Here is a 72,089-nt window from a genome sequence, read left to right as displayed (position 1 = left end):
AAACAAAGGCACTTTTCAATAATAGCTGAGCATAATCCTTATAATCAACCTCTATTGTCTCATTACTATAATAGTTGGTGTGCATACCTCTTGTCTGATTCTGAACTTTGCAATCACACACTACTTCAACACAAGTGAAAACATGAGACAATTCACCATAGAGGCCTTCCCACAAGGTACCATACATTTCACTATCCCAATCAATTCTACCATTTGCAAAGGCATCATCATGTTGAATCTCAAAAATAAAACATTCATTCTCAACATTATAATTCCCATCAGCACATACCTTATTATCATTTAAATCAATAGAATGAGGGACACTACTAACCAACTGATGCAAATAAGGAGCATAAATGTTTTGGTTCATATGTGATACTTCCCTATGCTGATCACACTCTATACTCTCCTTTTTTATCAAACCCAAAACTTCCACATTCTCAAGATCCCATTCATGGAAAAGAATGCATACCTCTGGCTGAAGCAAATCCTCAGCTAAGTCTTTCTCTTTCAGGCTTACATCCACCTGAAACACTTCCATTTGTGGTCTGAAAAAGTCATCACATAACCCATGCCTCTTGTCTTCATCATGAAGTAAATTTTTACAACCCATGCTATTATTGTTCAGAACTTCATCAACATTACAAACTTTTTCAACATAAGGGAAAACTTCAACATTTTCATCAATAAAATCGACACCATGAACATTAGTATCAAAAGCAAAGAACTCCATATCTGGTTCAAGCATACTATCATCATTCACATCCTCATCATGGTACTTGAAATTCTGAAAGCATTCAAATATGGGTTCATTTAAATCTGAAAATAAAACATTATCAACACTTTCACACATGTTTTTATCTTCACAAATGCCTTCATTTTCAGATTCATAGCTGAGGTACATAACTTGGTTTCCTCTCATATCATCTTCACAAGATGAATAATAAGAATTCTCATAACCATCATTAGCTGCATGGCTAGCATTCATTTGTTGATCAAAAGAAAGTGAAACACTTGATCGTTCTCACTCTAAAATTGATCTTCATTGTTCATTTGCATAACTTCAAGGTGCTGGGAATAGAACTCATTATCCTCATAATCATCAACACCACTCCATTCTGAAACACATTCATCACTGGGTACACTTGCATTTAACACATCATCAACATCATTCATAATTTCATTTTCAGATTTATCAGACTTAAACAAAATCTGATTTATATTGTATTGCACATTTTCACTTGCATAATTAGCCACATTTGGTGATCCTTCAGTACTTGGCATTGCAACATCAAATACATCAGCAGTATGTAAAGATTGATGGTCATCATTACCATAATTTTCATTATTATTAACCTTAGGAGATGCATGATTAACTTGATAATTTGCAGTCACATAGTCAGCATAACCAGCATACAAATCAAATGGTACATATCCCTTATATATATCAATCTCCGTATCAACATTATCACAACATTGCACACTAATCATTCCATCATTACTGTGAGAGGCAACTGGCATTAAAAGTAGAGGATCTTGACTCTCATTCAAATTTGAAGCACATGTATCAACAAAACCATTCGGAACTACAGAGCTTGATGCACCTAGACATGGAATGATTTGTTCAACTTCACATGGTATTTCACCATTGAAGGTGCTTTGACAAGAAACTACAGCAGACACAAATTTCTTGGCTATCCCGAATCTCAAATTATTTTCAATGTCTCTAGCTGTGTTAAAAGCTTCATACAAAGTCTTAGGTTCTTTGTTTCTCAATAGGAAACCCATCTTCTTACCAAAAGCACTCATATAAATATCTAGACATACCGTATTATCAAACTTATACTTTCTGGAAATTTTAGACAAAGCTTGTGAAAATCTAATATTAAATGTTGGTACCAATTCATCTTCCCTGATTTGTATAAAAGTGAACTCTTTCATCATATCATAATCACTCATTTTTTCATCAAATTGATCCATGAAATCTGAATCAATTCTTCCCATGAGGAAATACAATCTTCCGGCAAAAAAGAGAACCAATCCCTTGCATCCTCTTTCAATGACCGAACAAACAATTTCATGCATACATCTTCTTGGCAAATTTCAAACTCTCCTATCAAATTCTAAAACTCTTTTCACGTGTTGACATGCTAATTTTGATTTCTTCCCACTGAATATGGGCAAATACTTTATGATTTCTATGGGTATGGGATTTGGGTAACCCATAATACCTTCAAAGTTTAGAGTAGCATAATACTTCATACTGAAACTCTTCCTATTACATGGTTGTTCTAGTTTACTAGGCATGGCCATATGTGGAAATACACAAGGCTAAAAAACTTCACTGCTCATTTTTTCCTACTCCCACAAATGATTATATAACTTTGCATAAAAACTTCAAGCAAGTATCCTTATACTGAAACTATTTCACAACATTGCTTGACACAAAGCTCCTCCTAAATTTGCATACTACAGAAGATCATAAACACTAGATATTTCAGTAGCATAGATATGCAAATAATTTTTTTTTGTGATTCTTCTTTCCCTCTAGACTAGTGTTGTTCACTAAATGGGAAAACAACATTACACATTCAAATTTTTAGACACATATCTTTGCATTTCAAACCTCTGAAAAATACTTGGAGATTTGTAGCTATAAAACTTGCAGATCTGAAGATTTACTTCACTTTCAACACAATCTTTTATCACAGAGTCGCCACCTCTTGCACAGAGGACATTTTGAACAGCAGGATACCATTCAACACTTAATTAATTCTCTGTTTACTTCTTCAATCTTGCTGCAACCAATTTACTCCAGGCTATTTAACACAAATCTAGAAAATACACCAAACTTATGTGTGACTGAAATCTTTTACTGCACCTTTTATAAAACTTTTATGATGAAGAACTTATCTAAGCATACAACTAATTTAATCATCTACATCTCAATGGGACTTATCAAATCATCTACTAATCCCTCAACCATATAAGATATCTTCAGCTTTGTGTGATCTCAATGGGCAAACTCAAATACATTTGAAACAAAATTTTCAACCAGAGACTCTTTAAATTTCATATTCCCCAGTAGAGTCGCCATTTTTGTTGTTCACCAAAAGTGATAACCCAAGAACACCTGCAATCATTCTATGAAATGGCCAATTTTAGTCTACAAAACACATCAAAGCTTGGACAACATAACATAGGACCCTAATTGATCCTCCTACACTTCAGGTTCTGCTAGACCTAGGTGGGGATACCCTTTGATGCTTTGAATACAACAATTACAAACACATAACTGCATCAACACTAAGCAGATAGATCATTTCACAAGCTCACCAAATCTAGAAACACACTAAAGATTGGCTAGATTTGTATAAATCATAAATAAAAACAGAGCTTGGAATGAGAAGAACACACCCCTAAACATAAAGGGAAATAGATTTATCTTTTAATTTGTATTGCTCTGAGAACATCCCCAAAACTTGTGAGACTAGTGCCTTATCTAAGGGCAACAGAGTCATATATCAAACTGTAAATGATAGCATATACTGCAAACCTATCTTCATTATTAATATCCCTGCATTAATGCTTTACAAAAATGCATTACCCAACTCATTCATAAAACCATCAGATCTGCAAAAGCGTATATCCCATTATCTATGATGTATTACAAAATTTAAATTCCTCCTTGAAGAATACCTGCAACAATCACTACAACCTCCTTGAAACTGGAAAACTTTAAACCTCTTTAAGGCCTTCAATTTGTAACAACAAGAAATACATCCAAAGACAAATTCTGTGTGAAGTTGTGCATGCCTTACACACACAAGAACCTGCAGTGAAACATCTACAGCAAGAAAGAACTCAATTACTCAAAAGAAAAACCTTGCCCTATACAATATTGAAGAGAACTTAAAATTGGAAACCAACAAATCTGGAGCATTTTTCCAAGTTTCTAGAACCATTACCATTGAGAAGAATTGGGAATAAGAAGGGGAGGGAAGAAAATCAAATCTGCAACTGAAATTGCCGAGTGTCTCCTCTCTAACTAAATTTCACTTCCATGGAAACTGCTCTCAAAAAATTTAATCTTTCTTGAAACAAACTCCATAATTGGATTCCTCATTACGAGCGCTTTCCAGAAACATATAATACTTCATATTTTGGCCAAAAATACAGCCCTGGGCGAATTAATCATTTATGTGTGCACATCATTTAAATTTTTTATTTTCTTTATATAGTCTCAACTATATAATAAACCTCATTTAACTTTGATTTTTTGGCTCTTGTTGTGCTCTAATGCTTTGCCACATGGTGGCCTCTGATTGGTCGATGGGGTCCACTAGGCGCCACCTGGGATGACATCTCATCACCGCCACTGGTTTGTCCACCTGTCACTAGCTATGCACCACATCATTGCCATTGGGATGGGACCTATCTGCTTGACATCTAACTGTACCTGCCACCTGAGCGCCACCTGGCTTTCGCCATTTTGCATTTCGCCTTTCGCCATTTCGCAGCCTCTAACGTTCGTGCATCTTCGCCTCACAAAACCATGCGGACCGTCGGATCAACCCGGACTTGCTCAATCTTTAGCACTGCTGCATTTTTGCCAACTCACTTTCGCCACTTTGCAGCCTTTAATGGGTGAGCACCTTCGGCCTGCGAATCAACGCGCTTCACTGGATCATCTCAGACTTTCTCACTGATTAAGTCGGCCCTCCTCTGCAAAATTTGCCTATCTGCCTCGGGCAGCATGCTTATGTGGGGTCCACCTATCACCATTTAATTTATCATCCAGTCACCTTGAAATCTATGCCCACGTGTGGGCCCACCTTGGGCAGCCAACATGCACCGTCCGTCAAAAGCCTTGATAGCTTTCACATATTACATTAGTGGAGATTTACATTTAAATATCAAAATACCCCACTTCCTAGTGAATGTGGGATAATTCATTTTGCCTGGGACTGTGCATTTAAAGCTTTCCTAAGAGCTTTAATGGTGATTTTGGACATTTGCATGAAGTTCAATGGCCTTCCTCTCCATTGCACAGGGATGTATGTTTGCCAAATGCTATTTGATGGAGTTTGAAAACCCCCCACGTGACCACAAGGGAGAAGGCACAATTTTGCATTTTCTTGAACAAACCTCATGCTGCTCCCATTCTCCCACTGCTACATTCTACGTGCATTTCTTGAGAGTTGTTTGTTGTTGGAGGGAGAGCACGTGAGAGTGGCAACACTGCATTTTCTAAAAACCACGCTCCATACACCCCTTCCAACCCACACAGAGGGGAGGGTAAACAATGGCAAGGCTTTAAACCACCATTGCAATTTCATTAGTGTTTAACATGGCCTCCAAATAACCACGTAGGGAAAGGCATTACACCTGCCATATTGCATTTGCTTGATGGTTTCTATGCCTCCCTTCTCAAACACCATGCAGGAGGACTTGGTTGCTGCATTTTGTATTTGCTTGAAGGTTTCTATGCTTCCCTTCACAAACACCACATCCAGCTTTGGAAGGATGAGGAAAAAAAAAATGTGAGAGAAAGAGGATGCTTTGGGACACCCATGCCACATTCCAAACTTCATGTGAAAAAAGGAATCAACAAAGCTCATGCTGAACATCACTTTGTATTGGTACACTGGCATATAAATCCTTGTGAAGACCGTCATCTACCTTCTCACTTGTTACCAATGGGTTAATATTAAGACCACTTCGATATACCACTATAATTTTAAAATCAACAACATCTTTAGAGAGGGACTTCAGTGTTGATAGGAAGAGATTAGTAAAGTCCCCTAGCATCCATGTCGTGCCATCAAGAGGATTAGGCACGTATGCCTGCCAGTTTTTTTTTTGGGTAACAACATAATTACATGGCTAGTTACAAGAGGGGCCATGAAAGAAACAAATCTCTAATCAAGATCACTTATTGGACTTTGGCAATAACCATCTTCATTCTGTCCAAGTCTGGCCATGGAAGAAAATCCTATTACAACAAATTCTCCAGTATCCTGCAACAACTTTTTATGGTGTTTCTTTATACTAAGGAACTTGATTGCACCACTCATAAATGAAAATATACACCAATTTTTACGCCTAATGAATGATCATATATTTCCCAAGCACTCATTAACTGTCTTTTCCTGACTTTTGACTTGGTGATTTGCATCATTATTTGAATATTCTGAAATTCCCCCAGTAAACAAAAATTGCCAATAAAAACAATGCACGGGCGTAGGCCAGGTCGGGCCCCAAAGTGGGTCCGACTAAATTTTTTTTTTTTTTCATGCAGTTGACCCCTTAAATGCTTCACGAACCTCACACATACCTCTGGAAATGATCTACATCATTTTTGGATCATTAATCCTCATTCTACAACTTTCAGGCACTTGCGCCACGTTTTCGCATTTAATCGTGAATCTACGTATTTTTCAAACCTGTCAAAACACCTTTCTGGAGCTCACCATCTGACAGTCGTGTACTCTGATATACAAGCATGAACACTGCCAAGCAGTTTCTCAAGATGATTCCCGAGCAAAGAGATATTAATTGGTGAAAATGACCAACTGGCTTTGTCGACACTGCGGACCTAATGAAGTCAATGTTGTGGCAACACATGATGCCTTTCTCAAAAATATCAAACGACCTCCGTAGGCCCTCAAATTTGAAAAATAGGTACCTTGAAGTACATATTAAAACTTAGAATTCTCAGTTCTATCACAAGACTGACAGGATTCAAATGGCGTGCTCATAAAAACAACTACTTTAACTAATATAGCATTGAAAGTACGGATAACTGAAAAGGATGGCTAAATGAACCCTTTTGAAAACAGATCAAACGGATTGACAAAGGCTTGAAATTTGAAACATAGCTTGTCATTTATACCAACAATAGCCCATAATAAACATTCTATCATGACACTTACTAAGGAAAATTTTACACTTGTGCGAAACAAGGCTCCGACTAGTTGTCGAAACAGGGACTAGTCAAACCACACAAACTACAAATGGATTTGGCTATGAAAACTGAGCAAATAGATTCTTTAGGACTTGAAATTTTGTAGGCTGACTCACATTTATGCATATAATTGAATCCATTTTTAAATTCTCCATGAAAATCAATAGGGAAAAATATGTAATCGCTCAAAGTAGGCTACTCAATAAAATCTGCATTTGTGCCTAAAATGCACTTTCAACTCACCCCTCGAAATAGGTACCTCATAAACTTATCCAAACTGAATTCTAAAAGTTGCACATCACTGAATAGGCCAAATGAAAGTTCTAGGACATCAATCCCGTGCCTTACCTTCTGAAAATCAACTGGCTCCATTTTGCCCTCTCGCAAACTAGGCCATTCAAATTGACTCATTTAGGTACTTTTCTGACATGCAGAGCAAAATTTTGAAATGGGCCTCTAAACTTGACTCAATTTTAATGAGTCCCAACAAGGTTGATAAGAAATCCAAGGACAAACAGGAAGCGCCAAAGGAATAGGCCGAGCAAAGGAAAAAGGATGAAGAAGAGAAGAAGAAAAAGGATGAAGAAGAGAAGAAGAAGAAAGATGAAGAGGAGAAGAAGAAGGATGAAGAAGAGAAAAAGAAGCAAGAATATGAAAAGAAAAAGAAGCAAGAATATGAAAAGAAAAAGAAAGAAGAGGAAGACAAGGAAGATGAGAAGAGGAAGGAAGAAGAGAAGAAGAAGAAGGAAGAGGAAGAAAAAGAAGAGGAGAAGAGGAGAGAAGCAGAGAAAAGGAAGAAGGAAGAGGAGGATAAATTAGAGGAGAAAAGGAAAGAAGGAGAGAAGAAAAAAGAAAAGGAGGATAAGGAAGTGGAGAAGAGGATAGAAGTAGAGTAGAAGAAAGTGGAAGAGGACAAGGCAGGAGAGGCGGAGAAGAGCACCTAGATGGAGACTCAGAAGGAAATCGGGAGTCAAGCCAAACCAGCTGATCTCACCAGTCCTATCGATCTCCAGTCTACAAGTGAAATGGAGCTAATGTAGAGCATCAAGGTTTCTCAAGAGTTCCTTGAAATTATTCGAAGGAAGAAGGAGCAGGATGTAATTCAAGCGGCTCTGGACACTCTTACCAGTTTGATACCCAGTACAAATCTTCCCAACACCGATTCATCACTAGCTAAACTTAAGCTCCTATGCATAGTAGTGGATAATCAGGTGTAGAGCCTAGAAGAGGCAACAGAGGCAAATGTCAAGAAGGAGCATCAAAAAGCTCTTAATATAGTTCTGGTGAAGAAGTTGAATGAGCTCTGGTCTAAACTAAAGAAAGAACAAAAGGATATAAGAGACACTCTGGATGAGGGGAATCTGCTACTCGGCAAGATCTGCCAACCCCATCTATTCTATGATGATGTGCTAACTTAGAAGAAAAAGCTTCAAATAGACTTGAAGTCCTACATGAGCACATTCAAGCCACCTTATGATTCCTTTACAACTTATGGGCAAACCTTTCACCGGTTTCATATCCAGTCAACAAAAATGGAGCAAGAGATTAACACTCGGTCTAGAGATTTGTAGGAGCTACAACTGGTTCTACTCCCATGATTACAAATTCTTCAGAAGTGCTATCTAAACCTAGATGCCTTAAGAGTTACATAGGAGATGAGCACAATTGATGCCATGGAAGAACAGTTCTCCCAGATGCAGACAAAGAAAGAAGTAGCCACCTCCCTACTTGAGTCCTGGTCTTTGTCGATGAAATAATTCTTGCAGGACTTTAAATCTATTTTTGACAAGTCTTATTCCTTATTGTCATAAACTTTTATTATTTTAATATCAAATGAAAATAGGGTTGTTCAGCTGTACTTTGTTTTTGTTGGCAAAGGGGGAGAAGAATTCTATTTGGGAGAAGTATCTGGTAATCAAAATTTTGATATATGCTCTGAAGATCTCAATGTTTATGCTCTATATGCAAAAGTGTTATACATTGTATTGTTAAAGGGATAGTGTATATGCTTAGGGGGAGCAATTTTGCTAATGGCATGATTTTGTTGTAAAACACTTAGATGTCAAAATTTTATTTTCCTAAGTGTTGCCATCAATGCCAAAGGGGGAGATTGTTGGCATTTTTTTATGTTTATGTTGTGATTGTCATTGATGGACACACACTTGCATTGAGATCTCCTTTATATGTATGAGTTAGAGCACAACCAATATTTGTTCCAATCGGTATGTTGTATAATAGTCTTTAGACTATTGGTGTTTTGCAGAATGTGTTTCCCTGTCTGAAGCGACATGTTGACCCCAAGCGGTTTGTGGATGCCAAGTAGTACAAGGGACTAAAGCGGCATAACACATTTTTACCAATCTTCATTTTTGTCAAACCGACAACCGACATTTTATATGAATCAGTAATACTCTGTGATGAGTTACCAACTGGCATTTTGTGATGAGTTACCATCCACCAATTGTTTGATGGTGCTGACACCTAAACGGTACTTTTTGTGTCGTGGTACCAAGTATGTCTAGGTTCATTGAACCTAGGAAATTGTTATGTAATCCTATTGGACCGACATGAAATCGGATTCCTTTATAAGGACATCATGTCTAGGGTTTTAGGTTGTTGATGTGGTTGTAGAAAAATTTTATGTTGTTGCTAGGGTTTAAGGTGGTTGAGGAGTTGGAGAGAATATGAATGTGTATAAGACTGAAGTAATGCTGGAGTGCATTAGGAATGAGCTATCAAGGATCTAACCGAGTAGTCTGTGCTACTAGCTAGATCAAACACTTGTTGATTACTCACATCTTTGACAAGTCTGTAGCCCTTAACCGGGTAGGCCCAAAAGCATTTTGTAAATCCTCTAACAAGGTGGTTCACATCTATAGATCTAAAATTCTCTAGCAAGGTAGTCTTTAATCAGACTTATCTCCTAACAGAGATTGAGATTCTTAACAGGATCTGTTTTGGTAAAGAACATTGTAAGACCTTAACCGGTGTGGTTCCTATTCTTCAGATAGTTACTTGTGAGTTCCATCTCACCATGGTTTTTCCCATTTGGGTTTCCACGTCAAAATCTCTTGTGTTATGGTGTTTTTGCTTCTATGGGCGAATGCATTATTAGCTAGTTGGTTTGCATGTGTGTTAACCGGTTTGTCTGCTAAACTATTTTATTGGTTTACTATTAATCTTGCAAAGTGTTTAAGTGCAAAGATTTTTGGCATACTAATTCACCCCCCCCTCTTAGTATTCATCACTTTCAAAACACATACTAGCATAGGATATGGGAAAGCTATTCAGAAAAATAATGTGACTTGTTATGCTTGTAACAAGATTGGACAAATTGCAAAATTTTGTAAAAGAAAGGCATCACCGACAAATAACAAAGGTCCTAGTTTGAAAGGTAAAGAAAAGGTTGAAGAGGTAAAGAAAGAATTCTCAAAACAATGGATCAGAAAGTTAGATCAGAATGTTGATGGGAATACTCCTCCACTGGTAGAACAGAGTAACACTCCACCGGTAGGAGACTCTTCATCTAACTAAAGAAAAATCCTTTGAGGGTTTGGCAACTAATTGAAAAACATGCTATTATACCCTCGGTTGATGGTGAGAAGTCAAATTACTTCTTTACCAGTAGATGAGTGAAGTTGTGACTTAATAGGCAAGCATTAAATGTGGTAGTTGGAGAAAATAACATTATAAAGCAAGTGTTTTGGCTCCATTTTTATTCACCGAGCATTCAAATCTTTGAGAGCGCGAAAATTCCCAAGCGAAGGCATCCTTAGTGAAACAGAGAAGTAGTTCATCCAAGCACTCATCCCTAAGGAAGATTGAGGTATTTATAAACATGGTATCCTCCTCTGTTCCTAAATTTATAGCAAACCCTATTGTAATTGAGGTTATCAAGCGCCCTAGACCTGTATTCAAGCTTGTTCCCGAAATAGCTAAGAAAGATGATAACTTAGGTGCATTCTCTCAAATTCCTAAAGGATTACTATATGCTGAAGATCCTAGAATATACATACACTGTCATACAGAGGAATTAGGAGATGATGAAATCAAGAAAATGTATAGAACTGTGATTTGTGATGAAAATGGCAATATCAAACCGGAACACTAGGTTTTGTGGATATTCTTAGCATTCATAATTTTCCTAAAGATATGATAAGAATAGTCCTAAGCAGAGTCCATGGTGAATTATTTTGGTTGGATTCAATTCATAAGATCACCAAACAAGCCGTTAAAGTAGTAACAAGGTTACCTTCCACTGGTAGCAGACCTGACAGAACTAAAAGGGTCTCAAATGACACAGTGATGGATCTAACCGATGCAACATTTGACAAAAGGTCTCTAAGGGTAAATGATGTGAAGGACATCAATGTCAGATTTATCAGTATGATTTTAGGCTACAAAGCTACACATGCAAATAGGTTAAACTCATTATCTAGCCTATGTATTAAAAGTGCATATGACATGGTTAATGATAATGCTAGAATAGATGTGTGTGAATGGCTCAAAGATGAATTGATAGACAATCTGAGAAAGATCAAAGGAGATAAGAAAGGAACCTTTAGATTTGGAAATTTGCTTGTATGTTTAATGTTGTACATTACTAAGAAAGTACTTGGTATTGGTAGAAAAGATTTTGGCTTTGATATACCGGTAGGAAAGCAACTATTGGATCTATTAAACAACATGGGAGAAAATAGAGAGAAAAATATAAATGAACATTTTCAAGCACTGAAGGCTTGAATGAAGACAAGAATAAGACTATCATAGGCAATTGTAGATAAATATCAGAAGGAAATATGCTTTGTAATTAAAAAGGGTGAAATCTGGATGGAGGCAGTTGTCCCTAGGACTATCTAGGTAACTGAAATGGGATATGAAACAAATGATAACATTATTGAAACTTATGCAAAAGCCCTCCTTGAAGCACCAAAAGAACCCTCTAAGAAAGTATTTTGCAGTGCTAAAATGGTATTTAGTGTAGGAAAAGAGTTAAGAAAGTTGAACAAACAGTAAGGAAAGGCACTAGACAAGCAAAAGCACTTAAGGAAGATGTATTGAAGCAAACTGGTATCAAAGAAAGTGAGTTGGAAGGAATTCAATCGGAAACTCATCTTTCACTGGTTGCAACTTCCTCTGAGAGTGATATGTCAGTGGTATTCAAAAGGGTAGAAAGGAAAAGAAAACCCTCACCAGTACCCTCACCCACTCCTAGAAAAACAAGACAAAAGCAACAGGCAGTGAGGCCTCCAGTTAAGAAGTTAACCCCTAAAAGGAAGAAGAAGGTAAAACAAGATATTGCTCCATTGGATAAAATCCTTAGTGAAATAATAGAAGATGGAAAGTTGAAAAACATAAGCAAACTATACAACACACTTTCCGTTGATGATGAAGAAAGCATAGAAAATAGTGTAATTTTACACTTGGATATATACAAGAAATTTTTGATGGAAATTGTTGATGAAATACCCAATGATTTGTATAGAAGACTAGAAGTTAGAAGGGTAGCCATTGTTGAGCTGAACAAGAAGATAAAAATTGAAAAATTACTTGGAGTGCATCCAGTAAACTCACCTGATGAGATAGACAAATTAATCAGTGAGGCTAACTGGATAGTATTTTCAACTACTCACCGACATGTAGCACTGATGGCAGAAAGAGTGAATGAGATAACAGAAGAAACTGCAGACCAATGGGACATATTCTTTGTTGAAAAAGAGAAACAAGAAGAGCTCCTAAGACTTAAGACCATCAGGGTATACCAAAAGGACAAGGATAAGGAGAAAGGTAAGGTAGGTGGACCTCCAAGCCTAAAGATAACTAATAACTTACCCCCACCTCCTTCGGATACTCCACCGGTAGAAACTATAGACAATCAACTGACTATAGTGAGTATGGAGACTCCTCAAGAGGATACAAATCTAGAGTCCAAAATTTTGTACACTATGAGCATAGACACACAAGAAGTAAATGTTGTGCTTGGTAGAGAAACCACTGAGGATAAAAGGAAAGATGTGGCTCCTGAGCCACCAGCTGTAGATGTTGAGGTTGAGGTCAATGATACTATAAACATAAGCATAGAAAAACCTATGCAAACAGAGCAACCAACAGAAGACACCACTAGTAAAAGATTAGAAGAATCGGTAGATAAAACTGAAAAACAATCAGGAGAACTGGAAATGGATAGTGCAGAGGTACAAAATGAGAAATTAGAAGTGCATACAAAGACTACATCTAAGAAACCGACTATTGAGAGCTCAGAGAAACCTTCTGAGACACAGATGGAGAAACCGGAACAAAAACAAGTTGAGACATAGGTTTAGACTGAGACAGTGCCACTGGCTAAAACTAAAAAGCCTAAACCTTTGCTAATAGAAATGCAAACACAAACTAACCTACCAGAGGTCAAAACAAGCAAGGTTATCACTACAACTGGCAGCATGGATATTGTGAAAATAGTTGGGCAAACATCTGGTACTTCAATAGCAGAATTCCGGCCTACAAATGTGATAGAGCTCTTACTGGACTCAATAAAGAAAATTACAGAGTGTAATGCACAAGCCTATAAGGCTATTGATGACACAATTCCTATTCTCAAATTGGTAGCACCCAAATGCATTGTGGATAATAAAGATTCTTTAGATCAACTAGACACATTGTCTAAATTCATCACCGACAACATTTTGACAGTTGATATAATAAATGAAGACACATTCAAAGAGAGGATGAATAAGGAGAAAGAGAAATTCTTTGAGGAAATAGTGAAGAAGAATAAGGAACAAATAGAAACCTTATTACCGACACCAGGAGAAACAATTTTTGACTTCAAGAAACTGTACAGGGATACTTGCAAAACTGACATCTTGACACAAGAAAAAGATTCAGAGATCAAAAAAACACAAACTGAGATTAACAATATTGCTAACAATCTAATAGGCACATCAGATTCATTTTTGGAAATAGAAAAGAAAATTGTAGATCTTGAAGAGAAAATTGAGAAGTTAGAAAAGAATAAAGAGAGAATAAAGGATAAGGCAAAGAGCTTAACATGTAAACTTCATCCTAAACTATATTACCTCATTTCTTTGAGAAAAGAAATTTTTGAGGCTCTGGTTCTTGAACTTAAGACACCGGAAGAGAAAATGCACACACTCATCGGTATAGTTCAGACAACACAAGAGGCATTACAGGATAGAAAAAGATTCAGCAATAGTTTAAATTTGGTTTTGGCAGAGACTTTCCAGATTGTAACCCACTAGTTACAAAAATCTAAGTAGGAACCACACTCCACTGATAGCGAATGACAACCTTTGTCATTGATGTCAAAGGGGGAGTAGTGTGATCAGAAAAATGATCAGAAGAGGACATCATCAGCTCAGGGGGAGCATACATTTTTGGGCACACAATTTTGGTAAGACAATTTTGGCAGATTCTTTTTGGACATCATTTTGGACACTTTTGATTTTTCTCATGAGTGTTGCCATCAATGCCAAAGGGGGAGATTGTTGGTAAATGCACACTCCAATGATAAATTGTAGGTAATTGAAGGCATTGTCATTGATGGCAACCTTACAATCATGTGATACCAGAAGGCAGAGATAGGCACCGACACCAACAGACTCAACATTGGCATACAGATCACCGACACCAAAAGGAAGATTACCGGCACCATGGCTAACAGGAATTTTGTATAAATGTATTTTGTAGTTAATTGTAAAATCTTTTGTAAGCCGACATGGGGGATTGTAATATGAATCATATATGTATGAGATCATTGTAGATCATTTAGATAAGGGATAATGTGAAGTATGAAAGGAATATAGCAAACCTAATGTGCGAACTATTAGGATAAGGGTTTATGTATATTGCAGAGCTTAAACCGGTACTGAATCTAGCATAGCAGATGTTGATCTGAAGCAGTACAAGACATTGGATTTGTATAATCCAATTTTGTAAGTCAGTGTGACTTCTTTTGTAATTGAGCAGTGAGCTCTATGCACTTGGCCTTCCTGCATGTGTAGGCCCCTATTGTAAATAGTAATATTCCCTTATTGGCTAGTAAGAAAATATTGTGGGTCACAAATCCCACTAAGGTTTTTCCCACATCAGTTTTCCTCATTAAAATATTGTGTTATGGTGTGCTTTTCATGTTGTGGTTGTTGTTCTTATTTGCTGCATTATTTCTGGTTTACCAGTAAATCATTTTAATATGTTTTTCATGTTATAAGTTAAGAAAATTATCCAATCGGTCAAATACTGATTCACCCCCCCCCCCCCCCTCAATATCTTTGGGAATCCTGACACTGACATCATTGTCTCGTAATAGTTATGCAGACTGGGAGACTGAGGAAACCTATCGGAGTTGCTATTGAAGGTGGAAAGGTGAATTTTCCCTATGTCGATAGACTAAGCTATGTCGGTAGAGGAAAAAGAATAGTTGACCTTTTGGTAAGATCATTGGTATAATCTATGTTGATGGGGTTTGTCTTTGTGGAGTTGTGAGTTTGGAATACTTATGTCAATATTGAGATGATAAGAATATGTTTTTGGTATAACTTGTTATGTCGATTTAGCATGTTTCGCCTATGCCGATAGTGATGACTATTTTGATGATGATCATTTTGCATGATGATTTGTGATTGGACTAAATTATGTCAATAAGGTGTGTCAACATGAAGATTGTATTTCTAGATAGCTTATGATGATAACTGAAATCAAAAGCTGAAGGAGTTCATCGGGATAGGTTGTGAACGCAGAGTAAGTGATAGTTGTATGTCTAACAGAGATTGTTATACTGATGAAGGGACAAGGTAAGCGATCGGAATAGTCAACCTAATATTTGGAGCATAACACAAAGGTTAGTGATAGTAAGGAGATCAGCCAATCTAGGCAGCTTGACAGTCCATGTGGATGATTGACCTTGTTTGACCAAGTGACCTGGATATAGATTGAGGAGAATATGAGGACACATAGCATGTTGATAAACACATGGATGATGTGGCACATCAAACCGCCACCATGGTGATTATGATCAAGTCAACCAAGTTGAATATTGTAGATCTATGACTTAGATTCAAATTTTTAATGAACTCAGGTTGGCATGTCTGGAAAATTGTCTGTTTCCAAGAAAGAATGCTCCGTCGATGGTGCTTTTTCTATCATCCACATCTCCTACCCAATTTCCATCTATGTATGCACATAATTAAAAGTTTTTATCTCTAGGATACCATAATCCAAGATTTATAGTGCCTTGTAAGTACCGAAAAATCTTTTTTACTGTTGATTCATGATTTTCTCTAGGATTACTTTGAAATCTTGAAACAATACATACTACATTCATAATATCAGGTTTGGTTTGTGTCAAGTACAACAAACCTCCTATCATAGATTTGTATCTAGTTGGATTAACAGGTGTAGATTCATCCCTTTGAGATAATTTGTCATGTAGTCATAGGTGTGCTTACCGATTTAGAGTTCTCCATCCCAAATTTCTTTAGTAACTCTTTCAAGTATTTGGATTGACTCAAGAATATACCTTTATCAATCTATGAAATTTGCAATCCTAAAAGGAATTTTATTTCTCCAATCATAGACATTTCAAATTCTTGTTGCATTTTAATAGAAAATTCCTTACATAATCCATCTTCTCCTCCAAAGATTATATCATCAACAAATACTTCTATAATCAAGATGACATCATTTGTTATTTTGTAATATAAATTGATGTCTGCATTTCCTTTAGTAAAACCAATCTTTAAAAGATACTTATCCAATCTTGCATACCAAGCTCTTGGAGCTTGTTTTAATCCATACAAAACTTTTCTTAACCTGCAAACCATATCATTGTCATCTGTCAAAGAAAATCCATTAGGTTGTTCAATGTATACTTCCTCTTCAATATCTCCATTCAAAAATGCACATTTAATATCCATTTGATAAACTTTGTAGTTCTTGTGTGCTGCAAAAGCCAAGAATAATCTAAGTGCCTCAATTCTAGCTACCGATGCAAAGGTTTCATTGTAATCAACTCCTTCCTTCTGAGAATATCCCTTACACACTAGTCTTGCTTTATTTCTAACAACCTTACCATCTTCATTAACTTTGTTTCTGAATATCCATTTGGTTCCAATTTCATTTTTATCTTTAGGCCGGGGAACTAATGTCCAAGTGTTATTTTTCTCAATTTGTTCTAACTCTTCTTCCATAGCTTTAATCCAAAATTTATCTTCACATGCCTCATTAATAGATGATGGTTCAATTTGAGAAATAAGACATACCTCTTCATTTGCCAATCTTCCTCGTCATAACTCCTTTAAACTTGTTTCCAATTATCTGATCTTCAGAATGATTTAGTCTTACATACCAGGGTGTCTTTGTTTGCTGTTGTTCTTCAATTATTGTGGAATCCTCAGATGGCATCGGGGTAACTAGATCTTCATTCTGTACCAATGGATTTAGAGTAGGTTCATTTGTCACAATTTCTGTTGCCAGTTCAGAGTCTATATACCTTGAAGTTCCTTTGAATTGTTTATCAATTTTTACATTTGTAGTCTCAAAATTTTTCTGCAATCTCTTGTTAAAACATCTATATGCCTTGCTCTTAGATGAATAACCAAGAAATATTCCTTCATCACTTCTAGGATCAAATTTGCCAATATACTCATCTCTTCTGATATAACATTTACTTCCAAAATTTTTGAAATACTTAAGAGTAGGAGTATTACCAAACCATAGTTCATGAGGGGTCTTACCGGTTTCACCTTTGATGTGAACTTTGTTGAATGTATAGACTATTGTGCTGACTGCTTCTCTCCAATATACATGTGGTAAATTTTCTTTTGATAATATACTTCTTGCTACATCCAAGATAGTTCTATTTTTCCTTTCAACAACTCCATTCTACTATGGTGTTTGAGGTGCTGATAGCTGTCTTTTGATTCCATTCACTTCACAGAATGTATTAAATTCCTTAGATGTGAATTCTCCTCCTTGATCTAATCTTAAGCATTTGATTTTCTTACCGGTTTCATTTTCAACCATTGCTTTGAATAGTTTGAACTTTCCAAGTGCTTCTAATTTTTCTCTGAGAAAAGTAACCCAACACATTCTATAATAGTCATCAATGATTAGCATGAAATATCTATCACCTTGTAAGCTTTTAGTTCTAGTTGGACCACATAAATCAGTGTGAATCAAATCAAGAGCATTATTGGATTTTTCTAGAATACTTTTGAAACTAGCTCTAACTTGTTTTCCAAATTGACATTCCTTACATATTGTATTTTGAGGTTTGACAATTTTAGGTAAATCTCTAACTGCCTTAGTAGTACTGATCTTTACCATGCAATCAAAGTTTACATGATAGAGTCTCTTATGCAATAACCAACTTTCATCTATATGTGCAATCAAGCATGTCTTTTCACTGTTGTTCAAATGAAAGATATTACTTCTAGTTTGATTATCGGGTGCAATTTCCAAACCAGTTCTATTCATGATTTTGCATTTTCCATTTTTAAATTGTAACTGAAATCCTTTCTCAACTAATTGACCAACACTTAAAAGATTATGCTTTAATCCTTCAACATAGTAAACATTGTCATCTCCAAATCTTACTAACCTCCATTGTATTCTTGAAAGTTCAAGAATTTACCTTTGCCTCCTATCATATGATGTGAGCATCTTGAATCAATGATCCATTCATCCTTTACTTCAACTTTAGCTACTAGGGCTTGTTCTTTTTGCTGAGCAGTAGGTGTCGATTGATCTTCTAGTATAGCAAAAAAAACCCATCCATTGTCTGTTGGATCCTCATCAGAATCATCAGTTACACCTTCATCAACAATGTAACAAGATTTGTCCTTATTCTTCTTAAATCTATATCTCTGATATTCAGGATTAGGTTTGTATGTTCTTCTAGGTTCTTCTCTTAGTCTAGCATGTCTATCAGGGCATCTCGAAGCCATATGACCAGTTTTATTACAGTTAAAACATTTAAAGGGTGCTTTACCTTCATACTTACTTCCAATTGGACCTTTAGGCATTTTCCTTGCAAACAGTGCTTCAAGTTCTTCATTTTCCTTCCTACTTTCTTCAAGTTCTCTTGCATAAAAGGCTTTCCAATCAGATTTATCAAATGATGGAGCAGATGATGTTGATGCTTTAAAGGCTAAATCTGTCTTTATAGTAGCAACAAGACCAAATTCTTCAATTTCAAAAGCTGAAAGTTTTCCAATAAATGTATCCCTAGTTACTAATGTATTAGGCATTATTCTCAACTCATTTATAGTAGTAACCTTCATTTTATATGTCGGTGGCAATCCTCTTAAAACTTTTGAAACAATTTCATCCTCACTTAAGGTTCCTTCACAACATTTAATACCCAAAACAATTTCATTTACTCTTTCCATAAAAGCAGAAAGCCTTTCATCTTCTTCCATTTTCAGATGTTCATACCTGACTTGGAAGCTTTCAAGTTTTGCATTTTTGACTGTGGAATCTCCTTCATTTAGTGTTTCCAAATGATCCCAAATAGCTTTAGCAGTAGACCTATCTGATAGTCCCATGATTTGTTGATCTGATAATGCACTCAAAAGTGCTTCTCTTTCTTTGCAATCATTTTCCTCATCTTTTGTCAAGTTAGCTAGACTGGGCTAACTAGGTACAACAACAGTATAACCATTCTTTGTAACTTCCTAGATGTCTTTTCCAATGCAATTCGGATGTGTCTCCATTTTGATCTTCCATATGCCATAGTTGGTTCCATCAAGTTTAGAACTGTCCTTCTTGAAATAATTAGTAGACATTGGATCTCCTCAAGCTGTTAAACTTCTGCAAAACAGGACTAAGCTCTGATACCAATTGTTAGGTCCCAAAGACAACTGAGAGGGGGGGGGGTGAATCAGTTGTCTAATAAATTCAAACCAAAAACAACTTAACCAACTGAATGCTTAATACCACTAAACCAGTTAATTATGCCGGTAGACAATTTTAATAGTTAATTGCTATACAGGTAAAGTTTAATGCATGAAACATAAACACAAAGTCATCCACAACACATAACACCAATATTTGTACGTGGAAACCCTATAAGGGGAAAAACCACGGTGGGAAACCTTACCCACAATCAGATGATACTACTACAGATAGTAAGTGTACATAAATAGGGTTTGCACATGCAGAAAGGCCAACAGCCTAGAGCTCACTACTCAATCACAAAATGGGAGTCACACTGACTACAGTTGGATGGTTAAATCCAATTAGAATGTACTGCACAAAATAACATCTTCATATGCTGGATTCAGTACCGGTGTAATGCTGATATGCTTTCACAAAAACCTAGCTTCACCTTCAAATGATGTCTGCGTATATTTCACTACTTAATCTCGCATATACCTTCACATAATTCTTTTTCGCATTCCACACTTGATCTTACAAATAAGATCTTACATTTATACCATAGCCTAAGACCAATTTTAGTAGGTCAGCTCTACAAGATATTACAATAAAACATTTTACAAACAATATAATATCCGATGCAATAACCAATTGAAAATGTCGGCTTAATGCATTTACAACAATAATTAATCATCTCCATAGCATGCCATGCTAATTTGGAAAAGATAAACCTGCCGGTGTAACCCTAGATAACCCTGGACCTATTTGTCGGTAAAAGCAAATATGCAAATATGAATATACCAATGAACAAAATTCTAGGACAAGATGTCCAAACGATGTCTTTGGCATTACCAAGTGTCCTCCATATCATTCCAAGTGTCAGTAATCATTATATCCTACCGGTGAACCATATACCAGTAACTGTGCAATAGTTACTTGCTTGCCGGTGAGTGTTGTTGGATCTCCAAAGTGCTAGTGTTTTAGTAGGTATTGACATCAATGACAAAACCATACCAAAATACCAACATTTATGTGGTTGGATGATACTTTATGTTGTGATGAATTTTATCATGATGCTACGCTACGATGTTGTGGATTTAATAAATATTGGTTATCCATTATATCCTTAAGGATGTTTAGATGTTAGATTTTATGCTTATGTACTGACCATGGACTGACATAATTATTTTATGTATGAGATATATCATGTGTTCTCTTTTATGTAAGTGTATGAGTTTGTATGGGGTGTGAGGGGATGACCTTTCGTCACTGACTTCGAAGAGACATGGAATGTCACGACTCTCTTCCACCGATGCGCCTGTAAATATTGGTATATGTATGTTTGTTTTCTCAGTGATGTGGGACTGTAGGTACAAGGCATTCACTCCACCTAGCTTAACAAATCTGAGTGTGCCTACATTATCTCAATGGAAGTTGTGGGAGATAGCATAAGGCTCATTTCTCTAACCCTAGCCTTTGCTCGACACTAGAGCAATGTCATATGTCCTGTGTCTACCCGATCGGAAACCCACTTAGGAAAAAGCCGATAAACCTGGGTATGTTGTGTGTGAGTATGTGTTTGCATTTCATTTGGGTTTAATTTTGTGTATGTGTTATGTACGAGTTATTATCTTTTTGTTTTGGTAGTTTTAATTATTAAATTTTCATAAAGAAATATTAAAATTTGATTTAAGTTATTTAAATATAAATATTGGTGTATTAAATAATATATACATATTTGTACAATAGTGCTTTGTTAATTAATTAACAAATAACATGTATATGCTTTTATTAGTTAAATTAAAATAAAGACATAAACAATTAATAAGATTAAGTGATTATTTAAAAGATAAAAGATTAAGTTATTTAATAAATCTAATAATGAAAAGTTGTTAATAAAATATAATAAAAATTAAAAATGAAAATTGAAATTGGGAGTTATTTAAATTGTAGTAATAAATTTCAAATGGGAGTTTTCTTTTCTGCTGAAGGGAAAACTTGCAAGAAACCATTATTATGTTGGATAATTTTCAGACTAGGGGATCTTTCCTTTAGCATGCTTTTTGGAGTTCTGGAAAAAAAAAAGAGGAAATAGGGATTGGATTTGGAGAGGATTTTTGGTTGTGGAGTTATGAATATGGTTTGTGCATACTGAGGTGCTGCTAGATTTTGGGCAAATTTTGTGTGAAGCTCATGCTTTCAATTGGATTTTTGTACTTCATCGATCTGCAATTTGAGGTAGGGTTTTATTTGTCATTGTTTCATTTTTTAAAATGAATTTATCTCTGCATAATCTATAGTATTCATATTATCGAATGAACCCATCTTGCGGAGCCACATGCATGGATTCATTCAATAATCTGAATGAGTTTGTGTGATCTTCAATCAATTTCAGTTGCCATATGTGAAATTTGTTTATGGGTGTTTGAAATATTAATTAATCGGATTATTTTGGATTATTTGGGAATCTTGGGGTTTGGTTGGTTTTCTGCAAGATCTCTGTTTATAAAACCTTTCTTTTTCCTATGCAATTTATTTACATATATTTCTTGATCTAATTTATTTCATATAATTTTCCTATGTATCTGGGGTTTGGTTGATTTAGATCTCTATTTTTTTTTAATGTGTGTGTGTGTGTTCATTTCCACTTTGTTTATTCTTTATGTAATATTTATCAATTCTGGTTATTAAGCTTTCAATTTATAAATTTAGAGTTCCGGCTTTGAAACTTTTTTAATGGATTCTAGATTTGGGTACATAAATTAATTATGGTTTTTGTCTATATTAAATTTTTCTTCCTGGTATATTCTGGTAATTAATTATGGGAGGGGCTCATAATTTTGGTTGATTATTTTGTGTTCGAAATTTGTTTAATTTAAAATAATATATATTAAATATTTTTTTTTCAATTTTTTTTTTGGGCAGTGTAGCGAGTTGAGCCTCTACCCACAGCCCACTGTGGAAGCCCATAGTCATGGGGCTCACAATGGCTGTGGTAGTCGAACTGCCTCATCCTCTGTGTTTTATTTTTAATATTAAACAGTTTTAATATTATTATTTTTAATGTTTTTTTTTTTTTGTTTTTTTTTTGTGTGTGTGTGTTGTTCAATAATTTATATATATATAGTTTATTCTGATGTATAAAGATATATTTTGATTAATATAAAAGTATTCTGGTAAATAAGATTTATTTAGATTAAAATCAATGTATTTAAGTTAATTCATTATTGATAATATAAGTTGTGCGGATAGGTATTTAATTCTTTGAAGTATTGTTTTGGGATATTTTGTAAATAAAGTATGATTAATTAACTAGGTTTATTTTTTATTGGGGAAACTATTAGAATTATGTTGAAAAGGGAAAGTGGGTATTTTATGTTTTAAATATGTTATTGTATGAATTAATGGCATAAGGAAATGAACTTGAATTTTAGGTTATGGATTGACCCTTTTGTTAATACGTATATTTCCCCTTCTAGTGGTCTTTGTTACTACTTATTATAGTTGCCATTAGTTTTATATCCAAAGTCATTCTATATACTCTAGTCGGTTACTACTATCGAAACATTCAGTCAGTATGCACAGAGCAGTCAGTTATAGAAGAAAGTAGTCACAGAGCCTAGTATACACCGAGCTGTCTACCGAGCAGAAATAATGATACACCGAGTGAAACGTTTTACCAGATTCATTGAACCTAGACACGTGTGTGGAAACGTGTTACAAGATTGAGAGATCAATAGAACCGTTATCACATTGGAAATTGCACTTAAGGATTGTGTATGATTTTGAGGTCATCTAACCAATGAAATATTTTGTATGGTTATTCATTTGATAAATCATGTTTGTAAGATCGAAGCAATGAACCAGATCGACGACATAATAGATCTATTTATACAACATGGATTGAGATCAGATAGAGAGATATAGATGTGTATGAAGCAAGACATGTGTGATACATAAGAAAGCACTGAGTGTTATGATTGTTACATAAACACAAAGGTCACCGAGAAGGATTTTGGAGAATAGTCAAAGAATAGAGTAAACAGAAGGGTTTACCGAGTTATTCTATGGGTTACCGAGGTATGCTATAAGAAAGGTAATCTCATTTTGAGCACATACAATCTGCTATAACATTACAGATGTAAAGTTATAGATATTTGTAAAGATTTAATTGTAATATTTTGAAGTTGTAAGAGAAACCTTTAATAGGGTAAAAGACTCTAACAAAGTCTATAAATTGTAAAGCCTTTAACTAGGTGCAACAATTAGAATAAGTGTTGTAAAATCCTTTAGCAAGGTAGATCTAACGATCTTGATACTCCTAATAGGGTAAGCTATCAAAAATAGCTGAACATGTAGCTCTAACCGAGCACTCTCTATTATTGCAGTAGTGAAGTTGTGGGTGCCATCCCCACCACAGTTTTTCTCTCTAACCAAGAGTTTCTGCGTAACCAGAATATATGTGTTATGGAGTGAATCATGTATGATTGTTATCTATTTGTTTTAGCTTTATGTTATGTTACAGCAGTTTGTGCTTTATGCATAATAGTAAAGATATTATTGAAGAAAAGTTTTGAAGTACTGATTCACCCCTCCCCTCTCAGTACATTAGCTTTCCATATTGGGCCTAATAATTGGTATCAGACCTTGAATCTTGGAAAAGTGTTTAACAACGTAAAGAAAAAGATCTTATCAATGGAAGGCTATAAACAACCTCAGAGAATTGTGTATTTGCAAGAAGAGTTGGATCATGCTAATCAAGTGATTGTAGACATGCAAAGACAAATGCAAAAATCATTGAAAGTTAGAAGAAGATTATCTGATGATTTAAAGGACTCTCAAGAACTAGTGGAACAAATTGAAACATCATCTAAGAATAGTATATCTTAAGAGACTGAAGAGATGATTGGAGAACTGAAAGAAAAGAACAAAGCACTGACTGATCAGCTAAAAGAAATGAAAAGAGGACATGAACATTTTAGCACACAGATGACTGAGAATCTTGATGCACTAAGCACAACAGAGGATAAAGTAAGAGATCTAGAAAGAGAAAAACAACAGCTTGAAGCATTAGTATCTGAAAAGAATGATGAAATCACTAGGATGATTAGAATACAAAGTAATCTGTCAGATCAATTGGGTTGTGCACATCATGAAGCAAATCTGAAAGATAACGAGAATCAAGCATTGAAACTTGAAGTATCAAGGTTGACCGATGAACTTGAAACAGAGAAGAAATCCAAAGAAACACTGAAGAAGAGTTATGAAGCATCAAAGATGTTGGACGAGCAACTGAATACAAGAAGACCCAACAAAGAAGCAGGACTTAGTTACAAAGGAAAAGACTCTACCAAGAAGGGAATCCACACTACCAAGAGAGGAGAATCATCAAAGCAAGCTGGAAACAAGAAGAGCATCAAAGGAAAGAAGCCTATTTGCAACTATTATGGAAAACAAGGACATACTCCTAATATGTGCCAAATCAGAAAAGATAAGCAACCAAATGTCACTAAGTCTAATGATTATTGTAACAATTGCATTAAGTATGGTCACACATCTAACCAATGTAGGACAAAGTCTGTTAGCAATTATCAAAAGGAAAAATTCAAAGGGTTTTGTAAAAACTGCAATAGATATGGACATAGTATCAAGAAATGTTGGTTTAAGTAGAAGAACTATATGTGGTTTGCACACTAAGCAAATACTAGAGGCTATTGAACTCACACAGATCCTTATCGACAATATTCTACAGTACCATGGGATTACAATACAAGGATATGGTGTGAATGTTGTGGAAGATATGGACATATAAGTGCCAACTGCTTTATAAGGTTTGGAATGAACAACCGAAGATCATGGAGAAATCATGGTATGGCATGTTTTTATTGTCACAAAGTTGGACACTTGGCTAGAGATTGCAGAGATAAACCTAGAGGATTCACTGAGTAAATAAAAAAAAAATTATAGATGATTTGGAGAAAGAAGGAAATTGTGTCAAATGAAGAAAGCACCTTACCTACCAAATTAGGTTCACCTATTCCATATTAATCAGCAAAGGTATGAAGGGACTGCATTCTTTCAAAGGTTAAATCTTAATAGTTCCTATTCTATCATGTACTTAATTCAAAAATTTGCATAGCTAAAGATTCATTAAGAAATTTGAAATTTTATCAAGTCTTTTTGAGCACTAGTCAAGTCGGTAAATTCAAGAAGCCTGTCTAGTCGGTAAACACAGGAAGTCTGGCCACTTGGTAAAAGCATAAAAAGGAAAGGTAAATTGGTTTAAGGGAATCGAGTGCATTTAATGTCTTTTGACCTAACTGCATGAAGTCCGATAAGGTATATTGTGTACTTAAAAGCTTTTACGCGATCATTTCACACTTACCAAGTTTTCAAGAAAGAAGAGCAAAGTGATTCAAAGGTGATCAAACCACCTCCCGAGTGAATTTCAAGGTATTTACACATTGATCTCAAGCATTTCTTAGAGCTAGCTACTAGGAAATATCAGTTTTGATTATCTACTTTATATTTGTTTGGTGTTTGAAAGACTTCAAACCCTAAAAATCTTTTGTTAGGAGATTATCCGAAATCTGCAATGGCCCCTAAGATCCAAAAGCCCTCACTGAAATACTCTTTAACTCCCAAAGTAGCCTCTGAACCAGATGATATAACTGCATTTTCACTCATTTCGGATAGGGTTTTACTAGTTGAGGATGTTAGATTCTTCACTAAGTGTCATGTTGAGGAACTAGGCCATGTTGAAATCAAGGACACATATGATGAATTGTGTACTGATGGGAAATTGGATAGCAAATATGAACACATCAAAATCAAGGGATTGACCAAAGCCCTAACCAATCCCCATGTATTCAAACCCCAGTGGGCCAAGTTTGTTCTGAGAAGAGTTCATGATGATTTCATGTGGTTAGAAGAGCAACCATTTAAAATTACCAAGGAAATCATTCATTTGATCACCGATTACCCTATCTTTGATCATGCCCGAGCTCAGAAAATGATATCTCAAAAGGAATTGATCACTCTAATAGGAGTTGAATCTGATTGCAGAGGATTGAAATTGAACAATGTAACAGATGAAGAGCTGAAGTTTGCCATTAGAGTAATAGGTTATTGTTTCTTCTAATCAATAAGGGAAAATAGTGTACCCTATCTAGCAGTCAATTTAGCATACAAAATTGTGAAGAAAGGAATGAAAATTGATCTTTGTGAAGTATTGCGGAAAAACATGTTTGAAAATCTAAACAGCATAAGGAAGCCGAAGAAGAACAACTTGGCTAACACTCTAAAATCTGGATCATTTCTAGTATGCATGTTTTTCTATTTTCAGAAATTCTTTCCATTAGTCAGTAATGTAGTTTGGGAACTACACCGACCAATCACCCATCAAATCAATGACTTCATCAAGAAGCTAGGTGATAATTTTAATGATATTATGGATGATTATTTCAGCAAGTTTCAAGAAAAGATGCATAACAGGTACCGGATCCTAGCCCAGTTAGTAGAGAAATACAAGGATGACATATGTTTTGAAGTAGACACTGATTACTGCTATGTTAATGCTGTGGAACCGAGATCTCAATCTTTGCCACCTATGGGTTATGAGATTGATCTTGACATCACACAACAATAGATAGATGCTTTTCTTACATTACCAAGGCATGCTACCGAGCTGAGGTATGGAGCATATGAAGAAGTGAAGGAAAAAGTAAAGATGAGCATTTTAGTACCCAAGGCTACAAGGAAGACAACAAAAATGATCAAGGTATTAACGGAGAAATTTGGAGAAGGTTCTTCCTCCACACCTATCAAGGGCACTATAGTAATCACCAAGGAGGAATCTGAAGCCCAAGAGGCAACTATTACATTCAGCACTGAATTACCTAAAGGGAAAGTTTTGAAAAGAAAGAAACAGGATACATCAAAGGTATCACCAACTCCTTCAGTCAAGCACCCAAACACAAGATCATCTGCAACATCATCGAGTAAGAAACCAAAGAATGTTGTCATATCCAAGGTAACAAAAACTTACAAGAAATCTTCTCAGAGACTCATTTTGACTAAAGAGTCCAGTGACACCGAATTTGAAGATGCAAACAAATTTCAGATTGTCAAGAGTAAAAAGGTAAATGCACATAGTGTTGACAATTTTTGTACTAATCTGAAGCAATATGGTGGATTTGGAGCATTCAGATATGATAAGTATGAATCCAGATCTGATGATGAAATGAGACAAATAGAAGAAGTTGTCATCTGAACACTACTAAAATTTTGATTGGTCCCATTGGAAGTATCTAAATCTCTTCCAAATGAATTATATTTGCATATTGACAACAGGTGGAAGTATGCCATGGACTTAGAGAAAAAGATGAGAGAAAGAAGTCTGGTACATCTTTTTCCAGACATGTCAGTAGATGAGATAACCGAACATCTGAAAAACTACCACACAAAATTCCTAGTCAAGCAAAGAGCCTTGAAATTAATGAATGGCCTTTACTTGGATGTAGAAAATGAGACCAAAGAAAAATGGCAGGAAATATTTCAAATCAAGAATGCTGGTGAGCAAGCTGAAGTTGAAATAGTTGATGACACTGAGCAAGATCCTAATATCACCAAGCAAGACCCTGCTGACACTATACAAGTTGATGAGGATATCATGGACACCGAGGCACCTAAATAGGAAATGATAGAAGGGAATGCATATGCCAAACTGGTATCTAGTGAGTCAGTTTTGGAGCAAGTTCAGCCCTATCCTTTGGTCACTCAACCTACTTCAACTGAGACCCCTCAAGATACTGAACAAGGGACAAAAGGTCACAAGTCTACAGAAGGAGAAACTACTTCTCAGGCCACTGAAGAATAGTCTTCTCAAGCTCCTTCTAGCACTAAAAATGTTACATCTGAGACCCCAAGCACAGAAGCACCAAAGAACACCACAAAGGCTACATCAGAGGTTCAAGAAACTGATAAATGTGTTGCCTCTACTAAGCAACCTACCGAGGGTCACCAAGCCTCACAAGCCATTGTTTTAGTTCAACCAATGAAAGGTAAAGAAAAGAAGATGAAAAAGCATAGTTTCAAATTAGATTTGTAAAAACCAATAGTGTTGCTGAATGTAGACATTTCCAAATTAAAAGGGCAAGCACTCATTGAATTCAGTGAACTATGCAAAGCCAAAGCTGAATAGGAGAAACAAATGGCTATTTAAAAGAAGAACAAAGTACTTCAGAAGGTGAAAGCACTATTATCAGATATGCTACCTAAAGCTACAGTGACAAAAGATGTAGCCATCCACATTCAACTAGATGAACTCCTAACTAAAATAGAGACATCTGGAGTAGATGCATCTGAATATTTGAGCAAGTTAAAGGACAAAGAGCTCACTACTAAAATGATTGAAGAGGTACAGAAAGCTATTGCTATTGGCAAAGTAAAACTTGTCAAATTTAGTGCTGAGTTGTCCCCTCAACTCAAGCACATTCTTTATTTATTTCAGAAACTCTGTACATTTTCTTTATTCATTAAAGATATCAAAAATAAAACCAAAGTGATTGACAAAGAGATCACCGATCTCTTAAATAAGTTGACCACTGAGCCAAACTCTATTCAGAATTTTTATAAAAAGTTACAAAATCTCATGGCTCAACAATTGGAACTACGGAATGAAGAGCACAAGATAAGGATAGACACAAAGACTCTTCAGACATTATTCATTCCTCATCTTTCATCTGTCCAAGAGAAGATCAACAAAGCTACCTCCCTATCCACTCAACAAGAGGGAAGCACCTTAGATGGACCAATTTCACTATAAGCTAACATTACAAATCAGAATTCACTCATGGATAGTGTCAAGGATGCCTTCTCTGCCACCCTTACTGATGCAAAGACAAAGTATAAATCCATTTTTGACCAGTTGCCACCACTGAATGGTAACTAAGTTTTGATGTTTGTCAAAAAGGGGGAGTGAGTATAGTATCAAAGTATACAAGGGAATGTAGTATATAGGGGGAGTATTCTGAGCATAACAAAGTATTCATATGCATAATTAATATAGAACATTGATCACCGAGCATGCAAAATCAGAATTTTGTATAGTATATTGATAAGGGGAGTATATCTAAATATACTATTTCATTGACTAATGTATATACTATCTATTTAGCCAAATTTTGTAAGTATATAGATTTTTTAGTTATGACTTTGAAAGTAGTTTTGTCAAACATCTCAACTAATGTCAAAAGGGGAGATTGTTACTACTTATTATAGTTGCCATTAGTTTTATATCCAAAGTCATTCTATATACTCTAGTCGGTTACTACTACCGAAACATTCAGTCGGTATGCACAGAGGAGTCGGTTATAGAAGAAAGTAGTCACAGAGCCTAGTATACACCAAGCTGTCTATCGAGTAACACTGTATGTCTACCAAGCAGCAATAATGATACACTGAGTGAAACATTTTACCAGATTCATTGAACCTAGACACGTGTGTGGAAATGTGTTACAAGATCGAGAGAGCAATAGAACCATTATCACATTGGAAATTGCACATAAGGATTATGTATGATTTTGAGGTCATCTAACCAATGAAATATTTTGTATGGTTATTCATTCGATAAATCATGTTTTTAAGATTGAAGCAATGAACCAGATCATCGACATAAGAGATCTATTTATGCAGCACGGATTGAGATCAGATAGAGAGATATAGAGGTGTATGAAGCAAGACATGTGTGATACATTAGAAAGCACCAAGTGTTATGACTGTTACATAGACACAGAGGTCACTGAGAAGGATTTCAGAGAACAGTCAAAGAACAGAGTAAACAGAAGGGTTTACCGAGTTATTCTATGGGTTACTGAGGTATGTTATAAGCAAGGTAATCTCATTTTCAGCACATAGAATCTACTATAATATTCCAGATGTAAAGTTGCAGATATTTGTAAAGATTTTATTGTAATATTTTGAAGTTGTAAGAGAAACCTTTAACAGGGTAAAAGACTCTAACAAAGTCTATAAATTGTAAAGCCTTTAACCAGGTGCAACATTTAGAATAAGTGTTGTAAAATCCTTTAGCAAGGTAGATCTAACGATCTTGATACTCCTAACAGGGTAAGCTATCAGAAATAGCTAAACATGTAGCTCTAACCGAGCACTCTTTATTATTGCAATAGTGAAGTTGTGGGAGCAATCCCCACCACAGTTTTTCTCTCTAACCAAGAGTTTCTGTGTAACCAAAATATATGTGTTATAGAGTGAATCATGTATGATTGTTATCTATTTGTTTTAGCTTTATATTATGTTACAATAGTTTGTGGTTTATGCATAATAGTAAAGATATTATTGAAGAAAAGTTTTGAAGTACTGATTCACCCCTCCCCTCTCATTACATTAGCTTTCCATATTGGGCCTAACAATCTTGTGATAATAAGTTGACGTGTATGTGTTACTTGTGATACCCCTTATGATTTTTTCTATATAGGGGGGTTTTTTGGCCTAGTGTAATGGAAGTTTTGGTGTTGAATATCTCTGTGATGAAATTTGACAATGATCACTCTATGCCTTGATGTTGATATTTTTGACTTCGGAATTGTTTTGACGTTTAATTAAACCTAACTCCTAACATTTAATTTTTTTGTAACCTAAACCAATAGGTGTCAGGGTTTTGTGTCCTTGTTGTTGTCTTGGTCTTATGTCTTGGAGGCTCCAGAGGTTGATCTTTGAGGTTTGTCTTTCTTGTCAATGATATTGTGTTCTTATTTATGCATGGGTTTTACTTATAAATGGCTATGGTGGCTTATCAGTCTCTTGGTTTTATAACATTACTCTCCTTTTGGGATTGAGCTATGTTGAGCTTTGTGATGGAAGATTTTGTATTTGATGTTTATGTGGTTGAGAAATGTTGTAACCAGATTTGGTTGGATCTCATTGTTTTGTCTATGGTGCTTCCAATATTTTCATGAGACTCGTAAGATTATTTTATGATGATTTATTTGGTGATGGTTGGTTTTGAGTATGTTTGTGTCATAATCATGAGTAGCTTCCAAGTGGGGGTCAGTGCCCAAAGTGGCTTCCAAGATAACTCAGTGGAAGTTTCCTTAATAAGTGATAACCTAATTAATGAACTGGGGGGGTTGGGTTTTAAACACATTAAACAAGATAAAGGATGACCCGCTCATGGCATGAGTGCTCATTTAGGCTTAGAATGATGTTAGGAAGGCTTGGAATGAAAGATAAACTACCTTATCCTCATGAAAGGTATGTTGGTTCTGCATGAGACTTATTGTTGGCCATTGACACTCATCCGGTAAGGTGAATTGCATTTTGGGTTGTCATTGATGGCAACTCATCTTTAGGTGTTGGTATTTCTCATCTGGTTTCATTGTCTTATCATTTTGCATAGATTGGGCCAACCAGTATACACTATACACAACTGATATACACACACTTTGCATTATTCTTGTTAACTGGATAGTCTTGGTACCAGTAACATGTATATGGGACCTAGTTAAGTATAGGACCTGGTTAAGCTATTTTGGACCCCAGTAAAATAACTTGTAAAATTTATGGTAGCATGTGAAGGCTGAAATTAATTATGATCATCAGGATAATGCATATCATGCTTCGTGATTTGGCAGCCGACGGGTTTATTTTCTTCATTGAGGCTGACATGGTGAAAAGATAAATGGTATTTAAGGCAAAACATTTAGTGATGGATTTGATGTTAATGGTTATGTGATTTTGTATGTGAATCTGTTAGAGATTGATGGTATGTGATTTGGTCAGTAAGTGGAAGATTTTGTACACAATTTCACATGTGCAATCCTAATGGGTAGTACAGAACAGAGCAGAATAGGGTATCAGCAAACTGGCTCAGAGGAGGTTGATAGAGCTTAAACCAGAACTTATCCAGCATGGTCAGATGCACTTTATAAGTTCACTTTTGTATGAAATCATTGTGTAATGTTGTGTAAGTTAGTGAGACTTTTGTTGAGTAGTGAGCTCTAGGTGGTGATCCTGATTGCATGTGCAATCCCCTCTATGTAATATTTATATACCTTGATCAAGTATATAGATATTGTGGGATATCGTCCCCACTATGGTTTTTCCCTTTACAGGGTTTTCCACATATAAATATTGGTGTTATGGTGTTTCTTCTTTATATGTTGTTTGGTTTATGCACTTTAATTTTATTTTTTGTTAACTAGATCATAAGCAATAAGTTCAGAAATTCATTTACCGATAGAACACTAAATCACCCCCCCCCCCCTCAGTGTTCTTGGATTCTAACAATTGGTATCAGAGCTTAGTTCCGTTGAAGAATTCTAACAACTTGAGGAAGATCTGGAACTTGGAATCAATGGAAACCGGTTTGCAGCAACATCTTCAACTTTCTCTTGAGGATCTTGATAATGAACAGGTGGAAAATAGTAAACTGAAGAATGAACTAATGTAGGCCAGAGAACACATCATTTCATTGCAAGGAAAGCTATCAGTTGTTCAAGCCAAGAGGAAGGAACTCTGTGATCAATTGCAAAATCAGAGTAGTGATGAGGAAGATGCTTTGAAAGATCAATGTCAGAAACTTACTCAAGAGAATACTACCTTGAAGAATGAAATGCAAGCCCTGACCATGAGAATGTGCAAGGACTCTGAAGACAGGAAGAAGAATGAATAAAACCTATCTCAAGCATTAAAGGAAAAATTAGAGAAATGCAATAGACTTACACATGAGAATGACATGTTTAAACTTGAGTAGATTTAGTCCCAAAATAATGAATAGGAACTTGAGAGATAGATCATAATCATGAGAGATGACTTAGCCACTACAAATGAGTAAAAAGACAAGTTCAAAGCTAGCTCTACAAGACTTGATGAACTGCTAAAGAGACAAAGTGATGCTCATGACAACAAAGGTCTTGGATATGAAGTAGGAGAAAGCTCTGGTAGTGCACAACAAGATCAATCATCTAGTGAGAAGCATAATCATGCCAACAACTGGAACCAAAAATCACTAGTAAGACAACCTAATGCTCACAAATTCAATGGTACATGCTTTGTTTGCAACAAATATGGTCATATAGAAAGTCAGTGCAAAGATAAGAATTGTATGATAGGAAATCGGAAATCATCAAAGCAAATCAATATTAGTAATCTAGCTCAATCATGAAAGCTCAAATGCAATGATCAATCCTAAACACACTCAATAAAGACATGAAAACAAAACATTCAACATTGAAAAATAAGCAAACCAAATGCAGACTTGAATATCTCCTTCATGTGGCTCCATTGTCCTTCTTTCTCCTTCAAATAGATTTGTTTGTGGATCTCACCTACTATTGCATAAGCATGATATGAAAGCAAGTAGACAAGATTGTAGCGCAAGAATACTCGAAGCATGATTGATTCAACTAGGTAGGGATCTTGATTGAAGAAAATCATCCAATTTATAGACAAATTGGAGAAAAGATCAAATTAGCATGAAGAGATTCGAATGGAAATTGCAAATCAAGAATGTCAATTATGACAAATTATGACAAATTTGCACTTTCTATGCAAGATTAATTGATTGATAATTATGACAAAATTCTGACAAATTTCTATGTCAAAATTGATTGATTGTCAATTATGACAAATTATGACAAATTAAAATGTCATTCCCATGAAATTAGGAGGAAAATAGGAGAGAGTTGAAAAATAGATGAAATAGAAATTAGGAAATTAGTAATTAGAAATTGATGAAAATTAGGAAATTAGGAATTAAGTGAATTAATTAACAATTTTTCATTTATTAATTAATTCACAAAGATGGAAGAATTAGCTAGCCAATTAAATAAACATTTAATTGTGACAAGAAGACCTAGGATAAATAAATAAATTATTTAACCTAGAGGGAGAAATGACAAACAAGGTTAAATGACTAAATCATGAAACCCTAGAAGATGAATTAGAAATACAAGAATGACAATTAGGTCTTGACAAAAGGATAATTGATATCGATTCGATTTGATCATGATTCGGACTGACAAAGGACCAATGCTAACAAATGATTTGATTGATAAATGCGCCAATTGATGAGGAACAATGACTAATTGATCCAAATTGACATGATTGAGAAAGACGACGATCGATGACAAATCGATCGCAAAATGACAAAATTGACAAGAGGACAAGGATCGATGACAAAATAGATTGCAAAATGACAAGATTGGAAATGACCACGATCGATACAAATCGATCGCAAGATGACAAGATTGAAAACAGTAATGATCGATGACAAATTGATCGTATGATGATAAGATTGATAAGAGGACAAAACCCTAATTAGGATTGACGATGTCCAAAATGATGACAAATGAGCACGCACATTGATGCGACAGGATAAGATTGACCAAAATCATGACTGAAGATTGTTATCGACAAGACCATATTCGAAAGCAAGAAAAATGAGGAATACAGAAGAAGGGCTCGATGCTCGCAAATGATAAAGACCAAGTGCGCAACATACGAGAAATGTTAATGCGACGCAAAAACCCTAAAATAAGGCAATGCGCAAATGTTAAAGTACAACTCCGCAAGCGTTGACCATTTTTAGACGTCTACATTTTGCCCCTCTTTGAGACAATGCAATTTTAAGCATTGTTTCAAAGAACAATAATGAAAATGCCCTAGACAATGACAATGACAATGACATACGCATTCCCCCTCGAGGAATTGGCCGGAAACATGCAGAAAAGAGGCCAATTGATCGATAAAAATGATAGGACATGATAGGAGCAAACAGACTGACAATCGGAGATCAGATACACAAATGACAAGCAATTAAAGGTGCAAAAGACCATGACCAGCATGAGATGGAGAGAGTGCATGTCCATCTATGCACTGACAAAGATCTATAAATGAGACAAAGAGAGTGAAAATTACTCATTTGCTCTAGAAAAGGACACTTGCAGAGAGATAGTGAACATTCCAATGGCAGATCACCTTGGAGAACGTGTACTCATGTACAGACAACTAGACAATGCGGGAGCAACGGTATGTATCTCAAAAACCCATATTTTCAATTTTATGAATTTGACTGGTGTGCGAGACATTGCGGGGCCCACAGGGAATGCAGAAACTGACTTCTGCGCTTGTGTAGGGTGAATTCTATGCTTGTGTAGGGTCTTCTACGCTTGTGTAGGGTGAATTTTGCGCTTGTGTAGGGTCTTCTGTGCTTGTGTAGGGGACACAAGTGCAGGTTGTGTTACACAGGTGTAGGACTGGTCACACAAGCGCAGTTGTGCATTGTGAACCAAAATTTAGTCAGAAATGGCATACGAATGAGCTGAAAAGGGGGGATAAGGGTAGGATAGATCAAAAGAGATTAGAAACACCTTGATTTGTGGATGAAATGAGGAAATGCAACCCATAGGAGCAAACCCTAAAACTAACAAAATATGCCCCAATTATGATGCAGAGTCGACAATATCCATTGATCACGCGGGAGAACCGACCAGACTGCATCATGTTACGACATAGACTCAGGAGCACAGACAGAGATACATTAGTAGGACTTGGGATATACTGTATCACATTCATGCCCAAGATTAGGGCAAACATAGGACTGCTTACCGCATTGGCAGAGCGATGGCATTCAGAGACTTCCTCTTTCCATCTGGCGACTGGAGAGGCGACGGTGACACTAGAGGATGTATGGCATATCCTCCGCATTCCGATTCATGGAGAGATGGTAGAGTATGACCCAGTGACAGGGAGAGATGCATTGTTTAGATTATTTGAGTGCGACGCAGATGATCTGGATATCATAGAGAGTAAGATCAGCTAGGAGACCATGGCATTAGAGTATGATCACATTGTGACTTTAGGGAGATAGAATTGCATCTTGAGGACAGAGCATGAGTAGTTTAGAGTAGAGATAGCCAGACTTATAGCGGCTCAAGATACAGCAGTAGCTCAGGCACAGCGAGAAGAATAGAGAGTCATTGAGTATATTGGGTCGATTAGGGATGCCAATGCACATGAGATGGCACAGATGTTGGTAGAGACCAGAGAGGAGATACGCCATTTGAGGACACTATATGAGAGTGCAGTCCCACCAGAGTAGAGAACAGCTTCATATCGAGCACGATCAAGGACAAAGAGTAGGGCACACTCTCGGAGGTCATTGAGTAGCATGGGGGTGAGTGGACCTATGAGACCACTACAGCTAGGACTAGGAGGGACATCATCCTTGAGACATGGCAGGGATGAGGAGGACAGAGGGAGTACCTAGTGACAGAGGCACATGCTCCTTATGATGGACAGATGTAGTTTGACATTTTGCAGTCAGCCTATGGGCCATACTTAGGACAGATAGTCCAATTTTTGTACTCCAATATTATTTTGAAATATGATATGACATGCATCGATATGATGGGATGCAATGTGTTATGATGTATGTTTATTTTCCATGTATGGATGGCGTATGCACTGTTTATGTATTATTGTGGAACATGTATGGATATATTTTTTTATGTGTTTTTGATGCATTTATAATATGAAATGGATAAAATGCTTGATGTGATGTTTGATATAATGAAAATGTACTAACCGAATGGATGCAGGATGTAGCATATGTGTGTAGAGAAATTAGAGCACTAGACTGAACTGACTATCCAAATTGACGGAAGAAATGTTAGTAAGAAGAAAATGAGATGGAGGATAGTTAGAGATGAAGAAAGACTTGCTTTCAGTAATGCACTTTGTAGGTGAGAACCTTTATTTTAATGTAGCAAAATGGATGCGTAGCATCATGGCATTAAAGGCCAGAGCTGAAATGCAACCCTTTTTGCGAAAGACAGACACGTCACAGACACACAGCAATCACAACAAAAAGGAAAGGGACCATGAACCCTCCCAGTCACTCTAAATCACTCAGTGACATCATCGAGCAACATAGGAACATGATCGAAGCCAAAGATAAATCAGTAAAAAGATAAGATGCATAAATTCCAACAAGTCAAACAAACATCTTGATCTTCATTGTCAAAAGTTGAAAGTGTTGATAGGAAGATCATGTTGTCTAGTTTCAGGTAATGCGGTACCCCATCTAAGATAGGACACAGTCTGGTTTCGAGTATACCACACCTTGTATAAGACCCGTGATAGTAGTGACAAGGACAAATGATATTGACGTTGATTGATTGATATGATAATTGTGATCAGTTTGAATGTCTGGTTTGATTGAAAAAGGTCATCTGTTAACGCATGATTACATTAAAGCACAACATTGTGATTAATTGTTGTTGGATGGATGCTCAGCGATCTGTCTATGCACAGAGGGGACATATTTTTTTTTTTGTTTTTCTTTTCGAGTTTTTTACAATTTTTTTTTGTTCATTTTTTCAGGACTTTATTTAACTTTTTAGGGATTTTTTCAGGACATTTTTTTATTTTTAGAGATTTTTAATGACTTGGCCCCTAGTGTCTAGCAAGGCAAGGAATATGACAGGTGAATAAATAGGCTTTCTAAAATGTTGGTGGATAGAGGGAAGACAAAGGCCTCTTGTCATGGAGACAATGGGATGCAATTTTCAAGGGCTATTGTGTGATGGGACAAGAGGCTAGATATGACAATGTAAAGTAGTGACATGACATGAGGGACATGTCAAGAGGTGTTTGAAACCATGTTTAAATTTCACGTCCTTATGTCAGATCAAGAGCAAGGAATGAAAAAGAGTGTATGGATAGTGATAAGATATGGATAGGATAAGTAAGACCAAGAATGGATAAGGGACAAGGACTGAATGTCGGGGTAGGATATGGGATAGTGGCAAAAAGTTGCAATAAGATAGGGAATATGGATGAAAGGTTGTAATAAGAAAATGGATAAATGACCAAAAGCTATGATAGACTGAAAGCTGCAAACAAGATGCATGATGCTCATGAAGATCCTCAGCCTTGTCAAGATCAAAGGTGGAAAGGGAAAATGGACATGAGGGATGATAGGACAAGGAAGGGTAATAGGACAAGGGTTTGATAGGATAATGAAGGGCAATAGGATATGAAGGAGTATGACATGGGTTCGATAGGATAATGGAACAGTGAAGGACAAAAGGATATGATAGGATAAAACCTGCCCCCAAGTGTGGTGTGCAAGAAGTTCATAAATTACGCATGACACCTGTTTGCTAGGTTTTCATCATGGTACTTGCCCAAGGCACCTGTTTGCTAGGTTTTCACCAGTGGACTAATTATTTTTTCTTTATTTTTTTTCTTTTGTCCTTTTTTTTTTTCACTTCTTTTTTTTTTTGGATTTTGACTTTTTCAATAGAAGTTGGACACATGATAGGGGATGGAAGAAGGACTCAAGCATATTATTGTTTGGATAGTAACCTTGAAATAAATGGACCATGACCTTTAAAAGTATGCTCAAAGACGTTGGTAGGATAAGGACATGGAAAATAAGATGAAACTAAGGCAAGGATTTATGCAAAGGATGGGATCAAAGGGATCGAAGGATGGAAAATATGCATTGGATAATGAATAGCATATTGGAAGAATTGGACTTCAATGGATGGAAATGTTGGCAAGATCGACATTGGCACACACCTTTAGGGGTGATGGATTGATGAAGGAAAAATGTATTTTGGATATTGAGATTTTGAGGAAGGAAAGGCTATGGATTTTGGGACATAAGGGCCCAAAATGGATGAAGAAGGTGATGAAGGAACAAATTTGAGAGGGTTGGATGGAGGAATAGAAACTTTGGATGCCAAGTTGGATGTTTCCTTAGGCTTTTGTGCTTCAAGGAGCCACTTAGGGATCCACATGGTTTTTGATTTTTCATGCTTTTGTGGTTCCTTGGAGTGCATTGCTTGCACAAGGGATTTAGGAACCCATATATATTTTGACTTTGCTTTATTTTGCTCAATGGGCCTTTGTGGCCTTTTGGATATTTCTTTTTCTTTATAGATCATATTGTTCTTTGTTTTGACATGTCGATTATATTGGACATGTTGATCCTTGAATACATGTGGATTGCTAGACTTATGACTTTTATACTTGGCATCCAAATTGCTTGGAGGGGGAAAGGAATGCATGGATGGATATGAATGAAATGGAATTCTTTTGGATGGATGAAATTTACTCAAAGATTTCTGCCTTTACTGACCTTGCATAGAGGATGAAGGGATATAAGGACCTAAGATGGATGGAAGGGATGATGGGGAAGGGATATGTTTGGATTTTGATGGAGGGATACCAACGTCTTGAGAGTGAGTTGTGTAGACATGACCCTTAAGATCTTCTTTAACATGAAGGGATTCTTGCTTATGGAGATCTACTCCTTTGCCTTTATGAATATCTTGACTTGTAGGATACTCTTTTCTTTGGGAAGAAGACACAAATCCATTATGAGATGGATATGATATGAGAGAAATAATGAGATCTTGAAGTGGATTAGATTTCACCAAAGTGGAAGAACCCATTGTGCATGTTGAGGGTTCATGAACATCTTGCACTAACATGTTAGAATCATGAGAGGGATTAGGATCATGAGGGGGACTAGGATTGTGTAGTGGACATGGTTCAAAGACAGGCTCTTCAAAAGATGGAATGGGAGAAATAATGGGATCATCACAAGAAATGAGATCTTGGAGTGTATATGGAGCATTAGGACAAGGAGATGGAGGAACAAGTGGATCTTGTGGAGGATCTGAAGAAATAATTTGATCTTGACAAGGAGGAAGATCATTGGAATCCTCTTTAAAGGTGCTTTGCTCTTGACTTTTAATGGGATCATCAAAAAGGATGGAAGGAATATCTTGATCTTTCTCAGGAAGTGGAATGTCAATGGGATTTGAAAGGACATTGTGTTCATGAAATGGAAGGGGATTGTTTGGGATTGGATGAACTGGGATATCTTGATCTTGCCTCAGGAATGGATTTTCAATAGGACTTTGGATAGGATGGACAAGAATAGGGGAATCATCATGTGTTTCTGGGAATTTGAGATCCTGGTCAACAATTGGATGGGATGATAAGGTTTTGGGATCTTGATCTTGATCTATTTTAACACGCATTTCTTTATGCTCTAAATTATCCTCTTGACATGGGGTTAAACTTTGGATATGCATGGGGGATTCTGACAAGGGATCAATGGTTTGGCATGAAGGAAATGCACTTTGAACATTTGTGATGGATTCTGGCAAGGAATCAATGCTTGAACATGAGGAAGAGGGACTTTGAATGGGGTCCTCTAAAATAGGTAATGGCAATAAAGTGCATGGTGGCATTGGGTCTTGTATTTCCGAAACATGACAAGGATGTGCATCATGAATGGGATTATCTTGGCAATCAATTATGGATAGCTCTTGGATAATTTCATCCTTGGGTGTATTGTTTGATGAAGACAATATGGAAGGTTCTTGTGAAACTTCTAAAGGTGTAGGGATAGATGCCACTAGAGAGTCAATTTGTTTGTGGGGGGATGAGGCATTGCTAGACATAAGTGTATTATCTTGATCTTCCTCAAAGAACTCACTTGGTAATTTCCTTAAGATCATTGCAATAAAGCCACCTTTCTTTCAAGGTTTTGACATAGTTGTATCTGGAATTTGAACTTGTTTGGCAAGGAGTTGGTTCTGATCTGATGTCATGTTTTGATATTGGACTTGGTTCAATTGTTCTGACATGTTTGGAACTTGGGTTGGTGTGTGTTGCAACCTTTGTTTTTGAATGTTTGGTTGTGGTTGTTGACATTGGTATTCCACCATTGGTTGAATCATTTGTGTACATTGTATAGCTGGTTGGACATATTGTTGAAATTGGACCATTGGTTGTATTGGTTGGACCATTGGTTGTGTCTGTTGGAAATATTAGAACTGTTGAACAATTGGTTGTGATGGTTGAAAATCTGACTGATAGTAAACACCTTCTTGTTCTTGTTGTGGAGGCACATAATTTTGAAATTGATGTTGTCTCTTTTCTTGAAATTGTTTCATCATCTCTATTTGGGAGAAGAGAGTTGGTATGTCTAATCATTCAAGAAGAGATCTTACATCAATTGGCTCAATCTTTGGATTTTGACCTGGAAATTTTTGAAACATTTTGGACATTTGTGATCTATTCTTCTCAATGTTTTTCACTCTTTTTTCCAATATCTCCTCTTCTTGAGCTAGTTTCTCCTCTAGTTTTTGTATTTGGAGACTTGTTTCATCATAAAAAGTTTGATCGATATTGCCTTGTTGTTGGGTTGGATATAATTGTGATTGCCTTGGATTAAAATTCAATTGCATTGTCGGTTGATATGTCAAACTTTGTTGCATCATTGGTGCTGGAACCTTGTTTCAATAGACATGTCGCTATGCAAATGGAATTTTTAAAGGATGATGTATGATATGCAACTAAATGCAAACTAAATAAATGAAAAATGCAATTTATGGCAAGAATGCAACTTATGTTTTTGGTTGTTTTTCAAGATTTTGACAAACTTTTTGGAATGCAAATCTAAGAAAGAGACCCTTAGGAAATTGAAATGATGTCTAGACCTCAAAGGAGAAAAAGACCAAGTGACAAAAGGACAAAATGACAATGTCTCCCCTATATGCTTGGATACTAAGCTAGGTTTGACCAAATGACAATAATGACAAAAAGAGAAAAGGTTGATAAGGTCTAGACTTCCTAACAATGACTTAGGGTTTATTCAAAGATTTGGATTACTCAAGTATGACAAAACCTAGTTTTGACACTATATGCAAAGGGACAATTACTATGAAAATGACCCTAATATGATATGATAATGACCTAAGCTTAATGAAGAGACCTAGGGTATGCAAATGTGACCTAATGTTATGAGGACAAGGATGCAAATGCAAATGTATGACAATGTCAACCTAAGGCAAAACCTAAGGTTGAATTATGAAATGGTATTACTCTAATGCAAGAAGACACATGCAAATGGATGACCCTTATTGATATGCAAAGGCGTATGACCTAAGTGAAACTTAACCTTGGTAGTTGACAATGAATTTGCAAAATGCAAAACTAGGATGAACCTAAATCTAAGTGACATGAATGTTGAGACAAGATTTTGAAAAATGTTTGACAACCATGTTTGAAGGTGTTTTGAACTTTGTTGAATGAAATACTCTTGTGTTTAACCTTGTTTTGAATCAATTTGTCTTGTTTTTGAAATGAGACACAACTCAACTTTTGACAAACAAAGAAGACAAGATATTTCAACTTAGACTCAAGACAATCATGCTCATTCACACATTTCTTATGGTAGGCAAGGACAGTAGGTACTTGAGAGGTAGACTCGTTATGAGATTCAAGGAGAATACATAGATGCTTGACCCCACGGGCTCCTCTCCATGACACTCACTTCTCAGGGCAGCCAAGCATCAGTCCCCATGGAAATCTCCCCATGGCAAACTTAGTATCTCTTCCAAGTATCTGAACTTGTCCTTCTCAAGCAACTAGAAGGATTTTTGGCCTCTAAATACAAGGTGTTTAGTCAGGATTTCTATTAAGCATTACTCCCTGGTGTCATGCAAGTGTGATTGAGACATTAAGCCCACCAAGATACCAAACAAATGTAGTTGCGCAAGCATGATTTAGACTACGAGGTCCTACTTAGATGTTGATATGAGAGTCATCACTTCCCAAGTAACTGTAATTCCCACGTAACCCTTCCTTCAAAGCTTTCGCCCATCAGGTATTTGTTTACAGTGAGTTAGAATGCCAAGGTATTCTATCCGTACTCACTTTGGGTTGTTCCCTTCTCATGATTGTCACTTGCTTGCAAAAGCAAATGGTCAGGAAGGCAGGCCCTCTAAAGGTGACACAGAATCAAAAACATGAGCATGGTATCAAAGATCTGGATTTCTGATCACCCTCATAAGGATGAGAGCATACTCTCCTATTCCAATGTCAAACTCAACAATCAAAGAAAACATACATTCATTCCATCCTATTTAGAAATCATACTAGGTGCCTAAATATTAATTACAAACACAAAGTTTAGTTGTAGTCCAAGGCAACCTACCAAACCCAAGTCAGAAGTTTGATATGTTTAGTCTTTGACTATCGAACCTGCATAAAACATGTTAGTAGTTTCATTTGTTATCTTTTCCATGCATATGCCAAGGTGATGCACAAAGAATCAGTACCAAAAACCAAAAAAAGCAGAAACAAAATGCAAAACAAAACAATTTGCAAGTGAAAAACACTACCTTTTACCTCTGTTTCTGGCCCTACACAGGCGCAGAATGTCTCACACAGGCACAGAATGCTTGACACAAGCATAGATTGTCCTTGACATAGGTGCAAAATGCTTGACACAGGCACAGATTGTCTCACACAGGCGCAGAAGTTCTCAGAAAACCCTGCATTACCCTATTTCTTGGGTTTTTAACCTGCAAATCAACTCAAAAGCACTCAAAAGCATGATTAGGGGGTTAGTTCACGTCGGATTCACCAATTAATGTATGATAGGAAATCGTAAATTATCAAAGAAAATTAATATTAGTAATCTAGCTCAATCACGAAAGCTCAAATGCAATGATCAATCCTAAACACACTCAATAAAGACATGAAAACAAGACATTCAAGATTGAAAACTAAGCAAACCAAATGCAGACTTGAATATCTCCTTCATGTGGCTCCATTGTCCTTCTTTCTCCTTCAAATAGCTTTGTTTGTGGATCTCACCTACTAGTGCATAAGCATGATATGAAAGCAAGTAGACAAGATTGTAGCGCAAGAATACTCGAAGCGTGATTGATTCGACCAGGTAGGGATCTTGATTGAAGAAAATCATCCAATTTATAGACAAATGGGAGAAAATATCAAATTAGCATGAAGAGATTCGAATGGAAATTGCAAATCAAGAATGTCAATTATGACAAATTATGACAAATTTGCACTTTCTATGCAAGATTAATTGATTGATAATTATGACAAAATTATGACAAATTTCTATGTCAAAATTGATTGATTGTCAATTATGACAAATTATGACAAATTGAATTGTCATTCCCATGAAATTAGGAGGAAAATAGGAGAGAATTGAAAAATAGATGAAAAAGAAATTAGGAAATTAGGAATTAGAAATTGATGAAAATTAGGAAATTAGGAATTAAGTGAATTAATTAACAATTTTTCATTTATTAATTAATTCACAAAGATGGAAGAATTAGTTAGCCAATTAAATAAACATTTAATTGTGACAAGAAGACCTAGGATAAATAAATAAATTATTTAACCTAGAGGGAGAAATGACAAACAAGGTTAAATGACTAAATCATGAAACCCTAGAAGATGAATTAGAAATACAAGAATGACAATTAGGTCTTGACAAAAGGATAATTGATATCGATTCGACTTGATCATGATTCTGACTGACAAAGGACCAATGCTGACAAATGATTTGATTGATAAATGCACCAATTGATGAGGAACAATGACTAATTGATCAAAATTGACATGATTGAGAAAGACGACGATCGATGACAAATCGATCGCAAAATGACAAAATTGACAAGAGGACAAGGATTGATGACAAAATAGATTGCAAAATGACAAGATTGGAAATGACCACGATCGATGACAAATCGATCGCAAGATGACAAGATTGAAAATGACAATGATCAATGACAAATCGATCGCATGATGATAAGATTGATAAGAGGACAAAACCCTAATTAGGATTGATGATGTCCAAAATGATGACAAATGAGCACGCACATTGATGCGACAGGATAAGATTTACCAAAATCATGACTGAAGATTGTTATTGACAAGACCATATTCGAAAGCGAGAAAAATGAGGAATGCAGAAGAAGGACTCGATGCTCAAAAATGATAAAGACCAAGTGCGCAACATAGGAGAAATGTTAATGTGATGCAAAAACCCTAAAATAAGGCAATACACAAATGTTAAAGTACAACTCTGCAAGCGTTGACCATTTTTAGACGTCTACAAGAATAATCAAAATAATGCATCATCCATCAGACTTGGAAATGTTAGATGTCATGCATGTAGTAAATTTGGACATATGGATAACCAATGCAGATCAAAAGTAAATCAAGGAAATCAGGGGTACAACAAAGCAATTCAAAAGAACAACATTTTATGTTATGCATGCAACAAGATTCAACATATTGCTAAATATTGCAGAAGTGAGAATCCACTAGTAGCTGATGGAAATGCAGATGAGAAGGGAAAGGCAAAGGTTGAAGATATCAGAAAGAAGCATGAGAGAAGATGGGTTAGAAAGTCAGATACTCCACCTATAGATCAATTGATAGAGCCATCAGGTCCTACACTAGAAGAAGGAACTTCATCCAGTAACTAAGGCGCTCTGCCTTACGGGTAGGCAAATCATTAAGGATCATGCAAACACCCCAAATTAGATCTATAGTCAGGGAATTATTATTGTGGATGGATACTTAGGCAATTTCAAGTGTTTACCAGAACCTATATGCAGACTATGTAGCATTTATGATAGTGGAAAATTAGGGTTAATGGAGATAAAAGGGGGAAAAAGTTAAGTCATTTCTTCACACAATGATCAAGCATTCTAAAGAGCGATTTTGAGAGCATTTCAAGAGTCCAAAGGCAATTTGTGTGAGCATATACATTTGAAGAGTACTTCATCATATAGCAAGATCTTGAGGTATTTACCATTTGCAAAAACCCTAGATATTTATCATGGCTTCATCATCAAATTTTGATACTCCTTTGGTGGTGGAAATCAAGAACCGCTCTCATCTGAAATTCAAGAAGTATCCTTTTAAATCTCTTTTGGATGAGCCATTGGGAGCATTTTCGAGTGTTTTCCATGGTGTTCTTCATACCAAAAACATTAGGGAATATATCCATTGCGATATTGAGGAAATTGGGATCTAGGAAATGTCATGTGTTTTCACTGAAAATCTGATCACTGACAACCAGCTGAAGCTAGAATTTGCAAATTTGCAGAAGAAGCATTTTACCCAATTCATGGATTTTCTTACTTTTGACAAAGATGAATGGGTCAGATATATTCTCAGCCGCATTCATGGGTAATTCATATGGTTGGACTGGTCATACAAAGTCACTAAGGAAGTCATCAAGAACATCACATGCCTTCATAAGGTTAGAGGTTTGCCAAGCCCTAGGTCAAAAATTTCTAACACCAAACTCTGCAAACTCGCCGATGCCACCTTCAATGGTAGATCAATGAGAGTTGATGATATTAGAGATATTGATGTGAAATTTGTCAAGAACATCACATGCCTTCATAAGGTTAGAGGTTTGTCAAGCCCTAAGTCAAAAATTTCTAACACCAAACTCTGCAAACTCACTGATGTCACCTTCAATGGTAGATCAATGAGAGTTGATGATATTAGAGATATTGATGTGAAATTTGCAGCAATGGTAATCGGTTACAAAGTTTATCAGTTAAACCGGTTGAACTCTGTCTCTAGTAACAACATCCTCATTGTACATTAAATGGTAAAGGAGGATGCACACTATGACCTATGCAATGTGTTGCTAAAGGAACTAAATGACTAATCTTCAAAAGATAATGCAAGATAAGAAAAACACATTCCAGTATGGATCTTTTGTCATATGATTGCCATTTTACTTTTTGAATATGATTCCCGATTATGGTAAAATACAGGGCTTTTGATAGACTGGTAGCCACCCAAATAGCTCAAATAATAGATAGACAAGGTGATAAATAGCACAAGACCAATCTATGGGCATTTTTCAAAACTTTCTAGGAAGAAATTAAGAACTGGGCTAGAATTCCTAAAGAAATTATAGAAAAATATAAAGATACTATTTGTTTTAAGGTTAACATAGATGAATGCATGATGGAGGCAGTCCAACCTAGAACAGTCTGGATCATGCCTATGGGTTATGAAGTTGATGAGGCCACACTGGACGCTTATGTACAACATTTATTGAAAGCTTTTGTTGATGAAAAAGAACAAAAATTTGGCACAACTCAAGAAAAAGATTTAAAATTTCATCAGGAATAAGTTGCACCTTCCATAAGAAAGAAAATGACAAGGGTTGCAGTTGAGACATTAATTAGTGAGGTTCATGACATGGCTGAAATTGAACAAAAAGGTTAAAATCCTTGAAGCCCGAAGAAAGGAAGAGACGAAACAAAAGAGGAAGGAGGAGAGAGAAGAGAAGAAGGCAACTCAGGCCACTCCTAATGTGGTCTTAGTTTCTATTGAGTCATCAAAACAACCAGAAGAACCATTCAGTGAGCCTGTCAGTCCCAAGCCAAAGGAATCAGTGAAGAGGAAGCAGAAAGTAGCTAGGAAATACATGACTGTATCTTTAGAGGATATTGAATGTGATGAAGAGATTAAACAAGCTCCAAAGAAGAAAGGTGTTTTTGTAAAGGTTGTGAGGGAAAATAAGGAAGAACAAAAGAAACAACCTGAGAAGGAGCCTCCCCAAAATATTCCCAAGATCACAATTGTACATAAGCAGAAGCCTAAGGTAGATGAGCCATCTAAATCAAAAGAAAAGAGGAGAACTGATAAGAAGAAATTAAGTGCTCAAGACATTATTGATCAAATCATCAATGATGGTAATTTGGACAATACTTCTACATTCTTTGATGATTTTGATGATAAAGACAAGAAGAAGTTAGAGGAAGCAATTGTTTTGTATCTTGATTCTTTTAGTAGGACTTTGATTGAGTTAGAGAAAAAATTTCCCAAGGAGTTGTATGATAAGTTAGAGGTCAATAAATTACATGCACAAACTTTGGACCGGCAAATAAAGGAAACCAAATTGGTTAATCTCTATCCATCAATAATTCCACTAGAGATTGTAGTTTTAATCAATAAGGTAGGCTCAACAAAATTCAATCCTAAACACCAGATTAATAACTTAATGTTAGAAAATTTTGAAGAGGTCCAGAAGGAGACTATAGATGCATGGGTCAAAATTCTTTTGAGTCTTGGTTATGAGTTGAGTCCTAGTTTTGTATAGTCACAGAATATTCAATTTCCAGGGGACAAGGAACTGGTAAAATCTGATGAGCAGAATGTAAATACTAATCCACCAGTTAGCACTCCACCGGTTACTACTCAACTAGCTAGTGAGTCCAATTTTGAAACTAAGGATATTGAGAATCCTCTGGCAGAAAATGTATAGGATGCAGAGGTAGATGATGCACCAAAAGTGAGTGAGGCACCAAGTGGAGAAGCCACTAGTGCACAGGAGGTAAAGGATATAGAGGGCAAGTCACTGGATGACATAGGCAAATAGATAGTGATAGAATTCCCTTCCATCTTGGAAATTGACACATCATCTTTAGCCAAAGGGAAAATGCCACAATTTTCTATCAGTTTTGACAAGCCTTATCATAAGATGTCACCAACACAGAAATTTTTGGCCGCTGCAGCACTCCAAGCTCAGGTAACATAGGAATTGGCTTAGTAGGAGTCTAAAGATGGAGAATTGATTCAAAACACTTTTGAAGTTTTGAACTAGTTAGTACCAAAATTTCAGGCTAAGGAGAGTGCAATCTCTTTTGGTAAATTGCAAGATATTATTGATTTTATTATTAAGCATTACGATTCTTTGGTTAAGATTTCAATAAATGAGGCCAAGAATAAATTTGTTGAGGCCCAGAAGCAGACATTTCTATAGATGATTACATTTGAGAAGGCTAAGCTTCGAACTTGTTGACAATCTATTGATGCAACATTAGCAGAAGGTGGAAAGGTTTATAAGACTTGTTTAGATTTTTCAAAGCTCACAGCTCCTATAGACAAGCAATTTTTGGATTGTAAAGATAACTTGATTCAGATTTATAATTCTTATAATCCGATAGCTAATTTGACAAGTTCTTTAGATGGTCCAATTTTGGTGGTTATGGATCAAATTTTGAGATTAGAGAAGGAAAGGGACATCGTAATAACGAGAGCTACAGAGCTCAGGAATTTTATTGGTCCCCGGCTTGATAGCCTTTTATTTCACAAAATAGAGTGTATATCTAACATGCAAAAGGAGGATCCCACAAAATCTAAGGCAATTGAATATTATGCCAGTCTCTTGAATGGATTCACCTCCATTCTTTATTCTCTCAAGGAGGGTTGGGACACATCTCAGTTTTGAAGACTTTGTATGCTGAGATTTTGAAGTTTGTATATGAATCGATATGTATTTATTTGTACAACATTTTTGGTGGACACCCGCTTTGTCATTGATGCCAAAGGGGGAGGAGTACAATGAAAAATGGATGAATATCCCAGGGGGAGTACACTAGATGTATATAATTGCATGGATGCACAAGTAAGGGGGAGCAGATTAAGAGATGATATCATTTTTCACATGAGTGTTGCCATCAATGCCAAAGGGGGAGATTGTTGGAAATTGACACTCATCCAGTAAGGTGAATTGCATTTTGGGTTGTCAATGATGCAACTCATCTTTAGGTGTTGGTATTTCTCATCTGGTTTCATTGTCTTTTCATTCCGCATAGATTGGTCTAACCAATATACACAATACACAACTGGTATACACACACTTGGCTTTATTCTTGTTAACCGGTTAGTCTTGGTACTGGTAATGTGCATTTGGGACCCGGTTAAGGTATTTTGGACCCCAGTAAAATCACTTGTAAAATTTATGGTAGCATGTGATGGACAACATTAATTTATGATCATAGGGATAATGTATATCATGCTTCTTGATCCGCTAGATGACAAATTTATTTTATTCATTAAGGTCGACATGGTGAAAAGATAAAGGCTATTTAAAGGAGAAAATTTAGTGATGGATTTGATGTTAATGGTTATGTGATTTTGGATGTGAATCAGTCAGAGATTGATGGTATGTGATTTGGTCAGCAAGTGGAAGCTTTTGTGCATAGTTTCACGTGCGCAATCTTAACCGGTAGTGTAGAACAAAGCAGAACAGGGTATTAGTAAATTGGCTCAGAGGAGGTTGAAAGAGATTAAACTGGAACTTATCCAGCATGGTCAGATGCACTTTATAAGTTCACTTTTGTATGAAATCATTGTGTAATGCTTTGTAAGTTAGTGAGACTTATGTTGACCAGTGAGCTCTAAGCAGTGAGCCTGATTACATGTGCAATCCCCTCTATGTAATATTTTTATACCTTGATCAAGTATATAGATATTGTGGGTATCATCCCTGTTACCGCATCATTTAATCTTCATGGCGAGAGTGGGTCATCTTTTCCTTCTTATGTTGGAGTCCTAGTTCATGCCATATTACCTTGGTTCAAGTCCTTAATGCGGCCTCAAATCCCTTTTCTAGTCATTTAAGTCAAGTTTAGACAATTCATTGTACTCCTTGAACATGTCGAACCATTCTGAACTTGGTTCAAGATGTTTATTTAGGTTCAATAGGTTCCAAGGTGTTCAGAAAAGGTTTTTCATACTAACATTTTCTCTAAGTTTTTACAGTGGCTCTTTAATAAAGTTTTTCTTGTTCGGTGATATACCATTTGTGTTGAACTTGTTGAACTGAGTTCAAAGGGTTCAAATATGTTCAACGTGTTCAGCATAGCAAAATGGTCAACAGTTTGATGCGGCGTACATCTTGAACTACTTGAACACTCAAGAAGTTAGTTCAAGATGTTCATATGGGTTCAATGTTGGTGGGTCCCATGGTTTCTAATGTTTTGAAAAGTGCATTTATTGCTAAATACAGAGAGGTAGAACCATATTGTTAAGTGATGTCATTCTTTGGCTTTTTCGAAGTAAGTGAACATTTTGGGAACTGGCAGTGTCTTAAAGTATGTCGCCATGCATTCAATGCATGCGTGCGGGGGTCTAATCTATCAATTTGCCATGTTTGGAATGAAATTATGAAATCATTGCATTTAATGTGTCTGTATCAATACCTTTCACAATAAGGTATGAAAATCATTTGTGTTCTATATTTGCTACTTGTTGTTGGATTTTTGTTTATATTATCCCTGGATAGGAGTCTTTCTCGCTGCTAGCCATCGTCTGATTATACAACTATGAAGGTGAGTCTTTCCTTATTTTCTCCAGTGTTTTCCCTTGCATTTTCTCTCATACAGAAGGTTTCACTGCAATAAAATTTAGGTTTCTTGTTTTTGAAATCATGAAGTCCACCCTACACTTGTTTGGAAATGTTTTTAGCTTGGCATCCACAGAAGCCATAGTTAGTGATATTGACTTAAAGGGTGAGAACCTTGAAGATTTGAAAGAAAGGGTGTTCAAGGGTGTTGATAAGTCTTTTTGTATAGAGATTTTGAGTACTGGACTTTTAGAAGCTGCAACCTTTCCTCCAGCAAATCCTTGTCCAGAGTTGGTTCAGGAGTGTATTGCCAGATATGACCCTGTATCTGAAACTATTAAAAGGGATAATGGTGAAACCCTTCTTGCCATTAACCGTGAGGTGATTGCTTCAGTGTTCAAGATACCAGATTACCAGTTTTCTAATTTCTCCCCTACCTAGTCAATTAGTGAGTTCAATGCAGATAGAGCCGGACACAAGAATAATGTGGTGAAGTTCTGGTTGAAGGTCCCTTAGAGAGGTGGTTCTAGACTACCTAAAAATCCTAACAAGAACCACATGTTGCCACATATCCATGATGTGATGCTTCTGTTGCATCAAGCCAGAGGCTCTGCCAAAGCTTATAGCTTTGATGATTGGTTATATTGTTATGTACAATTAGTTCTGGAAGGAAAATAATAATTGGATTGGGTGGAGTTAATTGCTGATTCAATGAGAGAGAAGTTGAGTCTAGCCAAGCAATTTCAACAAAACTTCTTCATGTCCTCATATCTTTTGTATTGTCTAGCCTGTGTTAAAGAGTTAACGAGTATACCCAAGCAGCCCACTGAGGAAGATGTTCCGGTGTATGAGTTTTATCCGATGCTGCAAAAAGACAATGCCCTACAAGATTTCAGAAGGGTACACAATGCATTCTTGGGTGATATGTGTCATGAATTGAAGGGTACAAAGGCCAAACAAATTTTAGATGATGCACAGTCCTTGATTAAGAAGTTCGGAAGCTTTTACATCCAGTTCCCATGCTTTTGCTATATACGAGTAGGAGGCTTTGAAGAGGAACCCTTCAAGATTCCGCATTTCTATTCTGATTGTTTTGTCCTAGTAGAAATATGCAGACAACTAACTTCTGTGGTCAAGAAAGCATAGCCTAACGACAAGTGGGAAGGTCATTTTCCAATACAATTGGGAGTGTTATCCTGTAATTCAATGTCTGATGCACTAAGTATAGGAGCAAACCTTAGAAATTTTAATTTCTCTCTGTATGCTGAAAGAAAAGGGTTTGACAATAAAGGATTTTCTCAGAGCCTTGACTTAATGCCTTATCTTCCCACGCCATAGTTAGAAGATTTCTGGGAAGATTGTTCAGATGAACTTGAAGTCTTCAAAAGAGAAAACATGAGATTGATGCTGGAACATGTTATTTCTTTGCAAATAAGGTTAGATATTAAAGGGCTTGAAGAAGATTATCTTGAACTATTTGAACCAAGGTATTTAGCCCATGTAGAGACTGAAATGCCCCCAATTAATTGGGATGAGGAGGAAAATGATGACATACAATTGAGAACTGAAAGAGTTCTGGATAGAACCATGGCATGGGTGGTTAAAAAGAAAGCAATGAAGCCAGGCGCCAAGTCCCTTTCTATGAGAAGTATGTCTTCACCAAAACCTCCTTCTAACAGTGCTCCTATTCGTGCAGGCAAGGAAATCAAGTCGGCTCAGCCTAGATGCAAATCTAGACCAACTCTGGATTTCAGTACCCCTCGGCATACTCAATCACATAGTGTCATCCAGAGGAGGATGGACCAGGTCAAGGATATTGGAGTAAAAGATGCCATGCTTGAAGCTCAGATCTTCGAAACTGAAGATTTGGATGGTGAAGTTGCTTGTCTTCTAGACTCCCAAATGGTGACTGTGGCTATGATGCCACCCCCAAAAATGATTGAAGGAACTTCTCATTCTGTTGCAACTCCTAAATGGTTAACAACCTTAGTGAACAAGAAAAGGAGCTTTCTTCCTGTGACCATTCCAATTCAGGAGATGGTTGCCAACTACTCTGAGAAGAATCCAAAGCCAAAGAGGTTCAAGACCACTTCTCACCTAAACAATGATGAGGAAACTAGTAAATGGACAGCAAAAAATGCCTCTTATAAACCAAAAGATGAGAACAAAGAGGCCGGTTCTGATGATTTTGAAATCACAAAAGTAGAGTTGGGAAAGATGAGCAGGGATACAGATAACCATTTTTTCCAAGTTTCAGCAAATAAAATGCTTACCCGATTAGAAAAGGATGGACGGAAGAAAAGAGAACTTAAAAGACACATAAGTGTTTTGGCTCAGTTCATCGATAGCATTCGTTGCCTTGGAGCAATTCCAATATCCCATGCCACTGAGAATTTTGACCCAACTTCTCTGAAAAACAAGAAGTTGATGAACCAAGTTCAACGGGCTAAGAGCATCGCTGAAGCGGTTGAAAAGTGGATTGAACAAGTGATCAAAGATGGTGAAAAATACATTACCGACTCCCGAAAGTTGTGTGATGAAGTACAAAGCCTGATTTCTGAAATCCAAAACCAACTTGTACCATGGGAGAAAGAGGAGCACAAATGGCAAAATGTCCTACCTTTATTTACCAAAATTGAGGAGTATGGAACTACCAGATTTCTGACAGAACATTCAATTAAGCTGGTAGCTGATGAATGCCAACTTTTCGTGCTAAAGAAAACTATCATGTGGCAGGTGCTCACCTTTCAATCGGTAATTACGGATGCAAAAACCTCTATCTATGAACTCCAGGATTTGCAGAGCAGTATAGTCAAGGATAATAAAGTGGTTAATCCCGATCATGACTCGGAGCTAGGAATCTGTGAGTCAAGCACACAGGAAGCAGTCAAGTCTTTCCGGTTGAACATGGAGAAGATCAGAGTTAGGAGTAGTTTCACGCCAGAGGATATAACCAAAGTGGCTAGGATCAAATGTATGGTTTTCATTAGGAATGATCAACTGCCAAAGCACTCAAAGAAGATGGTGCAACACAAGTGGAATAAAGAAGTGGCAAAAGTGAAACTCAATGCGATGAAAGTCCCAAGCCAATCAATGATCCAGGAACTCACAGCTGCTCATGACGCTTGTGAAGACGGAGAAGAGGATGATGATGAAATATGACATAATGCATCCACTATTGGATAGTTTTCTTTATTTTTAAAAAGATTTTTCATAGTTATGCAAAAACTTCGGGACAACCATCCCAAAATACTTTCTGTTGGTTTCGTAACTATTTTATTGGGGAGTGGTCGAGTTTTCAAGGAGACCTCCCCCGTTTAGACTATAAAATTAAGTAAATCAAATGGTAGTAGGGTTAGATTTTAGTAACTGATTTTGGAAAATTTTGATGGAGTGTTGGTTTTGATATTTTCTGTTCTTAATCAAAGGAAGAATCAGATGGTTGAGATCTATGGTGGAAAATATTGGCAATTATATCATTGTGTCTTTGATTGCATAAAAATATATATATGAAATCTGATCATATTGTTTTTGGGGAGAAGAAAGATCTATGTATTTTGAATCCGAATAGATAACATGTCTTTGCATATGTTCATCTGATCAAGTAACAGTATTTGATCATTTCATTGCAGTTTTTGATTATTCCTCTGATGTTCTTTCCTTTAAATGTATTGTTTACTCTGGAAAAGATTCATGTTTGTGGGTGGATTTATTTTCCTTGAATCTGTTCATCTTAATTTGGAAGGAGTATATTGAACTTTGTTTCAGTTGCTATAGTTACATACTTTGAAAATTAAGGAAATAGTTTCCATTATTTATGAGATATGAGGAAAGTTATAGCCTTTCATCCAAGAATGAAATAGGTGGCCTTATACGCTTTCTAGTTAAAATCTTTTCATTTAGATATAAGTAAAAACAAAAACGCCATTTTGTGAAAAACCTAGATAGGGAGTTGTACCTAGGCAAAAATTCAGAGGGAATTGATTTGAACTAACACTTACCCAACTCTTCAGTGAATTATTTGTTCTTAGAAGAAGGTAATAGAGTTAAAAATTAATCATTTAAAAACAAAGAGCAAATCTATTCACTAACAATCCCCACTATGGTTTTTCCCTTTACAGGGTTTTCCACATATAAATATTGTTGTTATGGTGTTGCTTCTTTATGTGTTGTTTGGTTTATGCACTTGAATTTTATTTTCTGTTAACTGGTTCATAAGCAATAATTTCAAAAAAATCATTTACTGGTAGAACATTGATTCACCCCCACCCCCCGCCCCCACTCAGTGTTATTGGATTTCAACACTTAGATGGGGATCGTAGGTCGAGAGAGGTTGTCAGGATAACCCAGGATGGGGTCGGGAGCTATGGAGACCTATCAGGATAACCAATAGCAAGATTTGTGATGACACTTTCCCCTTGTGAGCACTAGTGTTCTGCCTTTGAGTTTGCAACCTCTGGAGTACTCATGTTTAGAGTTTTTTATATGTGTAACTTGCTTGTGAATTACCCAATGTAAATGTGGTTAGCTTGTGTGTTGTGATACCTTGTTTATTTTTCTTGAGGGCCTTATGTCTGTCTCCTAGCATGGGGGTGGACCTTTTTGGATCCACATGGTCAGGTGGTAGTTGCCTTCTTCCATCAGGAATTTTGTAACTGTCTTGCATGGATTGGCTTCGTATTTGTTCTAGCTTGTGATCTTGGATTTGGTCATATAAGCATTTCAGATGGTGACTAGATGTTTCTATCAATTGTACTTATGTGTATCGAATGTAACCTATGTATATGCATGCCTTCATGGAAATGATGTAATTATGATGTACTTATGATATAAAATTGATGTATATAAAATAAGACTTAGATGGTAGGATTTTATATTGGTTAATAGAAACATTGAGTCTATGCAATGAAAATGTGTTCTTGATGAATGTAGATTTAGAAATATTTATATTATGAAATATAAATGTATGATTCAATAATTTGCTTAGGATTACTTTAGTTGATTATTTTGCTTAAGTACATGTATGTATTAATGTTATCTTTAGTTGGATTAATTTACTTAAGTGATGTCTGGTCAAATTAAGTAACCACGTTGAGAAACCTTAGGGGAAATGTTATAGAAGTCTTCCTCTTGTGCATTATTATTTAAACTTATCCTATTAATGTAATTGAATGTTTATTAAACATTTTTTTAAAAAAAATTGACTCTTTTTCGGAAATGTTAGTCTTTTCCTCTAGGGTTTCTTGGTTGCGTGTTACACATGTGTCTTTCAATTTTATTAGCACATCACATATGTGCATCCTTGCACATACATGCATACATGCATGTGTTCACTTGACCATTACGTTCTCACTCAATCATTAAATCTTCATGCTTCATCTATGAAACTATAATCAATTGAATTATTACTCATTGTTAGCACACAAGTCTTATCGGCTAATTTTAACTCGCTACATAGTTCAACCCCCATGTTGGTCTATTCAGTTCTATCAACGTCTAAAATTTGATGAAAAAGTTTCATACACAACAGATATAATATTTTGTATCTTACACAAATTGATCCTAAAAGGATTTGTAATGTGAGTGTGTGACAACACTTATGTCGTACATGACTCATCTATAGCTCAATGATGGTTATGCATTCAATGAATCTAAATATTAATGATGAGTTCGTGATCAAGTCTAATGACCTCTATGTTAATTATGTTCTAAGATTCGATATAGCTAACTTATACTTTGGAAACAGAGGCTATGACTCATTGCATAATATTATCCTAAAGAAATACAAATCGACTTTGTATTGATGGAATATCTATATAAGCATGAAAAATCTTAATAGATTATCATATGATATGTAGATTCCTAGCTAACCAATTGTATGTCGGCTTGAATGTTTTTATCATTAATTCATTTGCCAATTAAAAATACAGTTACTGCATAATGCACAATCTACTGATGGTTTGTGAATCAACTTGATAGGAGTAATATAGTTAAATAATAAAAGATGCCTACAATCTAAACAACTATGGATGATTGAGATGGTTTATTCCTCTTTGCTAAGAGCTCCAATCATACACTAGTTTGCTATCCATAATTAATAACCTGAGATCAATTTAACATATAACTTCTTATTCATGATGATTAAACAACATAATGATGATGACAACAATCGACCATATTGAATGCTTATACTATGCAACCCCGACCTCTAAAAGTTGTGTTTCTTAAACATACTCTTTGATGAGAATCAAGAAAACATGTGTTGCAACACTCTTGGCTTAAATAGTCGGTGCATTATTGTTATTAAATACCATTACTACCACCACAAATGGTGGTAAAGATACAAGGTAACATCCACCTTGATATGATTGGCTATTTCTTATACGAGCATGGAGACTAGGCTATGATAGCCATTACTTGTATGTCTCCAAAGATTTGAATAGAGTTCATGATTAATCAATTACTTTGATATGATTATATATATTGATATATAAATATACATGCGTGTGCATATATATATATATATATATATATATATTATGATGATGATAATTAAAATAGTTAAGTGTTAAAATATTCCCAAACTTGATTTCTTTATTCAATAACATTAAAATTATAATTCCATTTCAAAACATTAGAATATAGGTTATAATGAAGATGATTCACATAAGGTAGACAACCTTGACCAGACTAACTAGTTGATAGGGACTTGACAACTTGACGACATGATACTAACTTAACCCTGACAGCTCTAGGATTACCAGACCAAATGATGCAGTCAAGGTAGGGAGATCTAATAAGGGACAACCAATCCTTGCAGCCTAACACAAACACCATGCAAGATATACTGGTAACCAGTAACACAATGCTAGAAATAGCAAAAAGAACAACAGGTAACGACACATAATACATAATTAGTAAACAATATAAATAATTCTTATAACAGTTTGAAGAATTACATATGCCACATGTTGGACCACAGTCCAAGATACAAAACAACTCTTATAACTTAGATCTATGATCTGTAGATCATCCTCTCAACAAATCATCATCCAGTAATAACTTCCACTGTTTTGCACTGATCCAGACCTCACGCATCCCTACTTTAGTCTCCCTAAACCATAATCTTGCAGGAATCAGTATACAAATCTAAGATCCATAGATCTTTTGCTTGATGAATAGGTCTCTAGTAACAATCTGTACTATTCTGCACTGATCCAGACTTCAGCCATCCCGACTTCAGTCTCCCTGGACCAGAATCTCTCTGAAAACTAGATCTTTGCTCGATCTCAAATTTTAGTCTTCTATCTTTTCAAATGATTCACAAACTTCTCTTATACCATCCATAAATAGTAATAACTTGATCAAGTCAGCCCAAAGACCAACCAGTTCATGAAATGTGTAAATAATAACAAGTCGCCTCAAATCACTAAGAACATCTCCAAAATGCATAAAACATCACGCGGTTCTTTGGGAACATTGAACAAGACACAAGAATAAATAAATCAACTATCCAAAAGTCATAGAGATCAACTGCAACCTGATCCAACTTCGCTTAACATACTTCCAGACTAACCAGTAATAACATGTCAACTAGGCCAATACCAAAATCATTAACTCACCAAGATTAAATCAAAATGCCATGAAATGACAAGCCTCATTATAACTAGCAAGATAGACCCCCTAGACTGCATGACATGCCTTATAATACCAACTAGAAAGATGGTAAACCCCGGAATGAGAAGCCTAAAATTGCTCAAAATCAGGACACTCCAAATCCCTTAAAAGAAAAAAATGTCCATAATATAGAAAATACTCCTTGGTGTATTGCTTGTGATGGGCCACATTCTCCTCATCAGTGTGCAGTAGCTCAAGCTCTTGAAGAATCCATGAGACAAGAAGCTGAGCCTAACATTAACATGTTTGAAACTATTATAGAAAGTGATGAGGAATCCATACAAAGTGAATATAGTGATGTGTTGGATAATGAAAGGTTTGTTCAAGGACAACTAACTCTAGACTGGCATCCTACCTTGAATGTGGTAGCAATTGAAGATGAAGAAGTTCATCTTAGAAGGCCTAGTGAGGAAGAAGCTAAAAGTCTCACCAAAGCTACTATTGCTAAAGCAAAACACAATTATAAGTTAAGGAGCACCAAGAAGGACACTGATCAAGGTGAACTTGGTTCCATGTTCATAAAAGAGATTACTCAAAAAGGGGCAACAAGTAGTGCTACTACTTTCCCTAAAATCGGTCAAGAAAAGAAGGAACAGGTTAAAGATGTACCCAAGAGTATAGATGATGAAAATACTAGTGATATACAAGGAGCTTCCACAGCAAAAAGGGCAAGTTAGCTTAAGGCAGAAAGAGTTAGAGCTAATACTGATTTAAGCAGTAGTTCCACATTTGACATGGCTCAAGCTCTTACACAAATGAAGGTCACTGTCCCATTACGAGAATTATTGAAAATAAAAGAGCATAGGGATGCAACTTTGTCTTTGTTTTCTAATATATCTGATAGTGACATAGTCCTACCCACTGGTTCAGCTAAAATTGGAAAGGATCAAGAATTCCAAACCCTAGAGGTTTATGTTGGAACCACTATCACTCAAGAGCCTTCACAAGTAGATCCTTTCTATGTTACTTTGTTGGTAAATAACCGATTGATAAAAAATTGCATGATAGATTCAGGAGTTGTTGCTAATGTGATGCCCTATGGTGTTATGAAAGAACTAGGACTGTCAATAACCACTATATATGGAAAATGCTACATTATGGATAACAAGGAAGTACCTGTGATAGGTACAATGAGAGATGTTGAAGTAAAAATAGTAGCATTCCCTGAGGCAACTTATAAAATAGATGTTATTGTTACTGACACTAAACCCCCTTATGGTATGTTGTTGTCCAGGCAGTGGGCAGCAGTAGTAGGAGGGAATGTCCAATTGGATTTATCTTATGCCACGTGCTCCTAGAGTAATTGAGAGTGTAGATCCAAATATGCTCAATTGTATGATTGATGTAGATCTTGATAATTTCAAACTACAACCAATTTTACCCCAATTGAAGAATACTGACCCCATTGTGGTCAAACTAGAATCACAACAACATGGTTTGTGGTAGATGTATTTTGATGGAGCTTGCTCCAAAGAAGGATCTAGAGCAAGGGTTCTTTTTGTATCCCCATCAAGTATAACCTTTAAGTATTCTTTCTTATTGGCCTTCCAGTGCACAAATAATACTGCAGAGTATGAAGCCCTATTATTGGGGCTTGAGGTTGCAAAAAGGCATGGAATCCAACTATTGATAGTGTTGGGGGATTCAGAATTGGTTGTCTCTCAGGTAAGATCCAAATATGCATCCAAAAATGATAGATTAAAGAGATATAAACATGCAGTTTGGGATGTCATTGAGCATTTTAGTGCATTTTCTATTAATTGGATAGAGTGATCTATTGGAAATATGGATGGAGTAACTGAGAGGGGAGGGGTGAATCAGTTACCACAAAAATAAATCCACAAGTCCCTTAGATGTCTTAAATATAAACTGCTGTAACTCGGTAAATTAGCTTATCATTGTTCATCAAACATTAATATGCATGAAACAAATAACATGAACACAAGTAACACCAGATATAACGTGGAAACCCAATTTTGGGAAAACTACCAATGTAACTAGTTACTGATTTTCACTCTTTTGAAGTGAGCCCTGTTAGGAGCCAACCCTGTTAAAGGTTACAAAACACACTGTTAGGTGTGACCCTATTAGAGGATTTGATCACCCTGCTAGGAGTGGCCTTGTGAAAGGTCTTAAGAACAATTCAACTGAATTGTCACCTTGTCAGAGGATTTACAAAATGGTTGTTAGACCAACTCTGTTAAGAGATTTTGGTATCACTGCTACAATGGTTAGAAAGCAACAATGAAGTGACCTGAATTAAACACAACTTATCTTGCTGATACAGATCTCTGTTCTGCGCCAATAGATCCTTACTGATCACATATATCTTTTCTGCACCTCAAGGATATCACTGATCCTTCATCAGAATTCGCACATTTCTGCTCCTTCACATTTCCATACTTTTCACTCTTTTTCCACACTTCAAAATCGCAACTTGATCTCTCATATATACCATTCAGGTTACCAAGTCGGCTCAATTATAAGTTACAATAAATATTACATAGGTCGGCTACATATACAAGTTTCAATAAATAAATATTGCTTCGGTCAGCTGCATAAACATTTCACTGATGCTCGGTGAACACTGCTGATTCTTCGGTAACCGACTGAACTCGGTAAGTACTGCGAGCTCGGTAAAGACTGACTTTCCTTCACATATTCTTTGAAGACCGACTTAACTCGGTATAGACTGACTTTCCTTCTCATATTCTTCGAAGACCGACTTAACTCGGTAAAGACTGTGAACTCGGTATAGACTGACTTGCCGAACATTTTGAACTCGGTAGACTGATATGACATTTGTGTAACATCAAAGACAATACACAATTTAAACAATTGTATCCAACAATCTCCCTCTTTGGCATTGATGGCAACACAACATGTCATATCAGAATGAAATTTGAAAACAGGTCTTTTCTTTTATGACAGCAACATGCCAACATAACTTTCCCTTTGGATAGAGAACACTCTTTCTTTCAATAATCTCTCTCTGTGAAGTAACTTCATCTTTGGACGGTAAAACTCTCCCTCTTTATCAAACAACTCTCCCTCTTTATCTTAATGAACTTTCTTTCAAATTTTAGTAGGATATGACAGTAACTCTCCCTCTTTGACAACACATGCCAAAGACAATAAGACTTTATCTGAGTTATAATGTACCTTTTGTACTGATTCATATGCAATATTTTCCTGATTATACTGCATCAACTAGTAGATTTTTCACTTAGGATGAGTTGATGCATCACTAAAACTTTTCTTTAGTGAATTTCAGATAGGGGAGTTACCCCTAACTTACCTCTTAGATACAAGAATGCATCCTTAGCCAATGGTTTTGTGAATATGTCAGCAATTTGTTCCTTTGTGTGAATATATTCCAATCTGATCTCCTTGTCCTGCACCAGTTCTCGGACAAAATGATATTTTATTGCAATGTGCTTGGTTTTGGGATGCATCACTGGATTCTTGGACATGTCAATTGCACTTGTATTATCACAGAACATAACAATTGGTTCTTTGATTTCCATTTTCATGCCTGCCAATAGCTGTTTAAACCAAACAACATTTGAACAATTTACTGCTGCAGCAACATATTCTGCTTCTGCTATAGATTGGGATATACAGTTCTGCTTTTTGCTTGTCCAGGAAACCAATCTCTTTCCTAGAAAGAATGCTCCTCCGCTTGTACTTTTTTTGTCATCAATGTTTCCTGCCCAATCAGCATCAGTAAATACTTTCAAATCAAAATTTCCTCCAAATTTGTACCATAATCCATACTCTTCAGTTCCTTTCAAATATCTCATTAATCTTTTGATTGCCGTCATGTGACTTTCTCTTGGCTTTGCTGAGAATCTTGCAACAATACCAACTGCAAGAGCAATATCTGGCCTAGTATGAACAACATACTGCAGCTTTCCAATCATAGATCTATACAGTGTTTGATCTACTTCTTGTGATTCATCTTCCTTGGTAAGATTTAATCCAGTACACATAGGAGTTCCAACTGGTTTACAATCTTCCATACCGAATTTTTTCAGTATCTCTTTGATGTATTTTGATTGTGTAATGTAGATACCATTTTTGTTCTGTTGAATTTGAAGACCAACAAAGAATTTGATCTCACCAAACATAGACATTTCAAATTCCTTATTCATTTGTACTGAAAATTCTTTGCAAAGATCATCATTTCCCGTGAAAATAGTATCATCTACAAATATTTCTGCTAAGACAATTTTGTTATCTGATCCTTCCTTGATATACAAGCTACTGTTATCATTTGTTCTTTGAAATCCAATCTCAATAAGATAGTTATGCAATCTTTCATACCATGCTCTAGGGGCTTGTTTCAGACCATACAATGCTTTATGTAATTTGCAGACCATGTCCTTCTTTTGTGGATCAACAAAACCTTCAGGTTGTTCAATATAAACCTCTTCATCCAATATACCATTAAGAAATGTAGATTTAACATCCATCTGATAAACTTTGAATCCTTTGTAGGCGGCATATGCAAGTAAGGTTCTGACTCCTTCCAATCTTGTAACAGGAGAAAAAGTTTCTCCATAGTCTATTCCTTCTTGTTGAGCATATCCTTTACATACTAGTCTTGCTTTGTTTCTTGAAACTTTGCCATCTTCATTCAGTTTATTTCTGAATACCCACTTAGTTCCAATGACATTTTTATCCTTAGGTCTGGGTACAAGAGTCCATGTCTTGTTTTTCTCTATCTGTTCTATCTCTTCTTTCATAGCCTCTGTCCAACTATCATTTCCCAATGCATCTTTGACATTTCTAGGTTCAAAATCAGCAAGTAAACAAGTACTTTTCAACTTACCTCTTGTCATGGTTCCTTCAGATTTGTCTCCAATGATCTGATCTGCTGAGTGATGTCGTCTGACATACTCGGCTAATACAGGTTTCTTGCCTTTAGAATGAATTTCATCATTGTCCTCTTGTTCTTCAACTGGCTCGGTAAATATTTGCTCAGTTTCTTCAGACTCGGTAGACACTGGTTCTGGTTCATCAGACTCGGTAGATACTGGCTCGGTTTGCTCTTTCTATAACTCAGTTACTGATGACTCGGGAGTAGAAGATTCCTGATTTGCAGATGTATCTGGTATTGTATCAGGTTCAATAGACACAAATCTTCTGTAATCTTCTGGTTCTCTTTTGCTTTCTTCTTCAGATCTTTCTGCAAACTCATCAACTTTCACATGTGCACTTTCTATAACTTTTTGAGTAGACAAGTTCAAACATCTATATGCTTTACTCTTGCAAGAATATCCGAGGAATATACCTTCATCACCTTTCACATCAAATTTTCCTTTTCTAGATTCTTTCAAAATGTAACATTTACTTCCAAATACTTTTAGGTAACTTACATTAGGTTTGTAGCCATACCATAATTCATAGGGGGTTTGAAATGAGTCCTTCTTCATCTGTACTCGATTCAAGGTATGAACAGCAGTGCTGATAGCTTCCTTCCAGTATTTGATAGAAATATTCTTTTCAATCATTAAGGTTCTTGCACAATCCATGATAGATCTGTTCCTTCTTTCAGCTATTCCATTTTGCTCAGGAGTTCTAGGGGCTGATACTTGTCTTTTGATTCCTCTTTCAATGCAAAAGTTATTGAATTCATGAGAGATAAATTCACCACCTCTATCTGACCTTAGACATTTAAGTCTTTTACCTGTTTCTTTTTCTACTCTAACCAAATACCATTTGAACTTTTCAAATGCTTCTGATTTGTTCCTTAAATACATGACAGTCATCATTCTTGAGTAATCATCAACAAAAAGAATGAAGAACTTTTCTCCTGTATAACTTTCAGTTCCTATGGGTCCACATAAATCAGTATGCACAATTTCTAATATATCTTCAGATTGATAGTTTTTGCTTTTGAAACTAGTCTTTCCCATCTTTCCAATTTGACAATTCTTACATAGACCGACCTCAGGTTTCTTTATATCTGGAATACCTCTTACTTTTCTGAATTTACTTATTTTCACTAGGTTATCAAAATTTACATGACATAACCTTTTGTGCCATAACCAACTTTCTTCAACTTGAGCAATAAAACATGAATTTTCACTTGTTTCAAGTCGGAACAAATTACCTTTTGTTTGAGTGCCTGATCCAATCAGCTTTCCTTGATTATTTAGCAGTCTGGCCTTCCCATGCATGAATTCCACCTTGAGTCCACTATTAAGTAGCTGTGCCACACTCATCAAGTTGTGATTGAGACCTTCAACCCAGTAGGCATCATCAAATACAAGTTCTTTGGTTATAGGAATTCTACCTTTTCCTTTTATGTAGCGAGGTTCATTATTACCAAACCTTACACTACCTCCATCATAGTCTATAAAATGTTCAAACTTGGTTTTATCACCAGTCATATGATGAGAGCAACCACTGTCTATGATCCAAGTATCATTTTTGCTTATATGAGAAATAAGTGCCATCTTATCTTCCTCATCATTATCAGAATCATCTCTTATAGCAATATAAACAATTTCATCTTCACTATTATCAGAATCCTTAGCCATAAAGCATGTTTTCTTACCTTTGAATGATTTGTAGTCCTTTTTGCCATTCCATTTGTGATCTTTCTTCTCATCTTTGCTCTGCTTGTTTGGGCATCTAGCAGTAATATGACCAACTTCATCACATGAAAAACAGATTAGAGAAACTTTGCCTCTGTATTTTCCTCTGCCTTTGGAATATTTCTTTGCTAGAAGAGCTTCAATTATTTCAAGATCATTGTCTGAACTTGGTTTTGATTCATCTTCACTTTCTGACCAAGATTCCTTTTTCTTTTTGCCTTTCTCCTTGAGTGAAACCTTAGCTTCAAATGCTGATTCCATGTTTTTGGAAGCTAGAACATAGTTGTCATAGTTGTCTAACTCAAATGCAGTTAATCTTCCAACTATGGCCTCTAAATTTATCGTGATTTGTTTCACATCTTCTTTCCTGAATTGCAGAAACTCTGATTGCATAAATGAGTAGTAATGTTCTGAGAACTTTGCTTATGACTGTTTCCTCTGAGATATCACCTCCAGACGCTTTGATTGCACTGACACTGGCTTTGACTCTTTCAACATATTTTGCAATATTTTCATCCTCACTCATTTTTAATTGATCAAACTGTCCTCTCAAGCTTTCTGCTTTGGCTCTTCTCACATTGTCATCACCACCATAGATATCTTTCAGCTTGTTCCACATTTCAAATGCAGTTTTGCAATCTTTGACATCATCAAACTCTTCATAGCTTAGGGCAGATGCAATGTCTATCATCATGGTGTTATGAGTCTTCTTTGTAGCAATATCAGCAACAGTTAGTGTACCAGTGGGTGTCACATATACTGTGTCAAGATGTGTCAATCCTGTATCTCCAATGGAAGCCAAATGGAGTCTCATGAGACCTTGCCATGCTGAAAAGTTATTTCTGTTTAACCTTGGAATTTCCCTCTTGTAAGACATCTTGATCTTTAGCTTAGATCCTTGAAATCCTTCCTATAAGCACCGAAAGCTCTGATACCAATTGTTGGAAATATGGATGGAGTAACTGAGAGGGGACAGGTGAATCAGTTACCACAAAAATAAATCCACAAGTCCCTTAGATGTCTTAAATATAAACTGCTGTAACTCGGTAAATTAGCTTATCATTGTTCATCAAACATTAATATGCATGAAACAAATAACATGAACACAAGTAACACCAGATATAACATGGAAACCCAATTTTGGGAAAACCACCAATGTAACTAGTTACTGATTTTCACTCTTCTGAAGTGAGCCCTGTTAGGAGCCAACCCTGTTAAAGGTTACAAAACACACTGTTAGGTGTGACCCTGTTAGAGGATTTGATCACCCTGCTAGGAGTGGCCTTGTGAAAGGTCTTAAGAACAATTCAACCGAATTGTCACCTTGTCAGAGGATTTACAAAATGGTTGTTAGACCAACTCTGTTAAGAGATTTCGGTATCACTGCTACAATGGTTAGAAAGCAACAATGAAGTGACCTGAATTAAACACAACTTATCTTGCTGATACAGATCTTTGTTCTGCGCCAATAGATCCTTACTGATCACATATATCTTTTCTGCACCTCAAGGATATCACTGATCCTTTATCAGAATTCGTACATTTCTGCTCCTTTACATTTCCATACTTTTCACTCTTTTCCCACACTTCAAAATCGCAACTTGATCTCTCATATATACCATTCAGGTTACCAAGTCGGCTCAATTATAAGTTACAATAAATATTACATAGGTCGGCTACATATACAAGTTTCAATAAATAAATATTGCTTCGGTCGGCTGCATAAACATTTCACTGATGCTCGGTGAACACTGCTGATTCTTCGGTAACCGACTGAACTCGGTAAGTACTGCGAGCTCGGTAAAGACTGACTTTCCTTGACATATTCTTCGAAGACCGACTTAACTCGATAAAGACTGTGAACTCGGTATAGACTGACATTCCTTCACATATTCTTCGAAGACCGACTTAACTCGGTAAAGACTGTGAACTCGGTATAGACTGACTTGCCGAACATTCTGAACTCGATAGACTGATATGACATTTGTGTAACATCAAAGACAATACACAATTTAAACAATTGTATCCAACATGATCAAAGAATATTATGGCAGATTTTCTAGCTAATGTTGCATAGAAAAATGATGATGCAACACTAACTGGCATCTCCACTGTGGAAATAAAATCTAGTCCTGCCATCACTGATAATGTGTATAATTGGCAAGTTTTTGCTGATGATGAAGATATTCTTAGGTTCATCCAATGTGTTGATGATTATGATGGACAGAAGATTGATTGCAATGTACTAGTGGAGGTGGTTGACAATAAGGAAACATTTTTTGGAAACAACTTGGTTTAGTTGGAAACAAATGAGATACCTAAAGGGTTAGTAGAGCTAGAGAGCATGTTCAATTATAATGACAGTCACTTACATCAGCAGTTTACCACCAAGTTGGAAGAGTTGGAGGAGGTAAACCTGGGGACTGAATCATCCCCTAAGTTAGTATACATTGGGAGGAAATTAGCCCCTCATGTCAAAACTAATCTTATTAATTTATTGAAAAGATATAGACATGTTTTTGCTTGGTCTTATGAAGACCTAAAGGCGTATAGACAAGACCTTTTTCAAGATGAACTTCCTTTACTTCCAGATGCTAAGCCTTTCAGGAAGAAACAAAGACCTATTAATCCCCTGTTAGAAACTAAGATGCAACAAGAATTGACTAAGTTAAGAGAAGGGGGGATTATCAAACCTATAAGACATTCCTCATGGGTCTCCAATCTGGTCCCAGTAAGAAAGAAAAATGCGGACATTAGATTGTGTGTGGATTTTAGAAATTTGAATGTTGCTTCTTTAAAAGATAACTACTCTTCCCCAAATATGGAAGCTATGTTGCAGAGAGTAATAGGTTGTGATCTTTTGTCCATGATGGATGGTTTTTCAAGATACAATCAAGTGTTAGTGAGAGAATCTGAACAGTTTAAAACTACTTTCACTACTCCATGGGGAACATATGTCTATGTAAGAATGTCATTTGGGTTAAAAAATGTTGGAGCTACATTTCAGAGAGCTATGGATGTAGCCTTCAAGGAATTTACCAATATCATCATGGTGGTTTATCAAGATGATTTAACTTGCTTCTCTAAAAAGGTTGATGACCACTATGGACATTTGGAAAAGGTGTTGAATAAAGCCTTGGAATTTGGTGTGTCATTGAATCCCAAGAAATGTCATTTTGGGGTCACTGAAGGAAAATTATTGAGGCACATTGTTTCCAAGAAAGGGGTAAGAATAGACCCTGAAAGAATAGAAGCAATAAACAGAGTGTCTGAACCAAAGAACGTTAAAGGTATTCAATCCTTTTTAGGCAAAGTAAATTTTGTTAGAAGATTCATTGCAACCTTTGCAGAGATAGTGAAACCCATTGTCAAGTTGCTCAAGAAGGATACCAAGTTTTGTTGGGATCAAGAAGCCTCAAAGGCTTTTTCTGAAATTAAAAAGGCTATTCAAGAAGTACCTGTGCTGAAGTCTCCTGATTATAGTAAGCCCTTCTCTCTGTTCTCTTTTGCTTCATATCATACAGTAGCCATAGTGTTGTTACAAAAGGATAATGAGGGATATGAACATCCCATATCCTTTTATAGCAAGTCTTTGCAAGCAGTGGAATTAAAGTATGAAACCATGGAGAAATAGGCTTATGATTTAGTTAAAGCTGTTAAGGCTTTTAGGCCATACCTGGTGGATGCAAAAATCACTGCTTATGTCCCACATGCTGCAGTTAAAGATATTTTGTCCCAATCTAAGGTTACAGGAAAAAGGTGCAGATGGATCAATAGAATCCAAGAATTTCACTTGGAAATAAAGATCACCAAATTAGTGAGAGGCCTAGGTCTGGCCAAGCTCATGACTGAATCTAATCTTCTGACTGTTGAGATAAAAAATGTTGAAATCAAAAGTACTTTAGTCACTAGTATTGAAAGGCAATCTTGGTATTCAGAGATAGTCCGATTTTTAAGAGATGTTGCATTTTCAGAAGGAAGGACCCATAATTAGAGAAGAACTCTAAAATTGAAGTCTCAGAAGTATGTTCTCATTCAAGGTGACTTGTTTTGGAGAAACAGAGATGGAGGGTTATTCATTTGTTTAGATGAATTCCAAGCAAAGAAAATGTTGATTGAAATGCATGATGGAATGTGCGGAGATCATTATTCTACTAAGACAACTTCTAGGAAGATAGTCTGAGCTGGGTATTATTGGCCTACCCTCTTCAAGGATGCTCATGAATATGTCAGGAGATGTGACCCATGTCAAAGGTTTTCATCCAAACTAAAATATGAAGGAGCTCTGCCCTTGAATCCAGTCACAGTGGAAGCACCTTTTGTCCAATGGGGGATAGACTTTATTGGAGAGATTGTTGAGAGATCAGGAAGAGGTCACAAATGGATTATAGTAGCCACTGATTATTTTACTAAATGGATTGAAGCCATTCCCACCAGAAGAGCTACAAGTAAAATTGTTATTGATTTCTTGATGGATTATATCATAACTAGATTTGGAGTTCTTGTGAAATTAGTAATGGACAATGCTATGAGTTTTAGGTCAAAAGAGTTTGTCAATTTTTGTACTAGTCATGGGATACTCATGTCTTACTCTTCACCTTATCATCCTCAAGGAAATGGGCAAGCTGAATTCAGCAATAAAAGCCTTGAGTATTATCAAGAAAATCTTAGAAGAAAATAAGATGTCATGGGATCAAAAGTTGAAATTAGCTTTGTGGGCAAACAAAATCACTGTCAAGAAAGCCATTGGATTGTCACCATTTGAATTGGAATATGGTACATAGGCCAGTGTGCCTATAAATAATATTCTTCCAGTGTACAGGTTCTTACAAGATAAGAACATGGATTTATCAGAGCCTATGTAGGACCCAATGATCTAAATGGTTGAAGTGGAAGAGATCAGAGCTCTAGCTCATAAGAGAAATCTGAAGATCCAACTGCAGTCCAAGTACCTTTTTGATAAAAGGACATCAGCAAGGAAATTTTAAATTGATGATATTGTTCTTCAGTGGAATGCAAGAGGATAGGACAAGGGAAAGTACAAGAAGTTTGAATCATTATGGATTGGCCCCTTTGTGCTCTGTGATCTAAATGGAAAAGATTCTTATTTTGTGAAAAATATGAATGATGAAGTATAGGAATTTCCAGTGCATGGATAATTCCTGAAACATTATTCTCTTGAAGTCCATGCATAGTAGGTCCTTTGTTTGTATATATTTTGTTTGTTTCCTATTGTTTTTGTTTGGGTCTGTGTTTTGGTTTGTTCTCCTGAGTTTAACAAGAAATAGCAAAAGGGAAAAGCATGTTCAAATGTGTACATTTGGTCCGGTTTAACGAGACTCCATCTCACTCAAGATCTAACGGCTGGCATTGATTTGCAGCCGAAACTAGCAAGTGAAATACCTTTCACAAAATGGCGAAAAGGCTTGGTGGGACCCGACAGTGAAGACTTTTCCACAGCTAAAAGGTGATCAAGTTCAAGAGAAATCAATGGTTCACATTGTTTCATGGCTGATAGATGCTCACATGTTATGCCCTACGATGCAGCAAAAGGTTTTTTGGTTTGGGCAAAAGAGGTTAATAAGAGGCATAACAGATGCGCAGGTTCCCAAAGATCTAATGGTTAGCGCAGTTTTGCATGAGAGAGATGCTCGAAAGATAGCTTTCACAAAATAGCGAAATGACATGTCATTCCGAGCAAGTAGTCCAGCTGGTTGAGATGGCAAGTAAAATAATGACACATGGCCAAAAATTAAAGTGGTCAGCGAGCAGATTTAAGGATTAAACGGTGGGTCCAAGAAGATGAGTCATGCTATGGGATAAGAAATGACCTAGCAAATACAGGTGGCAAGGATGAGGTGGATCATGATGTTTTCTCTCAGCGAGTAGAAAGTTGACATGTCAATTTGGG

This window comes from Cryptomeria japonica, chromosome 5 (genome assembly GCF_030272615.1).
Source record: "Cryptomeria japonica chromosome 5, Sugi_1.0, whole genome shotgun sequence".
In the NCBI taxonomy this organism is placed as follows: domain Eukaryota; kingdom Viridiplantae; phylum Streptophyta; class Pinopsida; order Cupressales; family Cupressaceae; genus Cryptomeria; species Cryptomeria japonica.
The sequence above is the reverse complement of the archived record's forward strand: the minus strand, read 5'-3'. Positions refer to the sequence as shown.